The sequence below is a fragment of the Vigna angularis genome, chromosome 8, assembly GCF_016808095.1.
Source record: "Vigna angularis cultivar LongXiaoDou No.4 chromosome 8, ASM1680809v1, whole genome shotgun sequence".
In the NCBI taxonomy this organism is placed as follows: Eukaryota; Viridiplantae; Streptophyta; class Magnoliopsida; order Fabales; family Fabaceae; genus Vigna; species Vigna angularis.
In genome coordinates this window covers 3,279,049-3,350,542 of record NC_068977.1, presented here as the reverse complement: position 1 = coordinate 3,350,542, position 71,494 = coordinate 3,279,049, and the positions used below count along the sequence as shown (strand labels likewise).

General features: G+C 35.7%; 7 protein-coding genes across 12 annotated transcripts; all 7 read left to right on the top strand.

Annotated features, from left to right (window-relative positions):
- Positions 1–3,305: 3,305 nt before the first annotated feature.
- LOC128193550 (syntaxin-related protein KNOLLE-like) lies at positions 3,306–4,625 on the top strand. Its single transcript, XM_052867253.1, has 2 exons — positions 3,306–3,925; positions 4,009–4,625. The coding sequence occupies exons 1-2, from the start codon at positions 3,399–3,401 to the stop codon at positions 4,433–4,435; spliced, it is 954 nt and encodes a 317-aa protein (XP_052723213.1). The 5' UTR covers positions 3,306–3,398; the 3' UTR covers positions 4,436–4,625.
- An 8,598-nt stretch (positions 4,626–13,223) lies between these two features.
- Positions 13,224–20,283, top strand: LOC108340537 (uncharacterized). Its single transcript, XM_052867384.1, has 14 exons — positions 13,224–13,481; positions 13,799–13,872; positions 15,138–15,218; positions 15,660–15,735; positions 15,920–15,984; positions 16,942–17,043; positions 17,903–17,992; positions 18,063–18,137; positions 18,217–18,249; positions 18,351–18,431; positions 18,573–18,635; positions 18,928–18,990; positions 19,503–19,568; positions 19,973–20,283. Exons 1-14 carry the CDS (start codon positions 13,439–13,441, stop codon positions 20,102–20,104), a joined length of 1,044 nt encoding a protein of 347 aa, XP_052723344.1. The 5' UTR covers positions 13,224–13,438; the 3' UTR covers positions 20,105–20,283.
- A 1,692-nt stretch (positions 20,284–21,975) lies between these two features.
- LOC108319434 (fanconi-associated nuclease 1 homolog) lies at positions 21,976–34,851 on the top strand. 6 transcript variants are annotated; one of them, XM_052867516.1, is made up of 15 exons: positions 21,976–22,225; positions 22,305–22,413; positions 22,497–22,939; positions 23,017–23,121; positions 23,653–23,911; positions 23,996–24,058; positions 24,346–24,420; positions 24,538–24,659; positions 25,503–25,573; positions 25,654–25,741; positions 25,832–25,972; positions 26,043–26,263; positions 28,174–28,447; positions 28,574–28,807; positions 29,518–30,013. In XM_052867516.1, the coding sequence occupies exons 1-15, from the start codon at positions 21,995–21,997 to the stop codon at positions 29,875–29,877; spliced, it is 2,796 nt and encodes a 931-aa protein (XP_052723476.1). In that variant the 5' UTR covers positions 21,976–21,994; the 3' UTR covers positions 29,878–30,013. The 6 variants fall into 6 exon arrangements, with proteins under 6 accessions (XP_052723476.1, XP_052723475.1, XP_052723474.1 ...); XM_052867515.1 differs by having other exon boundaries at positions 29,515–30,013; XM_052867514.1 differs by having other exon boundaries at positions 21,977–22,225; positions 29,443–30,013.
- On the top strand, positions 30,437–32,456 carry LOC108319429 (tRNA nucleotidyltransferase cca2-like). The gene has a single exon (XM_017550554.2). The coding sequence runs from the start codon at positions 30,505–30,507 to the stop codon at positions 32,128–32,130; it is 1,626 nt and encodes a 541-aa protein (XP_017406043.2). The 5' UTR covers positions 30,437–30,504; the 3' UTR covers positions 32,131–32,456.
- Positions 34,713–39,767, top strand: LOC108319437 (uncharacterized WD repeat-containing protein C2A9.03). The gene is made up of 9 exons (XM_017550573.2): positions 34,713–34,952; positions 35,101–35,268; positions 35,421–35,507; positions 35,941–36,075; positions 36,405–36,515; positions 37,489–37,580; positions 37,653–37,758; positions 38,646–38,732; positions 39,119–39,767. The coding sequence occupies exons 1-9, from the start codon at positions 34,839–34,841 to the stop codon at positions 39,530–39,532; spliced, it is 1,314 nt and encodes a 437-aa protein (XP_017406062.1). The 5' UTR covers positions 34,713–34,838; the 3' UTR covers positions 39,533–39,767.
- Positions 39,768–56,520: 16,753 nt separating this feature from the next.
- Positions 56,521–56,970, top strand: LOC108319431 (uncharacterized). Its single transcript, XM_017550557.1, has one exon. The coding sequence runs from the start codon at positions 56,521–56,523 to the stop codon at positions 56,968–56,970; it is 450 nt and encodes a 149-aa protein (XP_017406046.1).
- Positions 56,971–62,952: 5,982 nt separating this feature from the next.
- On the top strand, positions 62,953–65,633 carry LOC108319436 (pentatricopeptide repeat-containing protein At2g26790, mitochondrial). Its single transcript, XM_017550566.2, has 2 exons — positions 62,953–65,477; positions 65,579–65,633. The coding sequence occupies exon 1, from the start codon at positions 62,997–62,999 to the stop codon at positions 65,403–65,405; it is 2,409 nt and encodes an 802-aa protein (XP_017406055.1). The 5' UTR covers positions 62,953–62,996; the 3' UTR covers positions 65,406–65,477; positions 65,579–65,633.
- The last annotated feature ends 5,861 nt before the right edge of the window (positions 65,634–71,494 follow it).

Genomic DNA, 71,494 nt, shown 5'->3' with positions numbered 1-71,494 from the left:
AGAAGAGGATTAAACAAGTTATATGTTATAAAGGAGTTGATTTTGTTACTAAAATGATGCTTAGATAATAGTAAAAATTAGCATTATCACATACCAGATGATGCATTAGATGATTCGATAGATAAGAGATAAGAAGCTTTTGATGAAGAAAAATGGTCTAATGATTACATGTTTTCCAAATAAAGATTGAGAAGAAAGATAAGAGTTGTGGAAAGGTATGAAAATTGAGAGCTTAATGCATACTCTTTAGTGGTTGCTATTGAGGTGTTAAACAATGAACAATGTAGTGTATCTTCTACAAGTAAAGAGAGGTTTCAATGGTTAGACACCATGAATGAGGAGATGAAGTCACATTATCCAAACAATATCTATATTCTTTGTTCGTACTAAGGCAAGATGACAATAAACAACAAAATGCAATGACAACACAAAAATAAGAAGAAAAACAATGTTAGGAGAAGGAAGAGAAAAACAAGAACAAAAAGAAAAGATAATGAGAAATGAAAATGAAGAAAAAAATGAATCTCAATGAAGACTATAATGAAAAAAATCGTAAAATTACACAAGTTTTAGGTATAAGATAATAAAAATTTATAGTTGTGCAAATAATTTAAAAAATATTACCATGTTTTAAAAGACTTAGTTTATTTTTCAAATTGAAGCCTATTTATTAGCTTAAATTACATCATCTTTTTTATTAGCGTGTGACTTTAATATGCATAATGTTTTACTAATTTTATCTTTTATTAATATATTTATGTTATTATTTTATCTTTTAAGTTTTTGAAATACTTTTTAAACCCAATTAACCATTTTTAATAAAAATTATAAATTTTATTATTTTATATTTTAAGTTTTGTAAATATTCTTTTAAAAAACCTGTTGTTTGTTAGAAGTTGAATCACTCTCTCCTCTCGTGGGCCTCTCTTTTTTTCCCGCTGGCATGAGGAAAGAGTCATTCCACTAGCTTTTATTGTGAAAATAAAATTGTGGGTGCTCTTTCCCTTTTGAATGAGTATTTTTTAATATCTAATAATATTTTTTAAAATCTAATAATATTTTTTAATAATTATAATAAAATTTAATCTTTTATCTTTTTATAACGAGGAAAAAAAAGTAAATAAAGAATATTTCAGAAGAGGCTTTTTTATTAAGATAAAGAACAAAGTTGATTGTATTATGCAAATAAAAAGTATACACATGGAGACGAAATCTTTTACTTGAAGAGCAATGACGAATCTTACTTGCTAAAGACAAATATTGAATGAACTGTAAACACGTAAGTACTCTCTGCTTTTGGGTGAAAAACACTCTCTTATTAATTCAAATAACAGATGATAGGCTTTATAGCCTTACAGCAGCAAAGAAAACAAACTCTCTAACAAAAGAAAACCAACTCTGCACGTTTCTGCACGTGGACAGTTTTCTAAACAGACTCTGCACTATATCCCTAAATAATAGGTCAATATTTGACCATAATATTTAGGTTTAATCCTTTACTACATCCCTATTTATGTACGAATTTCTCAATTGGGTCCTCGTTTTTTAAAGTGTATCAAAATGGTCCTTAATTTTGAAAATTGATATCTGTTTCGGTGGAAAGTTTTGGGGACCGAGAGACTAACCTGCTGACGCGTCTGGGCCGCTCGCTCGCCTCCAAACTCCTACTGTTGGCCAATCGGTGTTGGCGCAAGCCCATCGGTCTCCTTCTTGACGAGGGTGGATGTACCTGCAAAAGATACTCCGACGCTCAAGTTAGGGGTGTGATTTTGAGGAGCCTCGGCTCTTAGTTGAATGTTTTGTGAATGATTTTCACTATTGAGTATTTGAGAGTAGCGTAGAGTGAATAATGCGTAAGTGGAACGTACCTGGCTTTTGGCCCTGGCTTTGTATTTATAATTTATCTCATGGATCCTAAGCTGATATAAGCCCAACAAAATATAAACAGAATAAGATATAAACAGATTACCTGAATATCCGGTTGGTTGTTTGTAACCACTCAGTTAATATTTTATACTATACAATATCAATTGAGTCCTTTCCGTTAAGTTGGCTGGACGGCGTTAAAAAAATTGATGAGTGGATGCTGAGATGACGAACGAACGCTCGTCCACCAGCGAACGAACGCTCGTCCACCAGCGAACGAACGCTCGTCCACCAGCGAACGAACGCTCGTCCACCAGCGAACGAACGCTCGTCGACTACCGAACGAACGGTGGTCCAGTGTGGAACGAACGGTCGTCCAGCAGTAAGAGGTCGACGACCGTTCGTTCGCTGGTGGACGAGCGTTCGTTCGCTGGTGGACGAGCGTTCGTTCGCTGGTGGACGAGCGTTCGTTCGCTGGTGGACGAGTGTTCGTTCGTCATCACAGCATCCACTCATCAATTTTTTTAACGCCACCAGCCAACTTAACGGAAAGGACTCAATTGATATCAATTTTCAAAATTAAGGACCATTTTGATACACTTTAAAAAACGAGGACCCAATTGAGAAATTCGTACATAAATAGGGATGTAGTAAAGGATTAAACCTAATATTTAAGTACAAAATTAAAAACTGAAACTGACATTTAATTACTAATAAAACAGAAATTAATCTTTATTTACTAATATGAACTAGATAAATTCTAATGAATAAAAACGGCAAATAACTCATTTCGTTTTTTAAAAATACTACACGTTCTCACTTTTGTCACTAAGAAGCGAAATATTTATTTTAGTTAGTAGATAAAAAAGTTCTTCAATTATATTTGTTTTCTAATTTTTTAAAATTATTTTATCATAAAAGTATATTTTTAATGACCAATTTTGTTATATATTTTATTTAGAAACTAAATTAGATATTTTATTTTTTCAAAGAATAAATTATTTAATTTTTTACATATTTAATTTAGAAAATAAATTAGAATTTTTTTTTTCAAAGATTAAATTATTCACTTACCAAAAAACTCCCCCGAAATAGAATTAGAATCTATCCTCTTTTTATTTTTATTTTTTATCAATCTACTATATTACTGGTCCTCCCATTATATCATTCTTTTCAGCCCAACTTTTTCTCTTAGGAGATTCAATCTTTATGTAGTTGACTGTTAAAGCTCATTTAACCCGTGCTTGTCTAACCTAAACAAAATACAATTCAATTCAAAAAGTAATTTAATATTATTAACTCGCTGAATAATCGAAAATTCGAAAAATAGCCGTTGAGGCTTGTGGTAGTGAAAACTTCCAACGGCTACTTTCCGAAAAGAAAAAAAAACTATCCGTTACCCTTTCACAACTCATAAAACTCCACGAACTTTCCTCCTACGGTTCATCAACATCCTTTCTATTATCGTCTTCACTCATTCTCTTTTACTCTAGTTTTGCTTGCACATATCAAAATCAATTTCTGATCCCAAAATGAACGATCTAATGACCAAGTCCTTCACCAGCTACGTGGATCTAAAGAAAGCTGCGATGAAAGACGTTGATTTGGAAGCGGGTATGGCTGTTCCTCCCGATGTGGAACTCACCTCTTCCATAACCCTCTTGGACACTGACATGGGAATCTTCTTGGAAGAAGCTGAGAAGGTGAAGACTGAAATGGGGTCCCTCAGAGACATCCTCGGCAGCTTGCAGCAGGCCAACGAGGAGAGCAAGTCTCTGCATAAGGCTGAGGAGCTCAAAGCACTAAGGAGCAGGATCAACGCCAACATTGTTGCAGTCCTAAAGAAGGCCAGGGCGATTCGGACCCAGCTCGAGGAGATGGACCGGGCCAACGCCGCCAACCGGAGGCTCTCCGGTCTCAAGGACGGCACGCCGGCCATCTACCGTACCCGGATCGCTGTCACCAATGGACTGAGGAAGAAGCTGAAGGAGCTGATGATGGAGTTCCAGGGGTTGAGGCAGAGGATGATGAGTGAATACAAGGATACTGTGGGGAGAAGGTAAATAATCTACACACTTTCTATATCTATATTCAATCATGTTTGTTTTTTACCCTCATGTTCTTGAATGCTTTATCTATTAGGTACTTCACAGTGACTGGGGAGTACCCAGATGAGGAGGTGATTGAGAAGATCATTGCAAATGGTAATGAGGAAGAGATTTTAGGGAAGGCGATTCAGGAGCATGGGAGAGGGAAGGTTCTGGAAACTGTGGTGGAGATTCAGGATAGACATGATGCTGCTAAGGAAGTGGAGAAGAGTTTGCTGGAGCTGCATCAGGTGTTTCTGGACATGGCTGTGATGGTTGAGGCACAGGGTGAGAAAATGGATGACATTGAGCATCATGTGTTGCACGCTTCGCACTATGTTAAGGATGGGACCAAGAATCTCCACACTGCAAAGCATTACCAGAAGAATAGCAGGAAGTGGATGTGTATTGGGATCATATTGCTACTCATTCTTATTCTGGTTATTGTTATTCCTGTTGCCACCAGTTTAAGCGGTTCTTGAGTGTTTTTGGTTATGGCATTTTATGGAGGGATTCGGGTTTGAATGATTCTTCTTGATTCATCAGTCCCATATTTATGCTCTTTTGTAAATTTTGTTTTCCTTAGTACTCTATGTATGATTCATCTTGTATTTTTGGCAGAAGTTAAGGTTACTATTTATACAATTTAATAGTAAACTGCATCTTTAATTATCCAACATTCTATCCAACATTCTTTAAAGAATGTTGGATAATTAAAGATACAGTTTACTATTAAATTGTATAAATAGTAACCTTAATTTCTGCCAAAAATACAAGATGAATCATACATAGAGTACTAAGGAAAACAAAATTTACAAAAGAGCATAAATATGGGTATATATATATATATATATATTTGTGTGTGTGTATATGGGGTCTTATTTCAGAGAATTTGTACATAACCAATACAGTGGTTTATTAACAGAATTCAAGAAACATGTATGTGAAAAATCTTCAAAAGAGTGGTCCAAATCTTAACAGTAGTGTGTCCAAACTCGTATTAAACTCTTAACAGTGTGTCCAAATCTTAACACATTTCTAAACTTTTTGAAATGAACAACAAAGATAAGAAAATGAAGTGCTTCCACAACATTAAAAGTCTTTTATTTTATTCTAATAAATAATTAGTATAATATCCTAATTGTAAAATTTGAGACTTGTTCAGAAAATAATGAAAAATATGTTTTTCATAATTCTATTTAGATCGATAATATTTATAGGATTATTGATGACATCATTAATTTGAATTATAGTGATTATGGTATTTATTTGATAAAGATTAACAAATATAATTTATTAAATAATTAGATATATAAATGACGAATTAACTAAATGGCGAAGTATCAATGGTTAAGTAACCTTAAAAATTATCAATAGAAAAAAGCCAGGTAAAAAACATGTAATAATAATTTCATTAGGCTTAATTAATTTAGAAAGAGTAAAGAATAAAAAAAAAAGATTTCTTGATTTTTTGTAAGACCTTGGAAAATTAGACCAGCCTCCCCCTGTTAAATCACAATGAATGCACTGGAAACCTTCTCTGATTCATTAAAAACCCACTACCTTAACTCTGCAACTTCTGCCAAGTGTCACAAGGGGAATGCTCTGAAATTTGTAGTGGAAGACAAGTGTCCGTGTGTGAGAGAACGTCCGTTTGACTTGGGAAGAAAACCAATTTTCCTGAAAAACCTTCTTCCCACTCTCTGCATGCATTCTTCTTCTTCCTCAAAACCCAACTTTTCATTTTCTCCACCTTCTCTCTAGAAAGCCTTCAACTTCTCTCTAATGCTACTCACCGTTCTTCTCCGTTCGACATTCAGAAACCGTAGAACCATTCTTCGTGTCGTGAGCTTCGTTTTGAACCGATCACCTCAACGTTCTGATACTGGTAAGTCTCTCTTCTTCGTCGAACGTTTTCTGTCTCATGCAAAGCCAAATCCTGGTTGCATGAAGGGTTAAGTTCTTAGTATTTCTTGGTTTTTATGGTTAGATCGGGTTGGAAGAATTAAGTGATCCTGTGTGAGTAGAGAACTGTTAGCGGACGAACCAAACACCTTGAGTTAGGACGTTCACTTCTGATCCAGGTAAGGGAAGCTTATTAAATTTAATTCGTATGTTTGTCTTGTACTGTATGAACATTACGTGTGTCGCATGAAGTATGAACTGTGTTATTTGATTGTTGGTATATGATCATAAGTATGAGGTGTATATTGGTTGAGTATGCATGGTCGAACGTTGTTGTACTGCATGAACATGGTATATGTTGGTTGAAATGTATGATATGAGTGATACGTGTGAATATGAAATATACATGCTTATAAGCAGTGAACGTAAGTGAAACTTGAATATCAAATTCCCTATGATAACGTATGTCCGACATTAAACGGTTCTCGACCGTTTGGTGTTCCAGTAAACTTCTTTGAATTGGAATACTTTCATTTGGAAGGATTCTGGTCGAGCATGATCTATGTAGGTCTTTTATTTAGAGCTCATAATGAGCAGTGTCGATCTTACACATAGTAATCGTGTTGGGTAGTGCTCGGTCTTACACTAAGCGCTCTTCTTCTTTTCTTTACTCTTTTCTGGAAAAATCCTTGATAATACAGATCATTCATCTGTGTCGACCAACAGTGTCGAGCGTCCTTGATAATACAGATCCTTCAAATGTGTCGACCGACAGCGTCGAGCGTTCTTGAAAATACAGGTCCTTCATATGTGTCGACCGACAGTGTCGAGTACCTTTGTTAATACAGATCATCCATCTGTGTCGACCGGCAGTGTCGAGTACCCTTGTTAATACAGATCATCCATATTTGTCGACCGACAGTGTCGAGTACCATTGTTAATACAGGTCGACCATATGTGTCGACCGACAGTGTCGAGTACCTTTGTTAATACAGATCATCCATCTGTGTCGACCGACAGTGTCGAGTACCCTTGTTAATACAAATCATCCATCTGTGTCGACCGACACTGTCGAATACCATTATTAACACAGATCATCCATCTGTGTCGACCAACCTTGTTGATCACCCATGATAACACAGATCATCCATCTGTGTCGACTGACCATGTCGAGCAACCATTGTTAATACGGGTCATTCATCTGTGCAGACCGGTTGTGTCGAGCACCCTTCTCAATACAGGTTGTCCATCTGTGTCGAGTAACCTTGTAATATAGGTCGTCCATCTGGGTCGACCGACCGTGTCGAGCCACCTTGTAATATAGGTCGTCCATTCATCTTGAAGCCGGTATTACTTTATTTTGGAACAGGACAAGTTCTTCGGTCTCGTTCCTCACATTCGTTCTCGTTATAAAGAGGGCGTGATTTTTATGTACTTGGACAGAAAGACAAAAATGAAAATAAAAGTGAAAGATTATAAATGATGAACATTATATGAGGTGAACTATGGTTGTGAATTTTGGACGAGCGTTCCAGGGAGGAACGACTCATGGTTGAATATGGAATTTTGTAAAGTATGACTGTGGGCATGCTAATGCTGGCTTGGTCCATCCTGATATTCCGTGATACTCATCTTCACGTAGAGGAGAGTAGTTCATGTGTGGGAATGGCAGGAGGTCCTTAGTCCATAAGTTAACATGGGCGACGTAAGAAACGAACTAACCTCGAGTGGCAGCTGTCGAGTGTAATACAGTTACTACATCACTCGGGTGCAAGGACGCCTGTAGCTACACAGATTCATACAGTCCGGACGGTCAGTCTAGTATCAGGAATTGATTTGAGTTAAGGGATTGATTTAATTATATGTTGTGAAATATTTGATATGTTTGATGTATTATGTAATGAATGATTTTCCTTGAATTAAATTGGTTTAATGTCTCCGTAGGTCCCTATTTTGGTCATGAATTTCAAATAGGTCCTCTTCATTTTCGGCGTATCAATTGAGTCCTTGTTTTTGTAAAATTGAATCAATTACAGGACTGCCGTTAATTTGGAGAAACGGCCGTTACGGTATTGGTTAGGTGGCATGGTTGAGTGCAGTAACTAATCAGACGTGGCATTTAAAACGATTATTGTATTAAATAATTGGTATGCACGTATGTTTATTCAGTTTTGGGGTAAGGGCAAAGTAGGAAATTTGAAAAAATTAAAGGGCAATTGAGATTGGGGAAAGATTATTAGAGTATTAGGGTTCGCGTGAGAGGCCAAAAATCGCGATCGTAAACATAGCTGAAGCGGCAGAGTGCATGCAGTGGGCGGTGTCTGTGGGTCCTTTTGTTGTTGGAAGCAAGAAGCTGAAGCACGTGGTCAGTGGAGGTTCATCTAAAGGAAGGTAAGTGTTTGTGCTTTATTGTATTCGTTTTTATTCAATCGAAACTACATCGAATACGTGGTCCCCCATTGATGTATGGTTTGGTCTCTGGTTTTGATTGCATTTTGGTGGTCCCCCATGTATGTTTCAAGTTATTTGACTTTGTCTGAGTGCGTATGTTTAAAGTTATTTGATCTCTGTGCCTGTTTTAATATATATTTTTTTTGTCGTCATATGTTTTCATAATAGGTCTGTAGATATATTTATGTTGTGTTGTGCGTAATGGAGGACGCTATTGTGTGTGTGTTCCACCATGGAGGAAAGTTCATTAATGATAGTACCCTAAAGTATGAAGGGGAGACAACAACTTTGTCCTTTGACCCTGACACGTGGAGTTTTTTTGTGGTTGTCAGTGTAGTCAAAAGTTTAGGATATGAGAATTTGAAAGATTTATGGTACTGTTTAGGAGGGGGTTTAGTGTTGGAAAATAGGTTGGAACAATTGATTGATGACAGAGGTGCCATGCATATGGCTAACTTAGCTAGGATTAATGGTGAAGTTCACTTATACGTTGTCCATGTAGTTTCTGATCCCGAAGTCATTCATATGCTTGAAGACATTACTAATGATGAAGGAGAAGTTGAAGTTAATGGTACAGTACAAAAAGAGGTTGAAGAAGATGGTGATTCTGTTAAAGTAAATGGTGAAGGTGATGGTGACTTACAAGAGGTGAATGTTTGTGAAGAAGATGGTGAGGGTGTTGAAGTAAATGGTGTAGTTGATGGTGACTTACAAGAGGTCAATGTTTGTGAAGAAGATGGTGACGGTGTTGAAGTAAATGGTGTAGTTGATGGTGACTTACAAGAGGTCAATGTTTGTGAAGAAGATGGTGACAGTGTTGAAGTAAATGATGTAGTTGATGGTGACTTACAAGAGGTGAACGAGGGTGAAGAAGATGGTGGTGCTGTTGAAGTAGAGGTTGAAGGTCATGGTCACGTACAAGAGTTGCATGAGGTTGAAGAAGAGCAAGAGTTGAATGTGTGTGAAGGAGTCGTGGAGGATGAAGTTTATCTTTGTAGTTGGAGTACATCTACTGAAGAAGGTGATGTACATGGAATTAATGAGTGCTTAGAGGGCCTAGTAGATGTGAGTGTTGAATGTGATATAGATGGTGATGTAGATTGTAATGTCGAAGTAGAAGTAGAAGTACAAGTAGAAAGTCTTTATGATAGTGATGATGACCGTGATAATGTCAGTGTTGAATGTGATGGTCATGACGATAGAGGATTGTCAGATTTTGAGTGGAAATCTGAGGAATTTTTTAGTGCAACAGATAGTGATGAAGAGGTTAATGGCAGTGAAGGTTATGGGAGGTTTGGTATTTTTTGTATGCCAAAAAGTATGGTAGACTTTACATGGGAAGTTGGGACTTTTTTTGCAGAAAAGCAAGATATTTTAGATGTTGTAAAAGGGTATGCCTTGGAAAATGGGAGGAATATAAAGTTTGTAAAAAATGACAAGAGAAGATTGAGGATGAAGTGCTTTGGTGCAAAAGGAGAATGCCCATGGACCATATACTTTGGTTATATGGAGGCTGTAAAATCATGGCAGCTGAGAACTAAAAAAGACATTCATACATGCAGCAGGGAGTTCAACCTGAAGTTAGTTGACGCCAAGTGGTTGAGCAAAAAGTTGGTGAAAACAGTTCAGGAAAATCCTAAGATGAAGGGTGTTGATATTCGTGAAAAAGTTCAAAGATACAATCATTTTCAGGACCAATTTGTCCAAAGATCCAGGCCAGATTTACAAAGGAATCCCAAGCAACCAAGAATTGGATACCTAGGTAACTTTATTCATAACTTCATAAATGTTTATTCATTCCTTCGTAAACTTTATTTCAGACACTTAAATGTGTTGTTTAAATTTTTTATTTCTTTATAGCTGGTCAGCACACAAACTGTTTGAAGTAAGACACGTCTCCCAAAGTGGAGAAAAATTTGTTGTAAACATAGACGAGTTCTCCTGCTCGTGCAGGAGATGGAGCATCACAGGGATTCCATGTTGTCACTCCCTTGCCGCAATGAAGTTTCTTAATATTGATGGCCAGCAGTTCATTCCGGCTTGCTTTCTAAAGTCCACCTATGAAGAAACCTATGCATCAATCGTATATCCCATCAACGGCAACAACATGTGGGACCTAACACCATATCCGGATGTCATGCCTCCTAGGAAAAAGGTTATGCCTGGAAGACCTAAAAGGAAAAGAAGACTGGAGCAGTGGGAGATCAGAAAGGATGATTCACGAGTGAGCAAGGGTGGTTTGCGGAAGAGATGCGGGATATGTAGGGAGGTTGGGCACAACAGGAGTCGTTGCCCGAAAGCAACCGAAGAACCAATCATGCCATCATCGCAATTATCTGAAGTGTGTATGAATGATGAGGAAGCTGAACTATAGATGTCTGTAATAGTCTAAGGAACTTTGGTTATGTAATAGTCTAAGGAACAAGGTTAATTGTTTTACTGCTATGTAATTTAATGATGCCAACTATGTATGGTTTTGGATGTATTACAATGAGCAGGAACTATTTTGTCAATGACCAGGAACTGTTTTGGATGTATTACAATGAGCAGGAACTATTTTGTCAATGACCAGGAACTGTTTTGGATGTATTACAATGTTTTGGTTATATTACGTAGTTGGACGAGCGCTAGACAAGGGAGGACGACCAGACCGAACGGTCTGCAGCACGGAGGTTGTTGGAAGAGCGATGCACGAGGGTGGACGACCAGACCGAACCGTCTTGAACACGGACGTAGTTGGACGAGCGCTAGAAAAGGGAGGATGACCGTTGGACGAGCGCTAGACAAGGGAGGACGACCAGACCGAACGGTCTGCAGCACGGAGGTTGTTGGAAGAGCGATGCACGAGGGTGGACGACCAGACCGAACCGTCTTTAACACGGACGTAGTTGGACGAGCGCTAGACAAGGGAGGATGACCGTTGGACGAGCGCTAGACAAGGGAGGACGACCAGACCGAACGGTCTGCAGCACGGAGGTTGTTGGAAGAGCGATGCACGAGGGTGGACGACCAGACCGAACCGTCTTTAACACGGACGTAGTTGGACGAGCGCTAGACAAGGGAGGACCACCAGACCGAACGCTCTTCAGCAAGGACGTAGTTGGACGAGCGCTAGACAAGGGAGGACCACCAGACCGAACGCTCTTCAGCACGGACGTAGTTGGACGAGCGCTAGACAAGGGAGGACGACCACACCGAACGGTCTTGAGCACGCACGTAGTTGGACGAGCGCTAGACAAGGGAGGACGACCACACCGAAAGGTCTTGAGCACGGACGTAGGTGGACGAGCGGTACACGAGGGACGACGACTAAACCGAACGCTAGGGAACAGGGACCTAGTTTGACGAGCGATACACACGGTAGGACGACCGGACCGAGCGTTAATTATTATGTAACATTGCTGTGAATAAAATAAACATTAAACAATTTTCAAAAGGCTAAAAACCTGCTAAATTAAACCAAAACCTCAATTTATTATGTTTATCACTTCAGTAACACAACTTCATTCCTTCACATCTAGTCATATACATAAACACTACTACATCTAGTCATATACATAAACAGTTCCATCCTAACAAACCGAAAAACCCACCTAATTTCTTCCTAAGAATACGATCAACACTACTACATTATGGATTTATGATCCATATTGAAATTACAATAATATTAAGTACAAAAATCAAAATAACTAATCCTGTCAACACCTTCATCCATTTCTCCACAACGTTGACAGATTTAATCAAATCACTCATCATCTTCGATCCACCTCCCATTTCTCTTGTCTTTGACAAAGACTCATGCTTTTCTTCCCACTTCACATTCGTATAGCTTTTGTCATCACCGTCTTCACAACACCATTTGAAGAAATTGCAACCACCTTCATGTCCAGTCTGTGAAAAAAATAAAAATTAAAACCACTTTCCACTCAAACAAAACCCTACTTCTACACGTTCTTACCTTGTACTTAGGGCAGCTCCAGAATTGCTTCCCTCTGTTCTTAGCAGTTCTAGCTGTTCTTACCACTGTTTTCTCTCCACAGAGGCAAAGGGGTGATACACCATCAATGGTAGATACTCCACCACCACGAAAAACGACATCACAGTTTTGATTCCGCCACCCATTGCATGTCGAAGATGAACAAGAATGCGACTTTTGCACTTCATTATCCATCACTTCGAAACGAACAAAGAACGCGCACCCTCCCACTTCGAATCGAACAAAGAACGCGCACCCTCCCACTTCGAATCGAACAAAGAACGCGCACCCTCCCACTTCGAATCGAACAAAGAACGCGCACCCTCCCACTTCGAATCCAACAAAGAACGCGCACCCTCCCACTTCGAATCGAACAAAGAACGCGCACCCTCCCACTTCGAATCGAACAAAGATACACCTGATTTTTGGATCGAACTTAGGATCCCATTTTTGGCCTCTCACGCGAACCCTAATATTAAAAACCCTCAATTTCTTTCCCCAATCTCATGTGCATTCGTCAATTAAAACCTCTTGGCCTTTAATTTTTTCAAATTTCCTAGTATGCCCTTACCCAAAACTGAATAATCAAACGTGCATACCAATTATTTAATACAAAAATTGTTTTAAATGCCACGTCTGATTAGTTACTGCACTCAACCATGCCACCTAACCAATACCGTAACGGCCGTTTCTCCAAATTAACGGCAGGCCTGTAATTGATTCAATTTTACAAAAACAAGGACTCAATTGATACGCCGAAAATGAAGAGGACCTATTTGAAATTCATGACCAAAATAGGGACCTACGGAGACATTAAACCTACAAATAACTTACAAAATAATTATAATTAAATAATAAAATGTATAAAATTATATTATAACTATTATATGTATGTTTGTTACTCAAGTAAAGGGAATATACTATTAATATACCATTATTTTATTTCTCTCTGTGTGCCTTCCATAGCCAAGGGTTTCTTCGATTTCCTTGTCTCCTCTCGCTAACTGATCAATTCACACCAGTGGGAAACACAAACAGCAAAGAACCCTAAACTCAAAATCGCACATCACATCGTCAACCCTAAGCGCAGCGTTTCGCTCTAAATGCTTCGCGACAGAGTGCGCTAGCTACTTGCTGGACTCACTGCCTCGCCATGGCTCTCCCACTCGGCAAGCTCACCATTCTCATCGGTGCAGGTTCACTCTCTCATCACTTCCTCCAATTAATCTTTCTCTTTTTCTTTAATTTCAATTGCTTTTATTCCATAATTTGTTCCATCACAATTTAGGTTCCTTTGTTTTTCGATGTAACAAAATTTGTCTATTGGTAGGGTTATTGAGTTGCATTTGTATATTGAGTGTTGGAATGTCAGGAATTTAGTGAGCCGTTCCCGTAGGTGTGTGCATGGTGTTTTGTAGGCTACGATTAGAATAAACACCTCGCTTAATTCGTTTGTGTTTTAGGTGTTATTGGTTCAGTAATTGCTAAGGAAGGCAGTCTGTTTGTGTTTTAGGTATTGTTGGTTCAGTAATTGCTAAGGAAGGCAGTCTGCCTGATGTTTCTGGTCTCGTCTCCGGTGCTTTCAAGGTTAGTTTACGAGAGCTCAACTTGTTTCTCTGGGTGGTGTTGTTTTTGTTATTTCTTTTGTAAGTTTTTTAAGCTTCTAGTGAATTGTGTGCTTAATGTACTATGCCTATGGGTATAAATTAATAGATGCATTTTTTTCTTTTCGGGAAATGATGTTCATGATTTTCTTAATTTTATAGTGTTTTATTCTCTCTAAAGTGGTATATTTGGGATACTGTGCAAATTAACAGAAGTTTGAGGAGGCCTAGTATGTACGAGAAGTGTGGATATGGGTAGGTAGAATATTATTGGTTATGGTGTGGGAAGATGTGAGGTTAAAGTGTTATGATGGCAAAAATTGTGGATTAAACAGTGCCCCCAAGTCATACGATTTAGGTTTCTGGAATTGGATCCATTATTCTACAATGTACACTTCAAAGTCATATAGGTATTGATGAGAATGTAACACATATGGGGTTCCTGTTTGGGGGACTACATGTATAAGTTTTGATCTGTGATTGTAAGGTGTCTATCAAACTCAAAAGGAAAGTTTTACTGGATGAATGGTTGTGAATTTTTGCTGCTAATTTGTATGGTCATCAGGGAGAAAAAAAGAGTATCTGGGTTTATAGCCCTGAGGTGGATGAGTAAGGTAATATTGCAAATTAAAGTTTGTGTCTGTTAAGAAAAGAACGATGGTAACTTCCCAAGTTGTTTTGTCTAGTGAGAAGACCAACAGAGGCTCATGCCTATTATTGAGAATAAATAGATCATTGGAAACTTATCAAGAAAAAAAGAAAAAGTAACTGAATTTAGAGTACTGAGGTGGATGTGTAAGCAATGATGAAGATCTAGTTTGTTGGAGACAGTTGGAGTTGCATCTATTGAGGAGAAGGTGATGGGAACTTTCCCAAGGTTGTTTAGTCATTTGAGAAGACCAACAGAGGCAGATGAAGAACAAGAAAATATTAGGAGAGACTATTAAATAGTAAAAAACATTCTAATTAGGTTTACCAAAACTTTGGTTTTTCATTAGAAACCTGCTTCGTCAATTTGGCTTATTCCTCCTGCTGGGCTAAGTTGGTTGTCATATATACTTGAGAAGTTCAGTCATGTTATTTCAGCCTTTTTATATTCTAAAATCCTAAGTTCGTAATATTCTGGATGCTATTATTTTATATTAGTAATTGGTTTCAATTTCCATCAATATAATCGGTATATTTCAACTAGCATTTATTGTCAGTGAAATGTGCGGGCTTTTTGCTGATTGTAGTCTTTTTGATCAGGTTGTTTTGAAGCAATTTAAAAGCAGTGATCCTGCTCCAGCTGTTAAAAAGCTGCCTCATAATGATGCTTTGATGGCTCAGGTTTGCACGTTGTTGCTGCTGACTTTTAGTTATTCATTATATTTAAATTTGATTAGGAATAGTTCTTTGTTTAGTTAAATTGCATGCATCATGCAGAACATCTTTTAGTGAATCTTATAATACATGACTTTGAGTCTGATCAATATGCAATAATCTTTTACTTTTAATTGTCTCATTTATAACAATTAAGTTGTATTATGAAAATATGTTGTGTAAGTAAATGTATAATGTACGTGCTAACCTTAGCATTGTTCCTGTCTTTGAATTGAATAATGAGAGCATGGCCACATTTCTCAGTTTATATTATAAGAGGTATAACTTTTAGTAGTTGAAGTGGGCTTTTTATTTCCCTGTCGAGTTGGCTACAAAAACAAATGCTGTATTTGTAAACATACAGAAATATGGGGTAATTGAAATTGCTAATAAACTGTTCATCTACAGGTAAACAGTCTTCGTCAGGAACTACAGCTTCTTGCTAGAGATAGATCAATCACTATTGTAAATTCAAGTGGGACAGGTGCTGGTTAACTACTTTCTTTTACATTTTGTGAGGTTTCTTTTTTTTCTTCAGCAATTTAATAAAAGCTGACGTGTTAATTTGCAAATCCTATGGGTGTCTCCATACTTTGCACAAGCTAACCTGTGTTTCCTTGTTTTTTTAACTCCAGTGTTATTTTCTGACTTGTTTGAGAAATGTACAGGTGGAAAAAAATATGTAACAGTGATTGTTATTGTTGTGGCGGGATATGGATACATCTGGTGGAAGGTAATGTCTTTTATTTTCTCAATAGTTGATTTAAGTAACTGGACGCTGTAGTAATACATTCAGGTAGGGAACTTTTAGGGATAAAAATTGAACTTTTTGTTGGTGCTTTCAATAATTGCTAGCTGCTATGTGAACATGGATCCAGCCATGATCTCAACTTTTGAAATTGAACATAGTAACTGGATAACGTGATGGATGGTTGATATTTGGGATGGAGAGAAGCCTAGTTGGAGAGGCTTGGGGGAATCTGAATTCTTGTTTATACCCTCATGCCATAGGAAAGTTGTGAAGGGACCCCCACTATGACTGTTTCATATGCTGCAATATTGGGATTATAAAATGAAGTTTTGGCTTCTGCCATTGATGGATGTCAAGCATATGATTGAAAGTTTTCCAATCTTGTAAAATATATAAACCCTTTTAGAGATGGTATTTTCTAAAAATTTTATTATGACCTGTTCGCATAGCAATCATTCATGTTTGTTTGAGTTGTTTCAAATAATCTTTTTAACTTAGCCAAATTGCATTTATCATTCTTTTCTTAGAAATGTCTTTCCTGGTTTAGTTTTAGCTCAATTCTGTCATTGCTTTGCTGTTAGATGATTGTTAGTTGTCAGGTTTGCATGGGAGTGAAAAATCCAGGAACAAAGTTTGTATACCAAAAGTGAAAACTCTAAAAACTATGAGAGAAAATCATTGACATTGTTGGGTAGTAATAGTATAACAATCTACATGTATATTGCTCCAACTTAAAGGTTTTGTCCGCCCTTATGCAAAGGTCTGTCATTGTGCATGAAATTGTCTAAACTGAAGTTTATGCCAGCAGTTGGATGCTTGTTCACTTTTTGTCTATCTTTTTTAACAATTAATCTTACTGTAATCTTATTACCTTACTTTCTCCAAATATTCAAGTTCCCACTCTTATGATTTAGTTTTATGACTCTTGTTTGCTTACAGGGATGGAAGCTTCCTGATTTGATGTTTGCAACTAAACGTAGTTTGTCTGATGCTTGCACATCTATTGGTAATCAGATGGGGAAGCTGTATGGAACCATTGATGTAATTTTTCTTTTCTATTGGATAGTTTCTTCTTCTTAGATTGTGTCAAAACCAGTCATTTCTTTTAGAGATGACAATGAATGACAACTGTCTGTTGGGTATAATAGCTATACAGTATAAAGTAAAATATCAAGTAGCAAATGAGTAAATATTTTTAATAATACAACTAAGTAGTATTTATTCGAATGTTTGTGGACTAGAAAATATACAAAACATATGAACTTGATGAGGATCTTAGTTTGTTCTTTTTTTTATATTAAGCCTATGTGCGAATCCTCTAGAATACTGGAAGTGCACATCATGATATGTTTCCTTTATGGAACTTTTATCAATGACAATATAATGTTTTAATAAATAGATTTGGTAGTAAAGCTACTTAACTCTAATTTTATTCTCTCTTTTATGACTGTTTTCAAATAATTTGAGCTTGATTTGATCATTTATGGGACTTTTATCAATGACAATATAATGTTTTTATGAGTAGATTTGGTAGTAAACCTGCTGAACTCTAATTTTATTCTCTCTTTATGACTTCTTTCAAATAATTTTTGAGCTTCATTTCTCTTTCCAGCCTTTTTGAGTTGAATATTATTCATGTAAATATTTTCTGACAGCTTTAAGTGCAATATTTTTCATCATTAAAATTGTATATTTCCATTGTCAAAATATATTATTTCCTATATTTCAAACATTAGTTTAGTGGAACTTAGTGTGGTCTATAAAAGATAATGCTTCTAAATCTTGTTTTCTGGTCTGATTAGTTTTCTGACTTTCTCCGGCCATTCAGAATAATACTAATAGTTCTTTTACCCTGGAATAGTGAAAATGAATAATATTTAGTTATCTACAATGATTTCAGGATGTAAAGAAGAAATTATCTTCAAGAATGAACCGTTTAGATGAAAGTTTAGACGAATGTGCTGCCCTTACTGAAAGCACCAGGGAGGAGGTAAGTAAAGATTTTATGATTTCTAGTTTTTCCTCTTCATTGTTTAACATATGAATATCTTCTGTTACAGATATCTGTAACTCAACAGAAGGCAGATACGATAAGTGGAAATTTCAAGTCTGTTCATGTTGCAGTCCGTGTTCTGGTATATCAATTGCTAGAATATTTTTACTTTTAATTTTGTTGTTGCTTGTTTAACTTAGCTTGATTACTTTTCTTCCCAGGAATCTAGAATTAAAGAAATAGAAGAGAAACAGGTATAGTCAATTTGATTTCAGTCACTGCATAATTTAATTTTTTATGCTATGAATATTGGTTACATCCGTGATTTACTATTTACTAACTTCAATCCGTGTAGGTGGCCACAACCGAAGGAGTAACCATGTTGTGTCAATTTACAAAGACTTTGGAAAATAGCAGAACCACAGAGTATATCCAGGCATGAACCAAGCGTTTGTTGCAATGTTTTCTTTTTACTTGTTTGGCTTGGTTTTGTGGTCTGAACTTCAGATTTGGGTTCTATTATGTTACTGTTTTTTTTACCATATAATTTGCTAACACTTCTGTTTTTAATATATAGCCATCATCATCCAGTTCTTCCAGGCCAGCCATTGAGCTACCACCCGTTTCACCCTCTTCGAGGGTAAGCATTTTTCCCCACTTTCATTTTATGAGTGCAATATGACTTCGGGTGAACTGTTCTTGTCAATTAGACACGCTGGTATATTATGTTGTAAATTTATAGGATGTCTTGCTGTTAGTTTAACATTATATTTTATTCATTGGCCTAGAAAATAAAGCTGTAAGCTAAAGAATGAATGCAGTCATTAAGTTTGGTTTTGTATTGTAGCCCCCTCACCCCCTCCCGAAGACTTTCGCTTGTCCACTTCCTTTGAAAATTGTTCCTATGCTTACTCCTAGTCTGTATTATACAGGGTTCACAGTCGGGTTCGTCTAGGCTGTCACTTGAGCCACCTTCTGTTACGCCATCAGCAAAGGTAACTTCTATATAGAAATTATACTTCCTGGGTATGCTTAGTCTTAGTATCTGCATGGTTCGAAAGGTGGACAGTAGGGGAGTTGAGATGAAGGTTACACTTGCCTACATGAGAAGCTGGAAAACAAAATGTACTTATTTCAGTTTGAGTCATGACTTAAATATTTTTTTCTTCATTCCAACTTACTGTCTCTTGCTCAACCAAGCAAACCCTGAATCTAGTAATGCAGTTGGTATTTGGAAAGAATCACATAAACACATCCAAATTACGGGTGTGGCTGTTGGTGTATTTGTTTATTCATGCTCCTTGTATAGACTTTCCCATCCCTTCCTCTCATATAAGGTTCTTCTACATAAGGGTTTTGTCACTTTTGTCGTCTCTCAACTCATCCAAATCCTTCATATAAGTTTGTGCAGTCTTTGTAACTGTGTTTTACTTTTAATTGAAAGCTTTTACTGCTTCACTACTTGTGCTAATTGTTAGTTTTTCCTACCATTTTGTTTTCTTAACAGGATGGATCGCCATCAACAATATTGACTGATCAACCATCTCCATCGAATTCTGGTGGATCTGTCCAGGTTTGCAATATTCTGTTTTGCTTACTCAGATTAATTTACTAGAGAGGTGTGAAGTGGGAACAGTTATTTGTTTCACATGACATCGTTTGGCTATGTTTTTTGCTACTGTGATTTTTAATTTTACATATTTGTGGGATGTGTGGCTAAAAGTTGACAAGTTTGTGTTCATTTTGGTGAAATGATGCATTTTCCTTGGAAAACCCAGTTTTATTTTTATGGATGTGATTTTCACAATTAAAAAAATATTTTCCATTCGATTACAGTTGTCTGTAGTTGTAACTTAAATTCGTATTTGCATGATTTTATTGTCTGTATTACCCACATTTTTCTTAACCTGTTACCCACATTTTTCTTAAATATATGTTTTGGAGTTTTGACCTTGTTAGTTTGGGACGTCTTTTCAGGAGAGTAGAACCAATGGATTTAGTTCTGGCTTGTTTGGGCTGGGTAGGTTATCTGGCGTCTATGCTCCATTTCTGAGCAGAACTCGGAGTGCCACAGATTCAGTAGTCCAACAAACTCGTTCGACTAGTTAACAGTAATAACATGTCCTTTCTTTCTCTTCTTATTCTGCAGTAAACAACTATAGATTATTGGACCTATGGTGGGGGTGAAAATCCTCACCAGTTGGTGTCTGTTCAAAAGACGTATGCACCATCAATTATAGTATGCCCAGGCCAGATTATAAACTGTCTGGGCAATTGAATTTTGCAGAGATGTTTCTCTCGAGTTTCATTAGGATTAAAATTAAATAAAAATCTCCAATATTGAACTGGGAAAGCTGGTCAAGGAAAGAGTGACTATTGAGTCGTCGTGAACTCTTTTTGTTCAGCCTATTACTTTGTGAATTTTATACAAATCTTGTTAACAAAATTTCGCATAGCTCTAATAATACAATGACGGCCTTAGAAACCGTTGTAAGTGCATTTTCTTGTTTGGATCGTTCTATTGTAAGCAGGTCACCTCCATTTTGATAATGGTTCTTTTGGATAGATTTTCCATATGAAATTGGATGGAAATATTATTGGTGCTTTAGCAAATCTACATATTTAAATATAAAAATCAATAGTTAATAAATATTTTCTACACATAATTCTTGATGATAAATTACAACTTGATGAATAATTTTACAGTTTAGGGTTTAATGTATGAATTGTTTACATACTTGTCAGGACATGAGCCACGTAAAATTAAAATACTACTATTAGTAATTTTTATAGTATACTAGTCATTGAATTGGTTGAGATTCAATCAATGTTTGACTACATAACTGATTAAAAACTTCTATAAGGAAGTATTGAATTATATTTTTACTATTATGAAATATTTTAAAATAATTGAAATAAGGAGAAATCAGATCTTTTTAATTGTACATTTATACAATGATCAAACTGTAAGTTTTATTAATTAAAATCAATAATAGTTGAGAAGGTTATTCATATTTATGTGAGTTTTAAAATGTTTATTTGTTTCTTAATTTGAAAATGTTTTAGATTAAATAAAAGATAAAGAAAGTAGATTAATTCTTTTATTCAAAACAGTATTTTGCATTATATTTCAGTAATTTTAGATTGGTTTAACGAGAGTTATTTACCGATTATGAAATGATCTTACTTTAATGTTAGCTAACACTTAACTAGACATTCTTAATAAAATTGATGGATCGGTTCAGTTTTCATGCCAACGAGAAAAAACAAAACCTTAATTACATTAAAATGAGCTCTCTCAATTATTCTCAAATTTATAGTCTCGTCCTTTACCAATCACCAATTAATTATATAATGAGCTTTGCTAATATACCAATTAATTATATATATTATATTGAACAAAAAAAATATTTATTATATGAAGTAGTTTAAGTATTATTTACCAAATATATAATAATACATTTATATATTTAAAATATGAAAATTTAAAAATGAATATTGAGTATGATATATTTACTAATGATATATAAATAGTATACATGATGATATATTCACTACATTTTTAATTTTTAATAATTCATTTATGATTTAATGATTATATACATAATAACTTAATAATCTATACTTTACATATCATATGACGATAGAATTATCTTTTATGGACGTTTCTTTGTTGCGTACGCAATTTTTCTTTTTACAATTATATATTATCATGACAGTTGGTTAGGTATATTATGATCATTTTATCAACGGTTTCCTAGAAGTAAATATAATTTTAATTATGGAATCTATTTTGTTTTTGTTGTGTAATAAAATATTAAACATACAAGCATAATCGTGTTTTCCCTCATATATATATATATATATGTATATATTTATTGTCGTATAAATAAAATATGTAAAATAACATAAATGTATCATATTATCATATTATTATAAAAAAAATTAAAACAAAAGAGAGTGGGGAGACTTCAATCAATTTCATTTAATTTACTTTTCATGAATGACAATAAAGATGGTGAAAATGGCGGGAGATTTAAGGGTATGGTTATTTTTCCCTCTCCTTCCTTTGTGCAGCGTGCAGTAGTGACATTAGAAATGGTGCTCACAGGCAGAGAAAGCTTGATTCGATTAATTGGCAGACGGAGGCGCTTCCTCCCAAATCGCCGCTCTATCCTCTCCGATCCCATCCCTGATCCTAACCCTAACCCGAACCTCAGCCCGAATCCGGTATTGCATCGGATCTTTTTCAATCTCTTTCTTTGTGCTGATGTTTTGAGTGACACATTCTCATCGTTTTCATTTTCAGGTTGTTGAACAACCGCCGCAGCAACCAGATCAAAGCGGCGACGTACAGTGCCCTGTTTGCGGCCGCAACCTTCCCAGTGATGATCACAACCGCATAAACTCTCATCTCGGTATGTGTGCACGCTATTCACGTTGATATTCTTGCTTACATCAGTGTTTCTTTAAACTCTCTCATCTCGATTTTCACTCTCAGATGTGTGTCTCTCTCAATCACAACCAAAACCGGCAACAAAACGAAAGCTTTCCCAACGCACCCTCCTTGAGTTAAACTTTTCCCCATCCAATTCCAAACCTAAACTCCAGAGTCTCTCTCACGAATCTAACAGTGCCTCCTTCCTTCCTCTTCCAAATAACGGCTGTGAAGAAGAGGAAAATTGCGATAAACAAGAACCGCCTGAAAAACACGAGACTGGAGTTAATTCTACACTTGTTGCCACTTCCTCATCTTCCTCGCCTTCCTTGCCCCTGAACAGTGGGGTGCCTGATGATTCTAAACCAGTTGATGTGCTTGGTGCCACGCTTGAAACTTTCATCGTTGGCCGGAGGCACGCTGATAATCCAGACGAAATATGTGCTGGAACCGCCATATCTCTTTTGAGGGACCCTCAAAATGTTAAGGACCCCAATGCCGTTAAGGTTTGTTTCTTTTCCCTCTATAATAGTGGTATCTTCTGTTTGTAGTTTGAAGGAGCTCATTGTTGCTCTTGGTTCAGGTTGTTTCTGGGGATTCTGCATGCTGTAAGTCGTTAGGTTTTCTTCCCCGCCATCTAGCCCAGTACCTATCTCCTCTTATTGATAACTATGGCCTTGGATTTCAGGTATTCAAAATTTTAGACTGTTCATGAGTTGTTATGTATTAATGTGCCTTTGTCACTTCACTTTTTTCTTTTAGTTGTGTCAATTGGATTATTGAAATAGAAGGTACTTGAAGAGTTGATTCTTGCATTATGTGATATATAGAATATATCAATAATTGATAATCGGTGGCTGAAGTTTCATTGGATGTATATGAGATTAAAGGGATTTTGCAGGTGGTTTCAAGGTTAAATTTGTGATTCTTGTTGTTCTGTGGACAGAGTAAGTTTAGCGTTTTGGGTTTGACAGCATATAAAAGAAACTAAAGACATTGTAATATAACCCAATAAACCACCTATTAGTAATGACTGACATTCTTCTAGAATTTTTGGATAAGTGCTCTAATTACGTTCTTTTGAAATTACTGGCCCTCTTGTTTAATTTACTCATTTATTCTAAAGATCACTTGACAATTCTTCTAATTACTCAAAAGATTGTGGATTAAGCAACTTAATACTCAGCCTCATTATTTTTCTCTTTGGAACTTGTCCCAGGGGCATGTTACTTCTGTTCCAAAACATTCTCTCGAAATCGTGCCAATTCAGGTTACGTGTCACAAAACGGCAAATGGTGAAAGCAAGTACGCCGATGAGACATTTATATGCTTATGGAAAAATGTTCAACACGTTGTTAAATTTGAAAGAAGGAATCCTCCTTCAACTGTAAAGTATCAGCTGAATTTTTTTCTTATGCTACAAGAAGCGTTAAGAAATAATATTCACCTTTTAACTGAAGATGAGAAAACCTATATGGGTATTAATACTCTTGACTTTTATTTTGTTTTAAATTCTTAGTCAGATATTTTAAACAATGTCTCATCTATGGATGATTGGACAGATTCATTCACTTTACTCTCAAATGAAAGTCAGAGGCTTTTTATCCGGCTATACACTAGAAAAGGTTATTTAAATTTCATACTTATTTTAAATTCCGGTTGTCTTCCATCGGGCACTAAAACTTATGTCACATCACAAATGTTGATGCTCTTATTATTCATGTCGTGACAGTCCCACTCGTCTCTGAAATAAATGCTTCTGTTTGTATCCAAGTAGAGATCTTTTTGTGCCACTTGTTATGCGAGAATATGCCTATTGTTTAAAGTGATTTTCTGAGCTGCCTATTAATCATTTTTGAAGTTTTTTGTTGATTTCGAATTGATAAATTTTTTATATTGGGTTCTCATGAAGGACCTTGGTTTCGCATGTCTAGCATTTCATATTCTGAAATAGTGGATACTCAAAAGGCAGTGAAGGAACTTGCTGGTAATTCAATATAATTCGTAAGGTTCATTTCTTCTTTCCATGCAAATATGATTTGATCTTTTGCTATTAAATCTGATTCCTCCTTTGTAACCTGTATCTTTGGTATACATGTTGCAGATAAAGAATACATACATTTTATTGAAGATGCGAATCAACTATGTATGAGTGATGTGAAAGATATCTTGAATGTCCTCAATGTTTCTGAATTGCGTGAAATTTGGAGCATTTCACTAAAAAAGGTAAGAATTAATTGCTTGTTTTAGGACTACACACACATAATGTTTTTCTTAGATTTTTCTTATTAATTTTTATAGTAGGCAGTTGGTCGTTGTGTGCAAGTTACCTGTGTATCAATCTCTTTCTGCTATTAAATAATAGTTGTATCCTCTGATACACATTAAGTGATATGAAATTGCCTGTTCTGAAATCTGTCATGGTCGAATTTATTGTTTTCTGAAGGTTCTGAGTTTACCGTTTGTTACTTTGCTTCCAAAGAAGTTAAGGGCAATGACATTAGTTGATGTTCAGTGCCTACCTATTAGGTTATTGCTTCTTCTTTTTTGTTTCTAAATTAAATGACTGCATAAGATCGTTGCCTTTAAGTTTTAGGAAAATTGATTCGGGAGGATTTGTGTTGATTTAATTTGGTCAGTTACAAAGCTTATCTTATTGAAAAATGTTGTCAAATGGATGGTTTGTACTTATTGGGTCGATTGTGCAATCTCTTTTTTTTGTTTTGGTTTACCTTTTTTTTCTTAGTTTGTTATCCTTATAGGAGTGCATCCTGAGCATAATGTGTATTTTGTGACAAGTGAATGGAGCTTTTTGGATGGATCCTTCTAAATTTGGTTGTATCCATTGTAGAAGTTCCTAGATTGAATATTGGCTTCTGATGACTACATAGTAAGAGGGCTGTGTGGACAGATACGGGCCAAACAATTGAATATTTTTTGTTTCTCTATACAAACCTAGATGTTAAAAAATTAATTAGGTAATGCATCTGATGTGTGTTATTTGCTGTCTCCTTGTCAGCTTTCTTATGAACTAACTATTAAATGTAGTATATTCTATTAATGTTCTAGGGTGGTGGTCATGGGTTGAAGAAGCAGCATCTGATTTCATCCATTATTTCTAGTGACGCTGGTGTACCTTGGTATTAAACTTCTAGTTGTGATTTTATAATTTGTGGAGTCAAATATGTTTTATTTAATATTTGCTTCCCGTTGAATGCAGGTCACAATTATCAACTATGATTTTGGAAAGATCTAGTTCTTGTATTAGGATTTCATCAAAATCTGAGTCTCTTATGTGGCGTACTGAGGTGCCTCTTTGATCTCTGCTAATTTTGATTAAAGGATTTATTCAAATTGGATAATATTTAGGTCTGATGTAAACGATATTCCTTTTGCAGAGACTTTTCTTTTTAAATGGAGAACATGATCTGTCGTCCTTTCTACTTGTGGATATGGGAAAAATTAAGTATCCAGCTTACAACTGCATAATATCAGAACCAATTTTCTCAAATCGCAGGAATCTGCTCTCTTATGAAGAGGTACATATCCAAGTTCAGAGGTGTTAGTGGTCTTCCGTTCCTTCTTCCATATATGACATTAGGTTTTCAGGCTATTGAAGTGGCACAAATTATGGATGAAGCTCTTGATACAAACAAAATTGAAGTGGTATTAAGGTGCATAAAGCTAGCTGAATCCCGTGTATCTACTGATTTTTCTGACCGGTACTCAACTTCTGAATCAGTATCTTCAATTCAGCACTTATTTACAGCATCATGGGTATACTCCAAAGTGGTCACCGTGGGGATTTCTTTCCTTGAGCAGGAGCGCAGGTAGTTTTGAGGTTTATTAGCAAACCCTTAAATCTTGTTCAAATGGATACATAACGGCATCAAAACCTATACGATATGTAGTAAACATGTATGAGAGCGAAGTCTTTAAAATTCATGGTAAAAACGTTTTGGAGCTTGTGTAGTATGGTATTATTACTATCAGTTTTAGGAACGCCAATCATAAATCAGTGGGGCAGTAGAGTTATAATAAATCGATGCAAATTATCCTCAATTATTTATCTACTGTTCCATCCACTCGACAAGGACTCACTTTTAAGTCTAGTCTACTTACTACCTACGACAAAATTGGATGATGGTATTTTAGCTCTTAACGGTTTCTGGTTTTAGAATTTATTAGATCCTTCCATGGATGACTGTATCTAGCACTATAATGCTCTTTAGTTGTGAACTATCATAGTTTAACTAACTATCATAGTTTGTTTAACTATGAAACCCAGATAGTTAAATCCTAATAGATACGAGGATATGGGAAATCCTAAAAAACCAACACATGATATGGCTTACATACATTTAAATGTATTTATTCTAGAATTTACACAACAATAGCGACTTCTTCCCCAATCTACTTCAACCACTTTTCTTTCTATTTACTCGACAAACAGTTTCTGTAAAATAAAAAATAGTAAGATCAATTCCTTGCACCATAGTTGTTATAAAGTGGATAATGTAAACATAAAATCTAGTTGAGTTTCTCTTATTACTACAGTTGCAGTGAAATACAAAATCAGAGGAAGAAGATTTTCTTCAATTACACAGAACAGAACTGATACAAACCCAATTGTACAAGCCCTAATGAATCTTGTTGCGTGAGCTAGTGGCCAAAACAGAATTCATTTGCTGCAACCTGTGAGCACTTAGTAGTGATGTGGTACTTTTCAATACCAGAAGTACTGCAAACCCCAATCTATAGAAGAAGAAACCCATTTTGCTACCAGTTGCCCATGCCATGAATAGTACAATCTTTGACATTAAGTCCCACAAGTATTCGAAGCACTATTTTGTGGCCAATCTCCTTTCTGTGGATCTAAGACTTCTATGTGAGAAGTGTCGAAATAGCTGTGAATATGTGAAATAGAGTCAGCAGTCCAGCTCACATTGTTACAGTGAAAACAATTTGAATGTGTCCTATGTGATGGGTTTTTGCTGTATCTATTTCCTTGAAGCTGTATGAGTGATGTTAGATCCCTGTTTCTTGTTACTAATGATGTGGAGAAGTAGAAGCTAGAATAAGTGGTGGAACCGCGATTGAATGTTTCTTACAGCCCTAGTGGCACCAATATCTTATGCTTCTTTAAGTAATGATTCCGGCAAAGCCTTTGATTCTGGTGATTACTGCCTTTAAGAACCAATTGGAAATGTGATGATTGCTAGTTCGATGATGCTCTCTTATGTTATATTTATGTTGAAACTGGTCATACGAAGTATTCAAACAAACCTGTTCTAAGCTGCCTGGTCTATTTTCTCTAACCACTAGCACCATAAAATCTGGTCAAGTGTGATGATCATACGATTGCTATATCAACTTATGAGTACTATGAATGCAAAGTTTCAGGTCTCTTCAGGGTACACCTCATTGCTTTATTTGCCTCCTGTTTACTTATTGTCATTGATTTATCGACTCTAGTTCTGCACAACTCATGTTCCTGCACCATTTCCTCCTCAGCCTCAACAATAGATTTTATCCATATTTACTGAGTGAAATAGCGTCACATATAAAAGATGAACACTAGATCGAGCTCCTAATGGAATGAACTCCAATAATGTTACGCCTCCATACAGCCTTAACTCTAAGGATGTTAAGTAAGCATGATTTTCATTTATGTAGAAATAGATGGAGCATATGTATTTACTTACATGGGTTCATGGAAGAACTGACATTTGTTTCTCAGGTACACTGACGCAATTAATTTGCTCAGATGGCTGCTAAATGTTTTCCCTTCTGATTTAAGAAGAGGATATTGGACACTGAGGTTATCAATTGATTTGGAGCACCTGGGCTTCATTGATGAGAGTCTCCAAGTATCTGAAAACGGGTTGCTGGATCCATGGGTACGTGCTGGTTCAAGAATGGCACTGCAAAGGCGGGTTCTTTGTCTAGGTAAACCACCAAGGCGCTGGAAAGTTCCTAGTTATTCTAGGTCTGCACTGCAGAAGATCCCTCAGGTAAATTGCTTATTGTTTTATGATTCATTGATTCTTACCTATAATTTGCTTGTGTCCTACTCTCTTCAAATTAACATTTCTGATTTTCTTTAACAAGGCCTTCTCATTGTGGTTGTAATGATTCAGGTTTTTGTTCAAGGGAGACCATTGAATTCTGATTTGGGAGGAAAGAGTAGGTACTACAATGAAGAGGGGAAACAATGTGGAGTGGAAGAGCTTGCTTTGAATTACTATGCTAGGGATGGAGGTGGATGGCAAGGTGTTCACGCAGAGAGTGGGATATGGTTAACCATTTTTGGGCTACTTATGTGGGATGTCATATATGCTGATGTACCAAATGTCTTTTATACTAGATTTCAGGTACATTTTATTCAGTTAATTAACCCTCCCGTCTTTCTCAGCTTTCAACTTTGTGCTGCATTACTATATTTCGTGTACGATGTCTTGGAGATGTGGAATAAAATTTCCACAGCAGTTTCAACTATAAATAGATTGTTGACAAAGGTCATTATCAAGTTTTGCTTTTCCCTTTTTTACCTGTCTCTAGTTCCCTTTCCATTGTTACTCTACGTTACCAGTTTGCTGAGCCTTTTTCACCTGTGCTCGAGTTCACAATCTTAAGTTGTCTTACAAGTCACTTCTCAGAAGCTGCTTCAGGGAAGCCTCGTTGGCTCCTCCTACCTTTAAAATTAAAGCTTGACAAATTAAGGGATAGAGGATTTTTTTTCTTTCCATGGACTTCTAATTAAGGGCATAACTGTTACCATCATCCATTATGAATCTGATTATTTTCATGGTTATTTTGTTATAGTTTAACTGAAGACATTAGTTTAACTGTGTAATGCTAGAATTACCACTTTATGTTGATTATTTGTACTTTTGCCTTTTACTCAATTAGGGTTAAAAAAATATTGTTAGAAGACTCGTATTTAGTGTTTGTTATGAACAGACATATTCATTCATTGTAATTTTACTCATTGGTCTTGAATTTATAGAATGCTCCTTTAGATTTTGGTACTGATGGTTTTTATACTTCAAGAAAGAGTGTCATAGAATCCCATCTGCAGCAGATTCGTGATGGCATGGCCGAGGAGTTTCTTATTAAGTCATGGGAAACACATTTTGGAACAGCATGTAGAGGAGTTAATTGGGACTCCCATTCTTTGGATGAGCTTCGCGCTGCTGTTACTTGTGTTGGGGGCACTTGTTTGGCATCTCTCTGCCAACTTCTGGCTCAAGATTATCGGAGCTGGTCTAGTGGGATGCCTGATTTGCTGCTATGGCGTTTCCATGGAGAATACAGTGGTGAAGCCAAGCTTGTTGAAGTTAAAGGCCACAATGACCGACTCTCCGAGCAGCAGAGAGCATGGCTATTGCTGCTTATGGAATGTGGATTTTCGGTTGAGGTTTGTAAAGTGAAATTGTTGTAAGTTGCTTATTATTACTACTCACGTTGAAGTTTACTCTGGTACATTTGACGAAGTTCATTATTCATTTACAAGTGTTGGAAGTCCCACATCAACTAGAGATAAGGCCAAATTATAATATATAAATGAGGTGCAAACCTCACCCTACAAGTCGGTTTTGTGGGGATGAGTTAGGCATAAACTCACTTTCTAATATGGTATCAGAGCCATGGTTAGAGCCTATCCTAGCGAGTTCTAAGTGGGCATTCTATTCTTCTCTTCCACCCGCAATCGGGCCGTTATCGGACCACCCAATTTCTACTATCACGCACGAGATGTTATGAATACCTTAGGGCTTAAAGGAGGAGGGCCTCTTGTAAAGGAGTCGCTGGATAAAGCAATGGCTTGGCAACTTGCCCTTCCATCTGGAACCGCGGAGGATTGCGTTGAATGGTTGAGAGAAACCAATTCTAAGCGTGTTAAGTTGCAATGAGATTGATTGCCTTGAGTGATTGTTTATTCTCTCATTGTTTCGGATTGAGAGAAGCTGCTTTGCTTGGAAGGAATGCGGCTATTCTCAGTGTATTCTTCACTACGTAGGTTAACAAAATCAATCCACATATCAAACAAACGCATCCTGGCTGTTTCCAAATGTTTGGACTGGTCAGGATTGCTCTCGATGACACAAACTCCCTGTGCATCTTCGCCGATGGACAACAAGTACTCCCTAACCTTGTCGACAAACTCAGTTCCCATCATATTTGTGGCAGTTTTCAAAGCCACTCTCACCGTCCCGCCAAAACCCTCGTTCGAATCGCCACGCCGTCGTTTCGGAGTTGCGGTTGCGCACCAATGTCTACGGTTCAGGTCCGTGACAGAATCGACATATCTGATACCGAGAGAAGCATCTTTGATAGGCTTCTTGCCACTCTTCGCCACTTTCACCTCCAAACTCAGCTCCGTGTCGCGGGTGGCTGGGTTCGCGACAAGCTTCTAGGAAAAGAGTGCTATGACATCGATATCGCTCTGGACAATATGATGGGAACTGAGTTTGTCGACAAGGTTAGGGAGTACTTGTTGTCCATCGGCGAAGATGCACAGGGAGTTTGTGTCATCGAGAGCAATCCTGACCAGTCCAAACATTTGGAAACAGCCAGGATGCGTTTGTTTGATATGTGGATTGATTTTGTTAACCTACGTAGTGAAGAATACACTGAGAATAGCCGCATTCCTTCCAAGCAAAGAATTGGAACAGCAGAAGAGGATGCATATAGGAGAGATTTGACAATTAACAGCTTATTCTACAATATCAACACTGACTCAGTTGAAGATTTCACTAAGAGAGGGATCCTGGATCTTAAGTCCGGAAAGATTGTGACACCTTTACCCCCAAAAGCCACATTTCTTGATGACCCATTACGAGTTCTTCGAGCCATTAGATTTGGTGCTAGATTTGAATTCACCCTAGACGAAGATCTGAAAGTAGCTGCTTCATGTGATGATGTGAAAGATGCTCTGGCCACTAAAATTAGCAGAGAGCGCATTGGAACTGAGATTGATCTTATGATATCCGGAAATCAGCCGGTCAAAGCAATGACTTACATTTATGATCTGACACTCTTTCAGATTGTATTCAGTCTTCCTCCTGAATTTGAACCTGCTATTTCAGATGGATGTGAAAGGCTTTGCATTTCTTGCTTGGATACTGCTTGGAACCTTGTCCAGTTACTTGGAGAGTCAACTTTCACTGCTGAACAAAAAAGGTTAGCACTTTATGCTGCTTTGTTTCTTCCTCTTAGAAATACCACTTACAGAGAAAAAAAAGCAAAAACGGTTCCTGTTGTCAATCATATTATCCGGGAGTCACTTAAACGAAAAGCTAAGGATGCGGAAGTGGTGCTTAATTTACACCAAGCATCACATAAATTCTTGTCGTTGTTCCCTTGTCTTACATCTGGTAAGGATGACCAAGTTGTCGATCATGATTGGATGGGAGACTTGGTTGATGTCCCTGTCTATTCTAGAGTCAGGGTACTGACAGGGTTTCTCTTAAGAGAGCTTAAAGATTTTTGGCGAGTTGCACTGTTGATATCTACTATACTACATCCTATTGACATTGAGGATGAGCCCTCCCAGCTGGACATAAGAAGAGATCTGTTTAATACTGTGGAGAATGCTATAACCAAACTCGGCCTTGAGAGGATATGGGACGTAAAACAATTGATCAATGGCAAAGATGTCTATACCTTACAAGCCGGTTTTGTGGGGATGAGTTAGGCATAAAACTCACTTTCTAATACGGTATCAGAGCCATGGTTAGAGCCTATCCTAGCGAGTTCTAAGTGGGCATTCTATTCTTCTCTTCCACCCGCAATCGGGCCGTTATCGGACCACCCAATTTCTACTATCACGCACGAGATGTCTATACCTTGGCGTGAAGGGGGTGTGTTGGAAGTCCCACATCGACTAGAGATAAGGCCAAATTATAATATATAAATGAGGTGCAAACCTCACCCTACAAGCCGGTTTTGTGGGGATGAGTTAGGCATAAACTCACTTTCTAATAACAAGCAATACTCCTGGAAAGAAGAGGAACGGTTCTATACGACATATGAACTACTCTACTCTTGACCGAAAGTAGTAATAGGTGCCCAGCCAGAAGAGCAGGGTATTTCTTCTTCCATCCTCATGGTTACTTCTTATATTTATTTTTAGATTGTCCAATCTGAAATATATTTTTTAATTTTAGATTGTCCAATCTAAGGAAGATTTTCTGATTGAAAAATCTGATAGATTTTTGAATTTTATAACCTGGAATCCAATCCATAAACAATTTGGACATTTTCCCACAACTATAAAGGTGCAGGAAGGAAGTATAAAGGTGCTATACGAAATTGTAGAGAAGCAAATGCCAACAGAGCCAATGAACCATTGACGCAGAGAGATTGAAATACGTTCATGCAGTAATTCTTGTTGCTGATTCTTCATCTAATTATGCAATTATTTTTGCTCTAGCTGATTCGTCATTTAATTATTGGGTTCCGTGCCTTATCAAGTATTAACTTTATGTATGTTAGGGAGATTACTCTGGTAAATTAAAGTATCATTGTCCATAAATGAAAATAAATAGTAATGTCAAGATCAATCTCACGAGCTGTAACTGGAACAACCCCACCAACACATAAGAAGTGACCCTTTTCAACTCTTTTGTCTTTGTCAAAACTCTGTAGCACATCATAGCATAGTAAACATCCTTTACGTATGCCATTCCGTCTCTGTTAAGGTTTGTTCATTTGATAGGACATATCCCTGATGAGTGAAGTGAATGTATATTTGTCGTGTCCATTAAAGCTTGCAAGCTACATTCCTCTTTTCTACAATTAATAATATGGTTAATTTAAATTCTATTTTTAAATATTCGATCAAATAATATAAGTACTAAGTTTTCAAATAGTCTGACAACACTTTCTGACGAATGAATCTTTATTTTGTTACATAAATGCATCTATTTGCACTATTAAAGTAAAAACATTTCATTAATACATTCCACAATAAGAAAAAGATACAAAAAAGAATAAGCAGTTTATGTACTTTCAAAGTTGATTCATATTTCTTATAATTAGAATAAAATAATAAACTCATTTGTTTCTTTATAAGGCACTGGGGGAAGTGTTAAGTAGGGTGTAGCTAAAAGGACTAAAGTGAACAGAAAGCTTGTTCTTTCTGTTTGATTTTGTCGATGAGGTGTAGTAAGTAGGTTTGATGAATAAAATAGGAAGCTTTTGATTGCGGTTTGTGGCATGTCTTCACTTTTTGAATGGGCGTGTCTTTTTTCGTCCAAATTTTTTATATATTGACTATGCAAAAGAAAAAAATCAATCATACATCTTAATAATACAAAAATACTGAAATAATTATTTATAAAAGTAGTGAAGGTAGAGTAGTAGATTATTATTTAAAAATAATAGTGATGTAAGAAGTGGTAGGGATAAGGAATTGGGTAGTGCGGTGGAAGATAGTGAATAAATAAATAGAAGAAAAAGAAAAAAGATGAATAGAAGAAGAGGGGAGTGTCCCAGGAGCACGAGGTTGTCATCATCTCTTTCTCTTTTGTCCATACACACACAACACAACAAAACACATTACACAATCAATGAATGTCTCTTTACTCAATCCTATATCCACATTCCCATCGCAATTCGCAATGCAATCGATACTACCCATTGCCTTTTCCTCCCTTACTAATTATCACCACTAATATTCTTATCATCTTCACACCTTTTTACTTCTATATCATCAACTTAATTAATCACATCTATCAAATTCCTATTCTTTCAACTTTTCAATTATTTTAGTTTCATATTTTTAAAAATAAAAAATATAATCAATTTAATTCAATAACATTATATTTTTCTTACAATTAACCTGAGTTGATAATACCTTTATGTATTAAAAAAATTAATATAATTAAATTAAAATTTATTTTTAAAATTTAAAGAAAAAAATATATGAAAGTGTGAGAAATTTGTATCAAATTTCAATTTTATATCTAAAATTAAGAGTACAAACGTATTTGACTCATAAATTTAATAATTATGTCTTAACATTGTTAATCTTTTTAAACGGTAAAATAAATTTATTGACCCTACGTTATCAATATATATATTTAATTCTTAAAATATATTAATTTTTTATTGTATTTTTCTCAGGATTTATAGCGTTTCTTTTGGACCTACGAGATATTAAATATTTATATAAATATTTTAATTGTTTTTGTTTGGAAGCACAGGGTAAAGAAACCCTTTAATCTCATTTATTGCTTTATTCTTTCGCTCAGAATTTTATATTGATATATTAAGATGCAGGAGAAGAGGTAACCGTGTTTCTTTCGTGTCTTCGTTCTTCTTTCTGTTCCTACAACGAATGCACGGACACACTGCAATAATCTATTGAAAAGGGTTGAACTTGGACGCACGAAAGACACCATGTCCAACCATGATGACATGAACCCTTTTGATCAAATGGACGAAGACGATTTCTTTGATGAAATTGATTACCAAAACCATGGTGGGGATGCTGCTCTTGATGAATATGAAATGGTTTGTTTTTTTCATTTCCTATTCTCTTTTCGGGTTTGCATTTTTATTTTTAATTTTTAGTTTTTTGAGTTGTTTTATGTATCTATTGATTGAACTGAGAGGGAGTTTGTTTCTTTTTTTTTGTGTATGTGTTTGGTGATTGGAACAGCTTACTAAGGTGACTGATACGTCAGCTGCACAGGCAAGAAAGGGAAAGGACATTCAGGGAATTCCATGGGAGAGGTTGAACATATCAAGGGAAAGGTACAGGTTGACAAGGCTTGAGCAATACAGGAATTTTGAGAACATTCTTACATCTGGGGATGCTGTGGACAAGGTCTTTTCCTTTCTGTTTCTTCTTTGCCCTTTTTTATTGTCCTTTGTTTAGGGTTGTTGGGAGGATGGAAATAGCAGTGAATTCGTTTGACTAAATGTTTTGATGTTCAAAGTTTATTTATTTATTTATTTTTCTCCTATTTCGGGTCCCAGGAGTCCAAGCAAATGGAGAAGGGTGGCAATTACTATGAGTTCTTCTATAACACAAGAATGGTTAAGCCTACCATCCTTCATTTTCAGGTTTGTTGACTTTTTCATTTGGTGATGCACCTAGTTATTTTCCTGCGATTTGAATGGCTGATAAACTTTGCTTTAACATGACTTGAAAGTTGAAACTTGAGTGTTTGGGTGGTTTCCTGTGTTATATAATTAACCAAAATGTTATTGATTGTGTGTGGCTGTACTTCTTGTACATTGATTTTCTTCGTGGACATTGAGAAACAACAGTCCTGTAGAAGATGGATTGGGTTTGTTTTATATTATATATCAAATAAAAATAAAACAAGCATGTGTCCATTTTCATTGGACACAGCGGTTCTGTTTCTCTGTATGGTTTGTGGTCTTACAAAAGTAGGTTTGGATTCCTTATCTAAATGATATTCAAGCTTAATGTAATGGATTTTACTGATGAAGGAAAAAGTCTACCCTAGTGACAATTGTTTGTGACATGCAGCTGAGAAACTTGGTATGGGCAACCTCAAAGCATGATGTCTACCTTGTCTCCAACTACTCAGTTAATCACTGGTCATCTATAAGTGGTACCTTGTCTGAGATAATCAATTTTGCTGGGCACGTGGCCCCTACGGAGGTAATGCAGTCCCTTACACAATCTTGTTCATCTATAAAGATAGAGGAATTGAAATGTTACTTGTGTCTTTTCCGTGCTTTATGAATGCAAGTCTTATGCGGAACCTATAATTTCTTTAAACATGAGAAACCTAGTTGATAAGTATACATGTGTGGTTAATGAATCAGAGAAGTTATCATGGTTCATTTGAGAAAACGATTTAGTTAAGAGTGCAAATTATGACGAATTTTATACTAGAACACAATCTAAATGGCTTCAGCATTGCTTTATTTAAGTATACATATCTTATTTCTTTGCTTTACTTAACTGTGCATTCTTTGGTCTTGTAGAGACATGTAGGAAATTTGTTGGAAGGATTTTCTCAGACCCAGATTAGCACATTGGCTGTCAAGGATAAACTTCTTGTTGCTGGTGGCTTCCAAGGAGAGCTTACTTGTAAGGTGAGTCCGCATGATTTATGCTTCCGATACTCTATTAAAGATGAATGACTTTGTATTATTAATGATATATTTATATATTGCTTGAACATCTATCCATTGGGAGACATTAATTTTTCTTGAATGTGCGGGTTGCTGTGAATAAATTCTCCCATGTAAAATATAAGGCAGGTGGTCATAAAGGGCTACGTGTTCTTTAAAAGAATAGCAGGTTATCTATATGGAATCAGTGCTATGTAGGGTTTTGTTGATAGGTGGTCCTTTGCATTAAGTTACTAAAAGTTTGTGTTAACTCACTCTTATTGTTCAAAAATTTCATCTTTTGATATGATTCTTATATGTTCTAAAGAGGGAAACATTTTTGTTAGATTTCATTTTCTGTTAGATTCCCTGTTAAATTTTGTTGAACTTTGACTTTGAGGACTAGTATATAGATTTACTAGTGAAGCTCGTGAACAAAAGATCTGTTTGGATCAGTTAGGCTCAAAAAGGTGTTTCTTGATATTCATTTTTATGTTACTGATAATTGCAGGAATACCGTCCTATTTTCACTTTAAAATTACTACCTTTACTTGTGAGGAGCTTGGTCTCCCTTATTTCTAATACTCTTGTTTCTATCATAATTCACAATAACTTCTCAATCAAGCTCAACTTAATCACTAGGATTAACTTGTAGTTAATCACCCTTGGTTTTTGGGGGTCAAACCTTCCTTTGTTTGCACATCTTGCGTTATTAGATATTTCGGATTCTATGATTGTGGTGTTTTACTTTTTCTCCTTTGTTCTCTTCTTGGGGCTTCCTTCTATTTGGGTTGGCAATATATACTTAGTATATAGATTAATTGTTCCATTTTATTGGGTATGTGATAGGAATTATTGCTACTACGCAAGCCTACTATCTCTCCCCAATTCTCAATTTTATCATACTAAGATTAGGATTGTGTGCTGCAACTTATATTGTCTATTCTGAATGCAGCGTTTGGATCAGAAGGGAGTAAGCTTTTGTACACGGACCACACATGATGATAATGCCATAACAAATGCAATTGAAATATATGACAGCTTGAGGTATTTTTCATACCAAGTTATATTTGTCTCTGTTTGGAACATGAACACGGCTTGACATGAAAACTTTTGCAGTGGTGCAACTCATATTATTGCTTCCAATAATGATTGTGGTGTGAGAGAATATGACACAGAAAGGTTTCAGCTTTTGAATAACTTCCAGTTCTCTTGGCCAGTGAATGTAAGCACCTCTAAGAGAAATCTGACTTATGCAGTATATTTTTTTATTTTATTTTCTTTTTCAATTGCTGCTTGTTAGCTAGTTATTCTCTCACTCAGGTTCATTCCGATTTCCATTTCTTGTAGTTCCTTCTTTCTTTTTTCAGTTGGTTAGAAGAAAATATATTAGAAAGTGAAAAGAAAACAGTACCATAAGTTTCAGGATAAGAACTCTTAGAACTTAAAAAGAAAACCAAAACAAAGACACCAAAATACTGAAGTCCTATAACTGTAAAACCTAGTTAGTGTAGGAGTGTTGTCCAATCTCTTTGCATATCTTATTTGTTGATTCCATTAAAGGATATGATGTACCCTTGTAATCATAAATACAAGCATTCCTTTCAACTCACATGCACTTTACAAACTATCCAGCCATATTGTTTTGATTTTCATTTTTTTTGTATTTCCAAACCCTTAAAAGGGGACATGAAGAAACTGATTCATGCCACTTGGACAAACTCATTTCTTGCTCGAAAAGTTGACCTTTGAAGAAGCTTTTGATTTCCAAATGGACTTATATGGAGATAGTCTTTCCCTTGTAGGAGGATAAGTGAGAAATTGAAATAAGATTTGTTTGAAATTTTGAAAAATACCACAGGAATTCAGGTTCCAAATTGCATGTCTTGATTAAAAGGAAATAGAGCATAATCAATTAAAGCCAAAGATGGATTGAAGTTAACTAGTTTCCATGTTAAATTTTTTCTTCTACTGTTTGATTGTCTTAAACTGATTTTCTTGATTTGAGCATGGCAGTTGCATTCACAATTTGTATGAACTTCAACTATTTTTTCTACATCATTTCTACTTCCAAGAAAATGCAGTTTTGATCTGCCTTGATTCCTTATGCAGCACACATCAATCAGTCCAGACCGTAAGCTTATGACTGTTGTTGGAGATAACCTGGATGGGCTGCTGGTGGATCCTCAGAATGGGAAGGTACTTGGTTTCACTTGATCATACAGTTGTTGGAAACTTTTGTTCAAGTATATTTTTTTGTCTTTTTCCCGATGAATGCAGTCTTTGATTTAGTTCATGCATTTGCTAATGGAGCTGTATGGGTAGTGAATGTGAAACGAGTAAAACTTTCATTGAACATATATGCTATATGATGTGGTCATACGGGTAGTCATTGTTAAACATCTCCAAGGGATAGTGAATGCATGCTAGATATGAAAAGTGTTGGGAAAGGGAGATGAAGATACGAATGTAATGAAATTAATTAAGCATTATGTAGTTACCTTGTAGTTTTATACTTTCCAAAAACAGCATACCATGCTGAAGAAACTTCCACTAACATCTTTGTGACTTGTTTGATTTCTTAGACTGTTGCTACTTTGGTTGGTCATCGAGATTACTCTTTTGCTTCTGCATGGCATCCCAATGGGTGTACCTTTGCAACGGGGAATCAGGATAAGACTTGCAGAGTATGGGATGTTAGACACTTATCTTCTCCTGTTGCCATTGTCAGGGGTAACCTAGGGGCAACCCGTTCTATTCGGTTTTCTTCAGATGGTCAATATATGGTGGTTGCTGAGCCTGCAGATTTTGTGCACGTTTATAGCACAAAGGCAGACTACAAAATACGGCAAGAGATTGATTTCTTTGGAGAAATTTCTGGGGTTTGTCTGAGTCCTGATGATGAGTGTATGTATATTGGAATCTGGGACAGGACATATGCAAGCTTGCTACAGTATAATAGGAAGCACCAATATCAATATCTTGATGCCTACTACTGATCTTTATTCCTGCCAGTTGATTTAGGAAAAATCATTGATGTTGATTTATAGAGCAGTTTGATATTCTAGGTCCTTCTCCTTTCTCAGTACTTGATGTAGGTCAGTCTGATTAATCAAGACCACAGCATCATAAGATAGTTGTACAATGAAATCATGCCTCACCTTCCCTTTATTTCTGAGTTTTTGATGTGAATGCCACCGGCAGAAATCACAAAATTGCATGGTTTTAATGTTATATACATAGTCTTCATCTGCATCCAACAGTGGTTATAGTTTGGTTTATATTATTTGGAAAGCAAATGGTGTTCGGCTAAGCAACTTATAAGATGTGGCCGTGCCTTGGCATGTTGAATGTCCTTTTTCTGGATAAATGCTTGGAACAAATTCTTCACTAGTATGTAAGTTTTATGTAGACTTAACTAAGTAAAAAACAAGTGCATGTTAATTAGTGTAGTTTATATGAAAATGGTATGTTGAAAACATTTCTCTCCTTTTCTAAATAGTTTATATGTTGTTCATTAAGGAAACGTCATTGATTGCTTCGGGCATCAAGTATTTTCTTAATATGAATTCAAATCTATAAGAAGGGAGAGGGCACAAGGTAAAGAGAATAATAGTAAGAAGAAAGTGAAAAAATGTCCTTCTATATGTGGAAAGGAAACAAAAATGGATAGAAAAATGGTGATGGGTAGTGTGGAAAACGGTGAGAAACAAATTTAGGCAAAGATTTCTTTTATAATTTTCTCTTTTCCTAGATCACCTTTTGTCTTCTTCATCAACATTTTCCCCTTTCCTTGGTAGTTTTTCTTTTTATGGCAATACTTTTAGAAAATTTATAAACATCTTGTTTAATTTATTGATCATATTTAAGGATAGAAGTTATTCTCTCTATTTATTTAAAGTTCTTGAATATTAGTAAGTAAAAATACAAATTGTCTAACTAGTATTAATCATGGTAGAGGCAAGTTGATTTATCCATTATACTATTCCTACTAGTGCATTTATTAAGAAGTTAACAATAACTTCAATAGAATTTTGATGTTCATGCTAGTTCCTCTATTCCAAGACGTATCTTTAATATTTTAAAACCATATTTGTATCATTCGATTTTTTAAATATGAGAACTTGATTTTTTGTTAGTGAAATTTTAAAAAAAATGAATTTTTCATCTTCAAGTCTTCTTCATGATTTGACTGAATTTTATACCGTGTTTCTTCCAAATTTAATGTTCAATTTTCGTTTAGCAAATCCAATTTTCTCTGCCTACTAGAAATTCATTTTTGAACAAATTTTATTAGATAAATTTAATCTGACCAATTAATTTCTTAAAACTTAGGTTTTTTTTTTTTATCAAAATTTATTATTGTAAAATTTATTGAGTCTTTTGTGCTGTTTCTTATGAGACTATTATCATATTACTAATAAATATCTAATTTCATTTAGTTTTTTATACACGATAAGTTTATATATATAAGTGTGAAAAGAGTGTGTCATATATTTAATATCAATTAAAAAATCAATTATAATATACAAGTAGGATAATGCTTATTGAAGAAATTAATTTTATAAAAAATGAATTGAAACCTAAATTACTTTATACTGAGGTTTTCAAAAGAATTATGTGTGGAGGAAAGGTTTGAAATTGAATGGTATAACACTCAACTTGTGTACATCTAAGGGAACATAATCACCATCTTGAACTGATAAGAAACATTTATTTATTTATTTTTGTATAAAATAAGATTATGTGTGAAACTTAAGAACACTTAATAAACTGAAAAATTGTGTGAAGTCATTTTAGTGGTATATTTTTGTTCCTCTAAACACATGGTAGAGTATGATATAAGGGAAAGAATATGTGAACAACAGACAAAAATGGAAAGTGGGAAGATTCCTCGTTTTAATGTGTTGCCGTGCAGATAACAAGGAGATAAGGTATATGAAATGTCAAAAAATAGTTGGAATAAACGCGTTTTTATACTGATAAAGATATTGTTTGTTTTAATTAAATTTTTATAAATTAATTTTTAATATTATTTTTAAACAATTTTTTATCAAAAGAAATATATTTTACATGTATGTAAATTCATATTCAATCTTTTATTTTATCGAATTTAAAACTTTGTTCCTGTCTTTACATCAAATTCAGATAAAGCTTAGAAAACAAATCATGCATAGATTAATAAAAACACATTGAAATATGGATGATTTGGTAGGAGCTAATGTTGATAACTAGGAAGCTTGATCAATAGCATACATTTTCTTTGAGAACAACTTAGTGACATATCACATCACATTAAAATGCACAAAAATTTAGAATGAATGGTTCTCGTTATTTCCATCAAATTGCTCCTGTTTTTTTTTTTCTCTGTTTAAAATAAGTATTGTATTAATAACTTTTTTGATAATAGACTACGATCTTACTATTTTATTAGTCTAATCACAAACTATTACGTAAATAATTATAAAAAAATTGTTAAAAAACTATTATAAAAATATTTTCCTTAGTAAAATAAAATATACACCATTTCTGAACAATAAAGGTGGACAAAAGAAGAACAGAGTAATAAAATTAATTTCGTCATCCTTCATCGCCCAGCAGAGTTAAATATTGAACAACGATATCATTTAATACATATTATAAATAAAGATAAATAATCCCAAAAACTGAATTATTATACTTTTTAAAAAAAATTACAAAAACAATATCAAATAAAAAATATATTTTTAATTATATTTTTAAAAAATGTAAGTGTCTTGTCACAAAAGAAAAATTTTATCACATTTCTGAGATCAGTTGTTCTTCTAACACACAACATTTTAAGTTATTCTACTTTAAATATTTTAACTGATATAGTTAGATTTTTCAATGTAGCATGTGATTGAGATTTTAATTTTTATTGAAATAATAAAAACCCTACTAAAAGAGTTTGAGATTTTGTTTATTTAATATTGAAGTATTGAATCAGCACATTTTCAAAGGAAAATTTTTAGGCAAAAGGGAAAAAAATGTCTGTTCTGTTTGACTTGTTTTAACTGTTATGACGAAGAGATTTTATGATAAAGATTGAATCTTTGGGAATGGAGATGATTTAGAAGAAGGAAATTAAATTAGGATTTTGAAGGGATGGTTGGTTAAAATTGGAATTTGATAGAGGCAATTGGAAAAATGGGGACAAAGAGACAGAGAAAGAGAAAGTGTGACAGAAGAATCCCGTGAATGAATTTTGGATCTTATGTTCTGATTTCTGACCACATTCACACGCAATCCATGTTCGTTGGACCCACACCACACCAACAAAACAAATATATGTTTTTTTTCTTGTATTTATTAAAAAATAAAAAAATAACTGTGTTGGATGTATTTCACATAAAAGAAATAGTTATAATTAAAAATAATTTTGAAAAAAAACAATATACCCTAAGTAATGAAATCTTGTTATATTTTGTTACATATATATGTTTATCCTAAATAGTTATAAATGTAATTATCAATAGTAGTTTAGTAAGAAAAGTAGTAAATTAGAACGGAAATATTTTTTTTAATTTGATTGAGATTATTTTTTAATGACGAAGATTAGATAAGTAAAATCATAATTAAATTATAATTTTTTAATCTAATGATAAGTTATTCAACCATTACATACACTGACTAAACAAGAGAATATATGAGTTACCATCCAACTTGGCTCAAATGTTGTATAATTATATTATTTAGCATTTGATGATTATGCTAATGCCAAACTTAATGACATTTAAATAGGTTGACCTACGAATTCTAGGGTTTTACAAAAGTGTCTTGAGACTCCAACCTTTGGATTTTATTACAAATTTAATGAATTGGTACAACTTACAAATATTTAAAAATGTATTGTAAAATGTGTGGAAAAAACTTCTTTTTTAAGTAATATTTCATTAAATTAAATTCAACCATTACTATTACTCTTATGGGTGATTATAGTTTTAGAAAGTATTCAAAGAATATAGAAATTAATTATATAGATATTGTCATCAAAACAAATCGATCATTATTCGTTTAAAGAATGAAATTTTCCTTTATCTTTTAATAAGTTAAAACAAACAAGAGTACACCTTTTGTTTTTAAATTATTAATCATTTAAAAAAAATTAAGTTTTCAATTAGTGGGACAAACTCAAAAATCTTATTAGAAAAAAAGAAACATATTAGATACTATGTTGCTAAAACCCTAGTGACGGAATGAAAATAAAGTTGTATAGACAATATATCTACTAATATTGTGAAAAATTTTTATTCCGTCATTTAACTATAAACTTGTATTTATTATTAAATAAGTATTTGTAACATCCCAAAATACAGTAATCACCATAAATTAGAATTTAATTACATTAAACAGTTTAAACGAAGCAGTCTTACATTAACACTGGGTTCAAAAAGCCGAACGGCTTAAATACAGAAACCAAAATACAAAACAGCAGAGATAAGAAGAGTCAGGGACGAACGGTTTTACAAAATCAAATAACTGAACGTCCACTCATAATACTAAACAATTCAAAACTAAACTAACGAGCGCGCTAGGGCTCGACCTTTACTTCCACATCTACGAGGCTCGCATCTTCCAAATTTTCTTCTTCCAACGCCTCTTCAAGTGGCTCACTCCCATCTGCTCCCATCCACACGGATGATCATCGCGAAGACAAGACGGACGTACAAGGACGAGTGACAACACAAGGAAAAACGAAGGGTAAGCTTATATAATTTAATTCATACCTTAACATAAAAATTTAACATTTCAAACACACCAGTATTTCAACAAGCATATTCATTCATAAACTAATTACTAGACCGACCGTCCGGACTGTATGAATCTGTGTAGCTACGGGCGTCCCTAGCACACGGGTGATGTAGTAACTGGAAAAATACATCAGCTGCCACCCGAGGTTAGCCCTATCCAAAGTACCCCTAAGGACTCGGACCTCCTGCCGTTCCCACACATGACCTACCATCCTCTAAGTGAGGATGAGTACTCACGGAACATCAGGATGGACAGCCAGCATTAGCATGCCCACAGTCATACTTTACAAATTCCATATTCATATTCATCCATACAGGAGTCGTTCCTCCCTGGAATGCTCGTTCAAAATCCATAATCATTATTTCATCTCATATACTGTTCGTTCATTACCATTCTTCACTTTAACTTCATTTTTATCTTCCATTACAATTTCATAAAATAACGAGCGTTCAACCTTCTTCATAACGAGGACGAACGTGAAAGACTAGACCGAGAGATTCTTGTTTCAGAACCGAATAAAACTGACACTTCAGATTTACCGAACGTCATTTTCTATTTGAATCAGTTGAATGAACTGACTCTAGGAAAATCAAATCATTTCTCAAAGAATAGTTTAAGTAGGAAGGCTCTAGGCCGAATCCAAATAAATGAAGACACCTCAAGACGAGTAGAAAACCATACCGAGAACAATTTAATTATCGAAGCCGACTGCCAGTCAATGACCGAACGCGGTATACTGTTTTATGGAAAATTGGACGAACGCTATTTCTATCCATTTGGTATTTTAATACTAGGACGAGCGTTTCAGTATAAGACCAAACACCACTCATAACGAACGCTTTGGGTCGAGACCCATCGCATACTTGTACTCATAATAGAAATAGAATTCAAGATAATACGAGATGGTGAAGATAGAATTTAGAAATGAATAAGTGTCCAAAGTTAAAATTATAAGCTTCTCAACTCCTTACATAACACTCGGTTGTCTACGTTCGGCCGAACGCTCAAACGTAGTACTATTACAAGAGGGTGTTCGTCCTCAACTAGGATTCTTTCCGAATGAAAGAATCCCTTACCAAATCATTTTTACTGGAATACCGAACAGTCAAAGACCGTCCAGTGACGTACGTACATATTCATAAGGGGTATTTCTTATCATAAACCATGTTATCAAAATTCCAGATTTAACATATCAGCTCATACTTTATAACTTCATATCAACATATCAAATTACAAACTTTATATGATTCACATTAATCATTCATACCTAGCAACCATCAGCATACGTATCAACCAATGCATACCATATTCATTCATTATAACAGCGATCGTTCATACATCATCAATCAGCATTTATCTCATACATTCAGTCCATATCAGACGTTCATACAACATACAACATCAATTAAATCACAATAAGCTTCCCTTACCTGGATTTGTGAGCAACTTGTCCTAAACGCAAGATTTGTGGCTCGTCCAACTAACGTTTTTCTACCCTCAGTGGTCACTTAACTCTTCCAACTCAAATCTAACCATAATAAAAATCCAAGTACTTAGACTATATCCATGCATGCAACCATAACTTGGTTTTGCATGAACTCTAAGAACAAAAGACTAAGGGAGGAAACTTACCAGCTTCAAACGTGAACTTGTTCGGTTTAATGGAAAGCTTAGGACGTCGGGATCTCTTCTACGGTCTCTGAAATTTGATCGGAGAAAAGGAAAATGAGTTATGGTAGAGAGAAGATAGGGTTTCTAGAGAGAAGGAGGAGAAATGGAAGGTCTGAGTTTTGGGGAAGAAGAAGAAGTGCGCAGGAGAGTGGCAATGTTTTTCAGAAATCATTTTTGTTCTCCACACGTCCACACGAACGTGCGTCTCTCCTGTCGACACTTGCACCCCCATTACTGACTTCCATTCTTTCCTGGTGACACTTGGCGTGAGTTGCAGAGTTTAAGGAAGTGCGTTTTTAATGCACTGCAGAAGGGTTTTGAGTAATTAAAGAGGATGTGACAAGTAATTAATGGTGTTCGTTTTTACGGGGTCTTACAATATTGATTTGACAAAAACATAAAATATAATTTCAGTCAAATATGAAAAATAAGAATAAATAATACATATTGGTAGTGTAAAAAGCATGTATATATTTTTATTTTATACTTAACCTATTAATCTATAAATTAACAGGATGAAAACATTTAGGATTGTATATATAAATGTCTTAAAATATGGTAAAATATGAAATAATGATAAAATAACATACTTTTATATTTATTTAACATATAATATAATAATGATAAAATAGTTATAAAAGAAAAGAAAATATATTTTTGAGAAAAATAAATGAAAAGTATGTAAAAAATTTGTGTGTAGAAAATATCATTTCTTTAAAATATGTGATGTGATTGGAGCAGAAGATTCTTAGGATAGCTTAAACTGAACTAACGTGATGAAAAAGTTACAGTGAGAAAGTACAATTAATAAAGGTTTAATGTCTCCGTAGGTCCCTATTTTGGTCATGAATTTCAAATAGGTCCTCTTCATTTTCGGCGTATCAATTGAGTCCTTGTTTTTGTAAAATTGAATCAATTACAGGCCTGCCGTTAATTTGGAGAAACGGCCGTTACGGTATTGGTTAGGTGGCATGGTTGAGTGCAGTAACTAATCAGACGTGGCATTTAAAACGATTTTTGTATTAAATAATTGGTATGCACGTTTGATTATTCAGTTTTGGGTAAGGGCATACTAGGAAATTTGAAAAAATTAAAGGCCAAAAGGTTTTAATTGACGAATGCACATGAGATTGGGGAAAGAAATTGAGGGTTTTTAATATTAGGGTTCGCGTGAGAGGCCAAAAATGGGATCCTAAGTTCGATCCAAAAATCAGGTGTATCTTTGTTCGATTCGAAGTGGGAGGGTGCGCGTTCTTTGTTCGATTCGAAGTGGGAGGGTGCGCGTTCTTGGTTCGATTCGAAGTGGGAGGGTGGGCGTTCTTGGTTCAATTCGAAGTGGGAGGGTGGGCGTTCTTGGTTCGATTCGAAGTGGGAGGGTGCGCGTTCATTGTTCGATTCGAAGTGGGAGGGTGGGCGTTCTTGGTTCGATTCGAAGTGGGAGGGTGCGCGTTCATTGTTCGATTCGAAGTGGGAGGGTGCGCGTTCTTGGTTCGATTCGAAGTGGGAGGGTGCGCGTTCTTTGTTCGTTTCGAAGTGATGGATAATGAAGTGCAAAAGTCGCATTCTTGTTCATCTTCGACATGCAATGGGTGGCGGAATCAAAACTGTGATGTCGTTTTTCGTGGTGGTGGAGTATCTACCATTGATGGTGTATCACCCCTTTGCCTCTGTGGACAGAAAACAGTGGTAAGAACAGCTAGAACTACTAAGAACAGAGGGAAGCAATTCTGGAGCTGCCCTAAGTACAAGGTAAGAACGTGTAGAAGTAGGGTTTTGTTACTCCTGGAAAGTGGTTTTAATTTTTATTTTTTTCACAGACTGGACATGAAGGTGGTTGCAATTTCTTCAAATGGTGTTGTGAAGACGGTGATGACAAAAGCTATACGAATGTGAAGTGGGAAGAAAAGCATGAGTCTTTGTCAAAGACAAGAGAAATGGGAGGTGGATCGAAGATGATGAGTGATTTGATTAAATCTGTCAACGTTGTGGAGAAATGGATGAAGGTGTTGACAGGATTAGTTATTTTGATTTTTTTACTTAATATTATTGTAATTTCAATATGGATCATAAATCCATAATGTAGTAGTGTTGATCGTATTCTTAGGAAGGAATGACTAGATGTAGTAGTGTTTATGTATATGACTAGATGTGAAGGAATGAAGTTGTGTTACTGAAGTGATAAACATAATAAATTGAGGTTTTGGTTTAATTTAGCAGGTTTTAAGCCTTTTGAAAATTGTATAATGTTTATTTTATTCACAGCAATGTTAGCCATATGCATGACACCTCTGTCATCAATCAATTGTTCCAACCTATTTTCCAACACTAAACCCCCTCCTAAACAGTACCATAAATCTTTCAAATTCTCATATCCTAAACTTTTGACTACACTGACAACCACAAAAAAACTCCACCTGTCAGGGTCAAAGGACAAAGTTGTTGTCTCCCCTTCATACTTTAGGGTACTATCATTAATGAACTTTCCTCCATGGTGGAACACACACACAATAGCGTCCTCCATTACGCACAACACAACATAAATATATCTACAGACCTATTATGAAAACATATGACGACAAAAAAAATATATATTAAAACAGGCACAGAGATCAAATAACTTTAAACATACGCACTCAGACAAAGTCAAATAACTTTAAACATACATGGGGGACCACCAAAATGCAATCAAAACCAGAGACCAAACCATACATCAATGGGGGACCCCGTATTCGGTGTAGTTTCGATTGAATAAAAACGAATACAATAAAGCACAAACACTTACCTTCCTTTAGATGAACCTCCACTGACCACGTGCTTCAGCTTCTTGCGTCCAACAACAAAAGGACCCACACACACCGCCCACTGCATGCACTCTGCCGCTTCAGGTCGAACTTACGATCGCGATTTTTGGCCTCTCACGCGAACCCTAATACTCTAATAATCTTTCCCCAATCTCAATTGCCCTTTAATTTTTTCAAATTTCCTACTTTGCCCTTACCCCAAAACTGAATAAACATACGTGCATACCAATTACTTAATACAATAATCGTTTTAAATGTCACGTCTGCACTCAACCATGCCACCTAACCAATACCGTAACGGCCGTTTCTCCAAATTAACGGCAGGCCTGTAATTGATTCAATTTTACAAAAACAAGGACTCAATTGATACGCCGAAAATGAAGAGGACCTATTTGAAATTCATGACCAAAATAGGGACCTACGGAGACATTAAACCATTAATAAACGACTTTGCTTCATCCTCACACTGTCTTCTCATGGTACACTGTACATTCATGGATTCTGCTACACATTCATTTACAATGAAAAACAAAATAGAAAATCTTACAACGATTTACAATATTTTCATATAATATATTATTTATTTGTTATTATATTAACATATTCGAAATTTAATAAAAAATAATAAGTGTTATATATTAAAATATTATTAAAAGATTTCTGTTAATATATTATTATTTGCTAAAATTCATTTATTTTACGGATTTTTGAATAAGAACTGTGTAGCACAATGCATTTTTTTGTCTATAAGATAATAAGTTTTACTGTAGGAATAAACAAATTGAATAATATATAATAAAAAAAAATTGAATTATTGTGAAGATTTTGAGTATATATTGTTGTGAGTAGTCAAATTAAACAGTATATATTATTGTGAAGATTTAAAGTTATTAATAACGACAACTTCACTACTTCAAGATAAGTGAAAAATCTTGTATTAGATAAAAATAAGTAATACGAATAATTTATAAGAATAGTTTGTTTATATTTAATTGATGATAAATTTTTTGTGTCTTTTCTAGTAAAAAATATCAGTGATATCAGAATTTAGTTGATCTTAATAACAACTTGAATAAATGTGATATAAAATAAGTAAAAATTCTATAAAGTTTAAGAATTTTTTACATTACAAAAATGTTCATTTAAAAAATATATATATCTCATTCATTAGTATTTTTATGATGTCTCTCCTTGAAAGATATTACAATAATTTCCTTATGTTTTAATTGTGTAGGTGTGGATCATAACATTTAAAATTTTTTATATGTAAATTTTCACATTAATTATATATTTCTAACTATGTTCCAAGTTTAAAAAATCAGAAATATACTAAATCAAAGAAACATACTACTAACCAGCAAGTAACATTAATAATATAAAAAAATGAAAATAAGTATAATTACTTTGACATTATTTGAATCAATTACATTCCAATTCATTATTTGTTGTCAGAATAGAGACTTTGGAAACATTGCAGGAAAGGTAAGTTGAACATGTTATTAAAAATTTAAAGAGATTATATAGTAACATTATATTGTTAAGAACATTTATTCCTCTTGCTTTTCAAACTTTATATATTATAATAAGAGAATATTAATAATATTAACTAAAATTTATCACAAATCACAAAGTTTTACATATCAGATTTTTATATATATTTCCTGAATTACATATCTGGCAGATGAAAATTGTACCTGAAGTAAAGATATTCACATAAAAATCTCCATATTCTGCTATCATGGATGTAAAAGTGGTAGCTTTCAACATATCTCTGTTACGTTGTTGCTATGTTAGCATATGATTGTTGTTGAATACATTCCTAGTATTGTGGATATTTGTATATGTCCATTGTTACCGAACATCATCCATCCCCTACTCCAACTCCCACTCGTCATTTCCTCGGGCACGCACATCACAGAACCTCATTCTCCCACCCTACTTCAAATTCATCTTTCAAAAACCCCAGAACCATTTACTCATTTTCGGATCTCTACAGTTTCTTCCATTCCCTCACCCAATTCAATGCTAGATTAAGAAACAAATTTACCACTGCTCTCTTCAGCCACCATTGACAGTAAAGTTCTACTTTCAGGTTCTGTTTAGGTTGATTTAGTTAGATTGTAACATCCTATGTTTTGAAAGGTGTAAGATCAATTATGCAATTCAATATATTACGTATTGACTATTTTAATGAGTTAATTTCAGTGATTAATGTTGAAATCAGTCCCCCTGATGTTTTAACAATGTTGAAATCAGTCCCCTGATGTTTTAAAAATGTTGAAATGAGTCTCCCATTTGCTTTAAAACTGTTCACAAAGGTCACCCCAATAATGCATATGATGCTGAATAATGGCACATAAAACAAATACATAAAACAAAAACATAAAACCAGTTTCATTCATTAAGACACATAAAAGAAATACATAAAATCAGTTCAGTAAGTAAGTTAAGTATCTATTACACCACCATGTAACAAACAATACATATTACACCACCATGTAATTTAACTATCTAATAACCCAATTTCATCTAAGTATCTTTTCTTCTGACTTTGCATTTTGTTGGCCGGGATGATTGGGGACTTGATGGCTGTGATGGTTCAGGGGTTGGGGAACTTGGAGGTGGCTGTGATGATTGTGTTGTTTCTGCTGGCTGGGGCTTTAAAGGGCAGTTATTCTTGTTGTGCCCCATCTGACGACAAATACTGCATTTTTTCTTATGGCCACCAACACGCATTTGAGTGTGATCTTTAGTTAGCTCCCATGCTTCCAACCTCCTTTTTTTCTTTGGCCTCCCAGGCATCTTCCTGATCAGTGGTGGTAGTACATCATTGAAATTTGTGGTTTCCCATAGTAGGTGGCCATTGAGTGGAAAAATTATGGACGCATACACCTCTTCATAGGTGGATCTTGTGAACACATTGGGGACAAAAGTCTGTGGATCAACGTTGGAGAAGTTCATTGCTGCAATTGCATGACAGCATGGAATGGCACTAATCATCCACTTTCTGCAGCTACACTCCTCCTTTGTGTCCAGGTCCAGTGTGAACTTGTTCCCAACTGATGAAGTATGCCTAACCTTAAAAATCTTTCGTGCAGACCAGTTGAAAGAAATGAAGCACATCAACAATGTAGATAAATAACTTGTATATAAAATAAATTGAGTTATATTACCTTGGCACCCAAAATCTTGACAGATTACATTCCTTCTCAAGTCTCTTCTTTATCTTTGGGCATATTGTGAAGTCCATAGATGCCACCTTGGTTCTATTGGTGGCCAACCTTTTCATGAGATAAACTCTGATATCCTCCATCATGGTTATAATAGGTTTTCCTCTTGAATGAATAAGAACACTGTTGAAAGCTTCACTGATGTTGTTATCTAGTGTATCAATCATTGCTTGACCTGTGAAGCGAGATCTTGACCAAAACCTGTTGCACACTCAAATGGGTTACAATGCATCAGGGACAGTAAATTGTATGTAATGGCTAATGGGTTACCTCGGGGGAATGCCTATGAGGTATTTATATGCTTCAATATTGACTTCTTTAATTTTCAGCATCTCTCTCTCCCAAGCCTGTGGATATGTGCTTGTGGCAGCTGTCCACATCAGATTTTTTAAAATTTGACCACCAAACCTTTTCCTAAAGTTTGCATACAGGTGCCTCATACAGAATCTTTGTTCTGCCCCAAGAAGAAGCTCTTGGATAGTTGGGACCAACCCCTGCACAAATAATTTTAGTCATAAAACAAGATCCTTTAACAAAGTATTAACTTAAATTGAATATAAGGTGTATATTTACCTTCTGCTGGTCTGACATCCACGTGCATCCCCCACATACTTGACTACCCCCGAGGTCTTGAATTAATAATTGCAAAAACCATGTCCAGCTCTCTTTGTTCTCCACTTCTACTACTGCATAGGCAAGGGGTAGCATTTGATCGTTTGGGTCCTACCAACAGCAGTGAGAAGCTCTCCCTTGTAATAACCTTTCAAAAAACATCCGTCTAAACATATAATGGGCCTACAACTTTTGAAGCTGTCTTTACAAGCTTTCAGACAAACATACATTCTTTGGAAGATTGGGTCACCATTATGAGAGTCAACTTTAATCTGCACTGTTGAACCTGGGTTACACCTCAACAACTCATGTCCATAGTCGTATATCCTTTTATACTGTTCTTTGAAATCTCCTTCAAGCTGTCTTGTGGCAATTAACTTTGCCCTTCGTGCCTTGGATATTGACACATTTGTATTCCATTTTCTTAATGCTTTAGTATGAATATCATTCACCTTTAAATTAGGATTGTCAACTAAAGACCTATCTATTTCTTCACTCAACCACTGAGCATTCATTAGTTTGATGTTAAGTTGCCTACTACAACCGTGAGTATCAATTATCTTCCTTAATTGCCAAATTTTGCGTGATGGCAAGTACCCACAGTAAGCTACCCATGGGCACTTCCCTTGGCCACCCATGCAGCGCACCCTCACCCTACGCTTATCATTCTTCACAAATTTTAGATCCCTCCCAGCATGAACATCATACCTTCTAATAGCATCCTTAAACTCTTCCTTCCCATTGAAAATGGTGCCCACTTCCCACTTATAATCTGCCATGGACTTCTGTTTTGCATATTTTGAGAAACCACCCATACATACTCTATCCTCATTGTTATCTTCCTCACTTGAACTGTTTTCAGGAGTTACAAGCATATCAGACTCCCAATCATCATCTGACAAACCCCTGCATTGTTGTTGGGTTTCTTGATCATTGTCTGCATCCACATATTCATCACCACTCAGATCATCCATTCCTAGTTCATCATCACTGTCCACGTCCACTTCCAATTCTTCTTCAATATGAAGCTCCCCTCCATCCTCAATGTCCGCTTCCAATTCTTGTTCAGTGTGAACCTCCCCTCCATCCTCAATGTCCGCTTCCAATTCTTGTTCAGTATGAACCTCCCCTCCATCCTCAATGTCCACTTCCACTTCTTGTTCAGTAGGAACCTCCCCTCCCTCCTCAATGTCCACTTCCAATTCTTCTTCACTTTCAACCTCCCTTCCATCCTCAATGTGCACTTCCACTAATCCATCATTTTCAAGCTCAACTCTGTCCTCATTCTCAACCTCCACTACAACCTCAACATCTTTTGCATCCTCCTTGTCATCCTCCCAGACATTTTCATTCTCAGCATCCTCCTTGTCACCCTCAACATATGCTTCTCCTCCAACGTCACTACCCTCACCACTGTCTGCTGGACCTTCACATAGGTACAAAATCTCATTGTCATCATTTTCTACAATAGCTGGTTCGTCCATCCCATGCACAACATACAGGTTCACTTTCCCCAAATAATTAGCCACCTTCATCATGTTCATAGCTCCTTTATCATCATCAAGCTTATGTAAAACATGTTGGATATTGTAATATAATTCTTTTACTTCCATGTAACCCAGATCTTTAAGTGAACCTAATACTCCAAAATAACACCATTTATCAGGATCTACGTCCCAATAAACTATCTCCCCGCCCATATACTTAAAGGGGACTTCTTTGATCAAGGTCCCACCGTGATGGACCACAACCTGAAACATGTCATCACCCATCCCTACCCCAACCCTGCAAATGCAAACGGGGACCACTAATATCTATGGGACCACTATCAACCATCAAAACAAGACAACTTTTCACCCCTACTTAAACCCCCTATAAAGCGACAACAGTGATAACATATACAACAAATACATATCATAAAATTATCAAACATAAACCCTAACCTGATTTGCGGTTTCCAATTTGAGCTTCAGATTTGCGGTATCCAATTCGTGCTTCAGATTTCAACACACTTCCTCCACGATGATAAATCCCAAATTACCAATTTCTCTGCAATTCCTCAAACCCTAACTTCTGATTTCTTAACCTCAGTAATATTATCACATTTACCCTCTCACAGCTACGTATCACCCTTTCACAGCCACGTATTACCCACACACAGCCACGTAGCTAACTTCAGTCCACCTTGTCAGCTGCTCCGTTAAAAACTCAACGCCGTTTCCAAAAAGGACTTGATTGCACACTTTTTACAAAAGTTGGGACCACATTGAACTTCTAAAAAAAGGTAGGACCGAATTGAACTTTTGCCCCCTTTCGAGGGACCAAAAGAGGTATTAAACCTTTAAAGTATAATTTTGATGTACAGATTCTAATGTGATGATTATTAGAATATAATGTATTAAAGTTATAGGGATTATTTTAGAGTTATTAAAATTAATCCCTCTCTTCTCACTTTAATAAAGAGTATTTTGGTATTTTATTAAAGTTAATTAAAATATCATAAAAGAGGGAAAAAGATGAGACTACGGTTGACAGGTTAAGTTTTTGAAAAGAGAGAAAGAAAGGTTACGTTCTCTGGAAAAAGAAAAGATACGGTGACATTTCTCAGAATTTCTATATCATCAAGAAAGCATTAAAGAGGAGTAAGAGAAGGAAGAACATTGACAGGAAGAAACTCTACAATGGATCCAGATAAGTTATTTTCTACTGTGTATGAGAGAATAGTGAATATCATGAAAATTCAAGATCCTGTGTGTGTTTTTCATTCAATTGAAAATTAAAGAATTGCTTACAAGTGGTATCAGAACCAGGTTCTGAATTTTGTGATTATCCATGAATAGTAATTTTCTCAATTTTGTGAAACCCTAATTTTTGAATTATAAAATTTGGGATTTTAAATTTTCATATGTTTAATTAATTTTATTGGCATGAAATCCAAGCTGTAGGGTTTTAAGATATCATTTTTTTTTATTGATGCAAGAAAGTTCAATTCACTTTAACGTGAATTTTACCCTGGAAGTCGAAAGTTTAAAAGCAAATTTACTGTTGATTATTTCAATTCACTGTATCGTGAATTTTGAAGCCGCAATTTTTTTTTTCATGCACAAGAATCCAAGCCGCAATTTACTGTTGCATGGTGTGCAAGCAACTTTATTTTGCACATCTTCAGCCCCGAAATTCCATTTTGGAAGCAACTTTATTGTTGTAGTGGAATTTCATTTTTTATTTTGGAAGCAACTTTATTGTTGCATCACTGTAACGTGTTTTATCCAGCCGCGGGTTTTCTATTTGGCATAACGTTACAACACATATTTTTCACAGTAAAGCAATTTATTGTTGCAACTTATATTATTATTATATTGTAAACATGGTTATTGTTACTGTATTGAATGGAAATTCAAATATGGAAATTAAATGTGAATTAAAAGTGGGAAGGTTTCAGATACTTTTAATTTGAAAAGTGCTACTGACATATATGATATAATTTTGTTTTATGAATTATATGTATTTGGAAGAAGGAAATTCAATTACGTTGAATTTTGGAGAGTAACTAGTCATTGATATTAAAGTGTATATGGATTACCAAAGGTGAACCATTGTTTATAATTGATGACATTAAAGTAAGACAATTCATGTACTTAATAAATATGTTTGTATATCAAAAGATAACATACATATAGACTTAAAATATGATTGATTGTTTATCAAAGTGTATATGGAATTTGTCAGTTTAAGAATCACCCAAAGGTGAACTTAAATGAATGACTTAAATGATTACCTATCAGTTTAAGTGTCACCCAAAGGTGAACTTGAATGTATGACTAGTGTAGTAATTTGTTTGAATCCATTAATTTTTATCAAAACATTAATGTATGAGCTTCTGTATTATTTCCAGCTTACATGAATTTATCAGGTTTAAGCAACAATGTGGTCAAGTTTAATGGGCTCAATTATGCTGATTGGTCAGAACAAATCCAGTTCCAACTGGGTGTCTTAGACTTGGACATGGCAATTATGATGGATGAAATGCCCGCAGCCATTACAGTGACTAGTACAGATGATGAGAAGTCTCTTCATGAGGCTTGGCATAGGTCTAACAGGCTGTCACTAAACTTGATGCGCATGTCTATGGCAGAGAATGTAAAGCCTTCTATGCCTAAAACGGAAAATGCAAAGGAATTCATGAAACTGATCAAAGAGTACTCACAATCAGACATAACTAACAAGTCTATTGTAGGAACTCTTATGAGTGAGCTGACTACCAAAAAGTTTGACTGGTCGCAGCCCATACATGACCATGTAAATGGAATGGCAAATATAGCAGCAAGATTGAAGTCAATGGGAATGTAGGTGAATGAGTCTTTTCTAGTACAGTTCATCATGAACTCTCTTCCTACTAAATTTGGCCAGTTCCAAGTGAACTATAACACTCTTAAAGACAAATGGAACTTTCAAGAAATTAAAGCCATGTTGATACAAGAGGAAGGGAGATTGAAGAAAATGAAAGATCATTCTATCCATCTCACAACTCATGAAGGTGCTAGCTTCAGTAAAGCCAAATCAGGAAAGAAGAACAAGAAGGACAAAGCCCCAATGAAAGTGAATAAGGGCAATATCCAGAAGGACCAGAAATGTTTCTTTTGCAAGAAAGTAGGTCACTTCAAGAAAGATTGTCCGAAAAGAAAATCTTGGTTCGAAAAGAAAGGGATTCCTTTCAATCCAGCCCATAAAAGGAACTGAAAAGTATTTATATATGGGGAACAAAATGAAGGCACGAATAGAAGGAATTGGGACTTACAGATTGATTCTAGACACTGGCTATTGTCTGAATCTTGAAAAGTGTCTCTATGTTCCTGGTTGTGCTAGGAATTTAATTTCTGTTGCAAAGTTGGATTATTTAGGTTTTAACTTTAAGATTGAAAATGGTATTTTTCATTTGTATAAACTTTCGTACTATTATGGTTCTGGTACATTATTGGATGGTTTATATCATTTAAATCTTGATGTTAATTTTTCTGAATCCCTGTTTAATGTTGAACATGTTGTTGATAGAAACTGTGGTGCAGGAAAATAATGTTCTGCTTTCTTATGGCATAAAAGATTAGGTCACATATCCAAAGAAAGGATGTTGAGGTTAGTTAAAAATGAAATTTTGCCTCAATTGGATTTTGATGACTGGGATGTATGTATTGATTGTATTAAGGGTAAACAAACAAAACACATATCAAAATATCCTGCCACAAGAAGTAGTCAACTTCTTGAGTTAATACACACTGATATTTGTGGTCCTTTTGACATTAAATCCTGGAGTGGTGAAAAATATTTTATCTCCTTTATTGATGATTTCTCACGTTATTGTTATATATATCTATTACATGAAAAATCTCAATCAGTGAATGCCCTTGAGGTGTTCATAAATGAGGTGGAAAGACAATTAGATAGAAAAGTAAAAGTGGTGAGATCTGGTAGAGGTGGTGAATATTATGGTAAAACTGATGAGAGTGGACAATGTCCAGGTCCATTTGCAAAGTTTCTTGAAAGTCGGGGTATATGTGCACAGTATACAATGCCCGGTACACCACAACAAAATGGTGTAGCAGAAAGGCGGAATCGTACTCTTATGGATATGGTTAGGAGTATGTTAAGTCATAGTAATATTCCTTTATCTTTGTGGATGTATTCATTAAAGACTACTGTATATCTGGTTAACAGGGTTCCTAGCAAAGCAGTTTCTAAAACTCCTTATGAACTATGGACTGGAAGGAAACCCAGTTTGAGACATCTTCATGTTTGGGGTTGTCCGGCAGAGGTAAGGTTATATAATCCACATGAAAAGAAGCTTGATGCAAGAACCATTAGTGGTTACTTCATCGGTTATCCTGAAAAATCAAAGGGATATAGATTTTATTGCCCTAACCATAGTACAAGAATAGTTGAGTCTGGAAATGCTCGGTTCATTGAAAATGGTCAATTTAGTGGGAGTGAGGAATCACGAATAGTGGATATTCAAGAGCATACTAATAATGTTTCTACATCTAATGTCTCTTCTGAAGTTGTTATCCCTCTTGTTGTATCACAGTCACACAACAAGCAGAGACAACAAATTAATGTTCCAATCCCACAAAATGAACATATAAATGTTGAGCCAATTGACAATGAGCAAGTCACAAATGAGCAAGTCATAAATGAGCAATTGATAGAGGAACCACAAGAAGCAGCATTAAGAAGGTCTGTAAGGGAGAAAAGACCTGCTATTTCGAATGATTATGTGGTTTACTCTGTTGAACATGAATGTGACTTAAGCATTGATGAGGATCCAGTCTTTTTCAAACAAGCCATGGAAAGTAATAATTCAGAGAATTGGTTGAATGCTATGAAAGAAGAATTGAAATCAATGGATGACAATAAAGTATGGGATTTAGTTGAATTGCCTAAGGGTTCAAAAAGAGTCGGTTGTAAATGGGTCTTTAAGACTAAACATGACTCAAAAGGCAATATTGAAAGGTATAAAGCTAGATTAGTCGCCAAAGGTTTCACTCAAAAGGAAGGCATTGACTACAAAGAGACCTTCTCTCCTGTTTCTAAGAAGGACTCTTTGAGAATTGTTTTGGCTTTTCTGAATGGTGACTTAGAAGAGGAAGTTTATATGGACCAACCAGAAGGTTTCACAATAACAGGAAAAGAAAATTTGGTGTGTAAATTGAAGAAATCAATATATGGACTGAAACAAGCTTCCCGACAATGGTATCTAAAATTCAATGATATCATAACTTCATATGGTTTTGTAGAGAACACCGTTGACCGATGTATATATATGAAGATCAGTGGGAGTAAGTTTGTTATATTGGTTCTATATGTTGACGACATTCTTCTTGCTACTAATGATGTTGGTATGTTACATGATGTAAAGAAGTTTCTCTCTAGCAACTTTGAAATGAAAGATATGAATGAGGCATCTTATGTGATAGGAATAGAAATATTCCGTGATAGATCACAAGGATTGTTAAGTTTGTCTCAAAAAGGCTATATTAACAAAGTGTTAGAGAGATTCAGAATGGAAAAATGTTCTCCTGGAATAGTTTCAATTAAAAAAGGAGACAAGTTTAGTCAAATGCAATGTCCCAAGAATAATTTGGAACGAAAGGCCATGGAGTCTATTCCTTATGCGTCAGTGGTAGGGAGTTTGATGTATGCTCAAACTTGTACTCGGCTAGATATCAGTTTTGCTGTTGGAATGTTAGGCCGATATCAAAGTAATCCCGGAATGGATCATTGGAAAGCTGCAAAGAAAGTTCTTAGGTATTTACAAGGTACCAAAGAATACATGCTCACCTATAGAAAGTCAGATCATCTTGAAGTGATTGACTACTCGGATTCAGACTATGCTGGATGTGTGGATTCAAGAAAATCCACATTGGGTTATGTTTATCTATTAGCTGGAGGAGCAATTTCTTGGAAAAGTGCAAAACAATCAGTCATTGCTACTTCCACCATGGAAGCTGAATTCGTGGCATGCTTTGAGGCCACGGTTCATGCTTTGTGGTTGCGGAACTTTGTATCGAGGCTTGGCATTATTGACAGTATTGCTAGGCCGATAAGGATTTATTGTGATAATTTCGCAGCCGTCTTCTTCTCTAAAAATGACAAGTACTCAAAGGGTGCTAAACACATGGATTTGAAATACTTGTCGGTCAAAGAAGAAGTGCAGAAACGTAGAGTGTTAATTGAGCATATTGGTACGGATTTGATGATAGCAGATCCGTTAACTAAAGGACTACCGCCCAAAACTTTTATTGGCCATGTTGAAAGTATGGGCATTATGGATAAGTCAATATTAACATGATGATGTTATCTATCTTTATGGATATGTATAGTTATATGCTTGTATTGTTATGACACTTGTGAATTCAATTAAAGTTATGTTTCTCTTTATTCTATTGTTATCCACATTAAGTTATATACATGTATTATTGATTGTGGTAACATGTTATATCTCTTTTAGAGACATGAAAGTTAAAAGATTGATTAAAGTTATGTTGAGTTGGTTTGATTATGTGATACATGGAAGGAATCTTGTCATTCATGACTTTTGCCCGCCATGATCCGATCATTTCAATTCATATAAGGATGATGACTTGATAATTCTAATGAATGGTGCGCACTTAAAGTTTAGTTTAGATCTTCAAGTCATCACATGAACCAAGTGGGAGAATGTTAAATTATATTAATATTTAAGATTGGTTCATGTAATTTAAAGTATAACTTTGATGTATTTAGAGTTATTAAAATTAATCCCTCTCTTCTCACTTCAATAAAGGGCATTTTGGTATTTTATTAAAGTTAATTAAAATATCATAAAAGAGGGAAAAAGATGAGACTACGGTTGACAAGTTAAGTTTCTGAAAAGAGAGAAAGAAAGGTTACGTTCTCTGGAAAAAGAAAAGATACTGTGACATTCCTTAGAATTTCTATATCATCAAGAAAGTATTAAAGAGGAGTAAGAGAAGGGAGAACATTGACAGGAAGAAACTCTACAATGGATCCAGGTAAGTTCTTTTCTACTGTGTATGAGAAAATAGTAAGTATCATAAAAATTCAAGATCCTGTGTGTATTTTTCATTCAATTGAAAATTAAAGAATTGCTTACAGGAGACCCTAGGTCTCATTTCAGTGAAGGGGCGTGATGCAGAGAGAATGGGAGAACCCCTAAGGTTTTCCTGAGCAAAGGAACGAAAAGGCCTGGGCCTCTCTTTCTGATCCAGCTTTCATTTAAAATCATATATATGCTTATAATAAAAGAAATAATTTTCTACTTCACGCACCCCCCGTTTCTCACCCACACACCCCTTATCCATTCCCTAAGCCTGGGCCCAGACCCATCTCATTCCCAAAAAAATAAAAACAAAGGAAACAAAATTTCATTTCCTGCCTGTACCCCCTATTCTCCATTCGCACCCCTACTCAGTTTGGGCTTAAGCCCATCCGTTTCTGCAAACAAAAATTGAAAAAAGAAGAAGGGAATTGGGCCTGACAATCAAATACTCAATGACACCTCCAAATTTCATCCTTACACCCTTCACAGACACAAAGTTAAAAGAAAAGGGGGTTTTGGCCCAAAACTAAAGAGTCTCAATTTCACTCCACACCTTTGGTTTTTATCTCTGCACTCCTATTCTTGTTGGGCTGTTTCTTTTGCTCCTCTATTTTCATTATTTGTTTGGTTATTAGTTTTTTTTACTGTATGTAACCCCTTGTATGATAACCCCACCCCTTTTTTTATTTATATATATTAGATTTGTTTGTTTTGTTTTGCATAAAAATTACAAAAAATAAAAAAAATATATAAAACTTTAAAAAACATGTAATGATATAAATATCGGTATGAGTACTCGTGTGATCGTACACATCAACCTAGTATTCATTACTCAAAATATAAAATAAACAAAAAAAGTTGTATGCGTACTCGTGCGATCGTACGCATCAACCTAGTATTCATTACCCAAAATATAAAATAAACAAAAAAAGCCGTATGAGTACTCGTGTGATCGTACGCATCAGCCTAGCCTAGTGCTTATTACGCAAAAAAACAATAAAAAAATAAGGAAAAAGCCATGTGAGTGCTCGTGCGATCATACGCATTAGCCTAGTGCTCATTACGCAAAAATCTAAATATTACATCAAAATACCAAAAAGAATATAAAATCTTCAAAAAATAAAAACCTCATCACTTTCAAACAAACAAACAATATTGCTAGCCAGAACTACGTGATCCTTGATTCCCCATCAAAAGTGGAGATACATAGGACCAAGGCTAGTCCTTTTTCGGGTTCACTTCCCAAAAATCCAAATTTATCCTTAATCAATTTCTCAAACAAATTTCTCAAATAATTTCCTAAACAAAATTTCCAAGCAGTTTCCGAAAGAATTACGTAACCCTGTATTCTCATTTTACGTATAAGTAAGATCAATCCTTGTCGGACCCAAAAAACTAAAAAAATATATTTTGTTTCTTTAGAATTTTATTTTAGGGGATAGTTAAACATTTTGAAAACCACATCATATTCGCGTATTTAGTTAAAAGTACTGCCTTAGGGCGTAGGATGCTAATACCTTTCACGTAACCGATTCTCAAACTTAAAATCTCAGTTTCGCATACCATGCCTTATCATTTTATGGTTTTTTCGTAATTTTCTAAAATAAACTATGATGACGATTCCAAATCTTTTTTGAACGTTCCTTTTTTTTTTTATTGGATCGTCGTTCCGTCGCGATTCGGTTGCGACACTAGTTTATAATTAACTATAAACTTTTATAGTGCAGTGCACTATAAGGCAGTTTGCCTACCCGTACCACCACCATATGTTGTTCTTCTTTCCATGTCTATGTGGCTTCGTGTTTTCAACCTTGTCTTCAAAACCATTGACAAACCCAACCTAAGACCCTTTTCACAGCGATTTGCATCCACTGCACTCGCTCACTCCACCCCACCCTCTTTCTCCGACACCACCCCTTCCACGCCCCTTTCACACCCAACCACCCTCCAAGTCCTTCAAACCCTCCAATGTCTCCACCACCACCCCTCCCTCGCCCTCTCCTTCCTCAACCACCTCCACCGCACCGGTTTCCCGCACACCCTCTCAACCTATGCCACCATCACCAAAATGTTCGCTTTCTGGAACCTGCCCAGAAAACTAGACTCCCTCTTTCTCCACCTCATTACCCTCTCAAAACATCATCATCTTTCCTTTCACCTCCTTCAACTCTTCGAAATACTCTTCCAGGACTTCGATTACCATAACCATTACTTGCTCAGAGTTTTTGGTGGCTTTGTCAAGACCTGTGTTAGTCTCAACATGTTTGATGAGGCCATTGATTTCCTGTTCCAAACTCGGCGTCGCGGAATTGTCCCTGATGTTCTCACTTGCAACTTCCTCTTCAACAGGTTGGTGGAACAGGGCGAGGTCGATAAAGCACTGGCTATTTTTGAGCAACTCAAGAGGTTTGGTTTCAGACCCAATTGTTATTCCTATGCAATTGTCATCAAGGCGTTGTGTAAAAAGGGTGACTTGAGGCAAGCTTTCTGTGTTTTTGAGGAAATGGAGAGAGTCGGGATCACCCCTCATTCGTATTGCTATGCTGCTTACATTGAAGGGTTTTGTAATAAACATAGGTCTGATTTGGGGTATGAGGTGCTGCAGGCATTTAGAAAGAGTAATGCCCCTTTGGAGGTTTATGCATACACTGCGATTGTTCGCGGGTTTTGTAATGAGATGAAGTTGGATGAGGCTCAGGGTGTGTTTGATGACATGGAGAGGCAAGGGTTGGTTCCTGATGTGTTTGTTTATTCTGCGTTGATTCTAGGGTATTGTAAGGGTCATAATCTGCTCAAGGCTTTGGCTTTGCATGATGAGATGATTTCGAGGGGTGTGAAGACGAATTGTGTTATTGTTAGTTACATTCTGCATGGTTTGGGAAAGATGGGCATGACTTTGGAGGTGGTGGATCAGTTTAAGGAACTAAAGGAGTCCGGGATGTTTCTTGATGGGGTTGCCTACAACATTGTTTTTGATGCTTTGTTTAAGTTAGGGAAGGTGGAGGATGCGATAGAGATGTCGGAAGACATGAAGAGAAGGGGTGTGGCTTTAGATCTTAAGCACTACACAACATTTATCAAGGGATACTGTCTTCAGGGTGATCTCGTTAGTGGGTATAGGGTGTTTAAGGAAATGAGTGATGAGGGTTTCAAACCTGATATTATAACATATAATGTACTGGCAACTGGGTTGTTTAGAAATGGTCATGCTTGTGAGGCATTAAAGCTTTTGGATTGTTTGGAGAGTCAAGGCGTGAAGCCAAACTCTACTACACATAAGTTAATCATTGAAATTTTGTGTTCAGTGGGAAATGTTTTGGAAGCCGAGGCGTATTTTAACAGTCTAGAAGATAAGAGTATTGAAATCTATTCTGCCATGGTTAATGGCTATTGTGAAGTGGACATTGTAAAAAAAGCCTATGAAATTTTCCTTAAGCTGACAAACCAAGGAGATATGGCTAACAATGCCTCATGTTCTAAGCTAATTACTAAACTCTGTATGACAGGTGACATTGAGAAAGCTAAGATGTTACTGGAGAGAATGTTGTTGTCAAATGCTGAACCTAGCATTATAATGTATTCAAAAGTTATAGCTTCACTGTGCCAGACTGGGGATATGAAGAATGCCCGCTCTCTTTTTGATTTTTTAGTAAATAGAGGACTCACCCCTGATGTTATAATTTACACAATTATGATAAATAGCTATTGTAGGATGAACTTCTTGCAAGAGGCCCATGATCTCTTGCAGGATATGAAGAGGAGAGGAATCAAACCTGATGTCATTACCTACACAGTTTTACTTGATGGAAACTTTAAAGCAAATTTAAGGTGTGTCTCTCGTCATGGAGAAGGAAATAAGACATCATTGAAAGTTTCTTCCATCTTGAGAGATATGGAGCAAATGGAAATAAATCCGGATGTTGTTTGTTACACTGTGTTGATTGATGGACACATGAAGACAGAGAACTTTCAAGAAGCAGTAAGCCTATTTGATAAAATGATTGACAGTGGACTAGAACCAGATACTGTAACATACACTGCTCTGGTCTCTGGCTTATGTACGAGAGGGCACATGGAAAAAGCCATTATACTGCTTAATGAAATGTATTCCAAGGGAATGACACCAGATGCGTGTGTCATCTCAGCTTTAAAACGTGGTATTGTAAAAGCTAGAAGGGTGCATTTTCATTAGAAGTTTGTCAATTAGACGGTTTGCACTTGGATTTATTCTGATTTCTAAAGTTTATCCAGTCAAAACCTAAAGGTAAAGCAAAATCACATATTCTATTGGCTTATTTGCTAAGACGTATGACTGAAACATGGTCTTTTAATTACTGAGCTGAAGGATTGTGTTTCTTTCTACAGGTTGAAAAGAGAAGGACTGTGCTGAAATTGCATATTGGTTACCAGGTCATTGCAGGTAGGTATGTATATGCTTTATACAAAATTAAAATGATACTAATTATGAAAATATAAGGAGTGTAGTTAAGCAATGTTTAAGAAAGTTTTTCTTGTTTCTACTTGTTTAGCTTAATATAAGATGCATATTGTGTTTTAACTGGATTAAATTTGAGTTTGTTGCAATTTATATTTGAATTGAGGTCTTTCTTCTATATCTAATGAGGTATTTGCTCTGCATTTTAGAAACAGAAAAGTATATTCTACAGAGTAGTAAGGCTCGGCATTCCTTACCTACCAGTGGCATCTTCCTGGCTTTTCTTGTCTTGGGGTGACCCAGTCTTTTACCATGTGATCTAAACATTGATACCTTCTCTCAGAGTATGTCAAATGTTTGTAACCAAACCCATATCAACCATCCTGTGAATATCAAGTAACTGTGCTCTGTTATGAAAACCATCCCTACACTTAATGAAATAAAGATTTGTTGAATCTGATTTTCTTGCTCATGATCACAGTGGACTATCTGTTCTATAAAAAAAATGTCAGAATGCATAGTATATAAGCTGGATAGAAGATCTTCTTTTCAGGAATCTGTTAGGGTCCTGAAGAACCTCTGGCCTTTGGGAGAACAGTCCTGGAGACTCAACCATGTGACAGTTCTAGCAAGTGGAGAGCTCAACATAAAAAGTATTTTTTCCCATCTATGATTTTGACTCTTCCATTTATTAATTGTCACGGTCGATTATTTTATTTATCTAAAACAATATGCAATAAATTAATCCCTCAATCCAGGTTTGGTAAAATAGTCGGTGTGACAAGATTACTTTTGGGTGATCTTTAAGACTTTACAAAATTGGATCCTGGTGGTAACGTATTTTCTCTTTTAGTCCAGGTTCTGTGATTTATGAAATATGCGGACGATATCATAAACGTAGCTATCCCTTTTAGTCCTCTGGTATATCCTTTTTCTCTTTCATTAGTCTAGACACTTCACTTAATCTTTTTGGAAATGTTTCTGTTAGGTTCTTTTTTCTGAAGAAAGTCAAGAATCACCCTAGAACCAAGGTTTACGTGTATGCCCCCAAAGGAGCTTTCTCCTTTTCAAACTGGAGTAAGACCAGTACACTGAAAATTAAAAAAAAAAAGAGATCCCCCTTTACACATAAGAGAACCTATTTAGAGGAATTATGGTAAACCGGATAATAGTTATGTCATGCTTTATAGAATATGGAAAGATGCTTTGCTGTTTTTACTAGTTAAGTTTATTGGCCTTAAATGTTGGGGAATGCTTAGTTTAATTATTCTCATGAGAAGTTATTCTGATTTCAAGTGATTTTCAAATACCTTTTAACTGGAAACATGGTATGTGGCCACAGTAAATACTAAATTGCCTCTTTATATACTTTTTTTCCCGATCAATGTTCTAGTTGAGTATTGATATGAAAACATATAATCCTTCTCGTCTTTTTGTTAGGTTGCGATTCAATATTGATCTTCAGTTTCATTCTCTCTGCAGCTTCTTTTCGGCATTATTATTTTTGCAATGCCTCTATCCATGTATTTTCCCTCAACAAATATGCTTGAAGATCTTCTGTTAACAGTGAAATCAGATAAAGAATAACTCTGTACAGTATCCGTTGATGGAAGAACACAATCACGATGTTATAATGCTATCCGAATACAATTATTTGGTAAGTCGGCTTGCCACATCTAACTAACTGCATGAAGATGATCTTGTGTCCTGTGATTGAATTTTCTAATAAAAATACGTGCAGGTTCATATGGATTTTCCAGTGTTCCATGTCTAGCTAAATCCCGTGACTACAATTTTGGCTTGTGATGAAAGAGGAAAGTGGAGATGAAACGAAACAACACGCTCAAATATTAACTTGGTCGTAGTTTTCCCTTGTTTTATTGACCCACTATAAACCTATCCTGTTTGCCTAGCTTTGGCTGTGTGACATGGAAGTGGAATTTAATAATGTCATAATGATTGTTTGCCAAGTACTAGATTAGGATATGGTTTACCAAATCATTGTTTCTATTGGCCTGATTATACCTCACTTCTACAACAATAGTTGTATTGGAAACTAGTACCGGGTGTACTTATAAGTTGCACCTACTTCTTTATCTAGGTTTCTACTTTAGACATTTTATCTTTTCTCTTCTCATTGTGTAAAAAATTTATCATTACAAATGAGATCATAAGAGAGGTGTATCCAAGTGAAATATATTTTCTCTTCTCATTGTAGTATTAACTTGCACTTACAAAGAAAACTATCTATATTTCTTATGTTGATAAGGTTTGGCATGTATGGTACAAGTTATCTTGTAGTTTTATAAGATGTGACTGATGCTGGTTTTTATAGATGTTTTTCATTCATTAATTAGTCCTTTTGTTAGTCACTTTATGACAACTAGAGTTAAAATTACTTAGGAACGACGTATCTATGCATGCACCTTCTCACGGCATTCCTATATTCTCAGCAACGATGATATAAAATAGTGTTTTACTATCATTTTTCTGGCTGTTTCTTTTGTAGATGCTCCATATATTTTCATTTTGTTAGGATATTTATCCTAATTTCTCAGGATTATATTATGTCAAGAGTTATCCTATTTATCATGATTATATTGTGGATTACCTTATTTGTAACATCCCAATAAATAGTAATTACCATTAATTAGAACTAATCACATTTTCAGAGTTAAACAGTGCAGTCTTAACTAAAAATCAGCTAATAAAAGCCGAACGCTAAACAGATACCAGGTTCAGTAAAAATTTTCCAAAATATACAAGATTCAGGACGAACGGTTTTACAAAATAAATAACCGAACGTCCCCAAAAAACTATACAGATAAACCAAAGACTAAAACCTAACGAGCGCACTAAGGCTCGGCTTTAACCTCCACTTCCACCAGATTGGCGTCCTCCAAATTTTCTTCTTCCAGCATATCTTCAAGTGGCGCCTCTCCATCTGCTCACATCCACAACGGATGATCATTGCATTGACAAGACGGACGTACATAACCAGTAGACAACACAAGGAATTACAAGGGTAAGCTTAGGTAATTTAATTCGTACAGCTCACATACAATTTAACATAAGAAATCAACACACAAGACATACTTCAATGAATCAGAATAAAATGAATTATCCAACTCTCATAATTGACGACCGTCCGGACTGTATGAATCCATGTAACTACAGGCGTTCGTTCACTCGGTTGGTGTAGTAACTGGAACACTCATCAGCTGCCAACCGAGGTTAACCCTATCAGCCTCAAAGTACTCAATAGGGCTAGGGCCTCCTGCCATTCCCACACATGACCTACTCCCCTCTAAGTGAGGACGACCACTCACGGAATATCAGGATGAACAGCCATAGTAATTTTACCATGGTCATACTATACAACTCATCATATTCAAAACAGAGAGACGTTCCTCCTTGGAACGCTCGTTCAAATTCCAAAATCATAACTTCATCTCATATATGGTTCGCACATTTTATAATTCCCTCAACATCACATTTTCATTCTTAGTTACATTTCTCTAAAAAGACGAACGTTAATTAACTGTATGGACGAACGCTATTTAAGATCAGGACGAACACTATTTAAGATCAGGACGAACGCTATTTAAAATCAGGACGAACGCTATTTAAGATCAGGACGAACGCTATTTAAGATTAGGACTATCGCTATTTAAGATCAGGACGAACGCTATTTCTCGCTCGTTAAAATGTACGGAAAGAACGAGCGTTCGGTATAGGACCGAGCGCTACTTATCATTTACCTTTTTGGACGAGCGTTCGGTCTAAGACCGAGCGCCACTTAGGACGAACGCTCGATACAAGACCGAGAATCCATTTGGACGAACGCTCAGTTAATGACTGAACACTATTAAGACGAACGCTCGACATAAGACCGAGCGCTACTTAAGACGAACGCTCAATTAGCATTTCAAATAGGGACGCTCGTTCTAAGACAGAATCCTTTCCAAATGAAAGAATTTCACTCTAAATCAATTTTAGAGAAACCGAACGGTATATGACCGTACAAGGACGAGCGTATTTTATCAAGCAGAGAATATGATATTTTACAGATTTTTCATTTTACAATAACTTTACAGTTTTCATACGATTCATAACTTAAAATCTCTCTCCACCATAAATCTCATACATTACAAAATTCATATTATCATCCCAAACCATACAGAAACTTAATCATATTCCACATCATACATTTCATTCTCAGCATACAGTTCAAACAATATTCATCACATACATCCAGTGCAACCATGCTCGTTCATGTATAACTAAACATCAAATATTTCATGCATTTCAGACATCCAGTACACTTCATTGCTTTCATACACATCAAACAAGTATTAAATTAAATTACTAAAGCTTCCCTTACCTGGTCTAGCAGTGAACTTCCAAATGCAAGGGTTTCGCTCGTTCTCTCACAGCTTTCTACCCAAAGAATCACTCCACAACTTTCACTTAATCTAACACACCAAAAATCATATACAGTTCAGACCTATAACCCACGCATGCAACCAGAATTTTGGTTCGCATGAACTAAATGGACGAATGAGCAGAGACGAGAACTTACCAGTTCAGATCTCCGTTCTGTTCGGTTCAGAACGATGCTCACGGTGCAGGGAATGCTTCCACGGTATCTGAAACGGGATCGGAGAAGATGATGGTAAGTTATCTTAGAGAGAAGATGAAGGAGTTTTAGAGAGAAGTTGGAGAAAAGAGGAGCAAGGGTTTCGTGAGGAAGAAGGTGAATGCAGAATTGATGGAAAGTGTTTTTCAGAGAAATCATTTCTCTCCCACGTCAAACGGCCATGCATTCACGTACTGCCACCTGGTTTCCACTACAGCTTTTAGAAGCTTCTGACGTGACAGATGGCGTCAGCGCATGCAGAGGGTGATTTCCCTTCCCACCCAGGACGAACGTCCGTTCTCATCATGCCACTTGTCTTCCACTACCGTTATTAGAACGTTCCAGCCGTGACACTTGGCAAACGCATGCAGAGTGGGTGAGAGAGGGTTTTGACGTGTCAAGGTGCTTTTAATGGTGATCAGAGTGTGGGATTTAGTGTGTTAAATATTTAGGGTTTCACATTATTTATAATGATTATATTGTGTTTAGGGTTATCCTATTTATCATGTACTTTTATATCAATTTATTCTTATAAATAAAAGATTATGAGAGGGATGAATCAAGCCCTCTAGAATTATTTTACAGTTTAATTCTCAAGTTGGTATCAGAGCGGGTCGATCCCGCTCTAGTTTCTGTCTCGTAATACTTGTTCGGTGCCACAGTTCGTCGTCGTCCACCACCGTCTGCCGTTGCCCGCCACCGACCACCGTCTGCCGTCTCCGGCCACCGTTGTAAGGACCACACATTTTTTAAAAGAAAGTGGTGGGGGCAGGGCAGTCACTCATTGCTTACATTATAGAAGCACAATCATGCTTGGAAGCACCAGCCGCCCCAATGAAAGAAGTGGTTTTTTTCTTTATTTGGCAACATGGAGAGCAGCACTCAGAGGGTCCCTTTCTTTCATTCTGCATCGTCCAGAGAGCACAACAAGGGAAGCAAGACTTGGCTTTAAAAATACTGAGAGGAGGATTTGGGTTCTGCATTTGTGGGAGTGGAATCCTTGCTGAAAAAAAATCTGAGGTGAAGTTGAGAGCTTCTGGAGTTGCAAGTAGGTCAAGATACTGCAAATCTTTTGGAGATAGATTCAAGGAAGTCTTCGAGAGGTAAGGGAGCTAGATCTTTTTCTATAAATTGTAGGAATAATAAACTGTGTTTGAGATCTGTGATATTATGTTGTTTGATGAGAATCTGGGGAAAAAGGGGGTGA

What these genes read in the sequence shown, in the direction of transcription:
- LOC108319434 (XM_052867514.1), top strand. Translation starts at nt 21,995, where the DNA reads ATGAATGACAATAAAGATGGTGAAAATGGCGGGAGATTTAAGGGTATG. An exon ending in AGGACCCCAATGCCGTTAAG is followed by an intron (nt 22,940 to 23,016) that starts GTTTGTTTCTTT and finishes CTCTTGGTTCAG; the next exon opens with GTTGTTTCTGGGGATTCTGC. An exon ending in AGATGAGAAAACCTATATGG is followed by an intron (nt 23,912 to 23,995) that starts GTATTAATACTC and finishes ATGATTGGACAG; the next exon opens with ATTCATTCACTTTACTCTCA.
- LOC108319436 (XM_017550566.2), top strand. Translation starts at nt 62,997, where the DNA reads ATGTCTATGTGGCTTCGTGTTTTCAACCTTGTCTTCAAAACCATTGAC.
- LOC108319429 (XM_017550554.2), top strand. Translation starts at nt 30,505, where the DNA reads ATGTTTGGACTGGTCAGGATTGCTCTCGATGACACAAACTCCCTGTGC.
- LOC108340537 (XM_052867384.1), top strand. Translation starts at nt 13,439, where the DNA reads ATGGCTCTCCCACTCGGCAAGCTCACCATTCTCATCGGTGCAG. An exon ending in CTGTTACGCCATCAGCAAAG is followed by an intron (nt 18,991 to 19,502) that starts GTAACTTCTATA and finishes TTTTCTTAACAG; the next exon opens with GATGGATCGCCATCAACAAT. An exon ending in ATTCTGGTGGATCTGTCCAG is followed by an intron (nt 19,569 to 19,972) that starts GTTTGCAATATT and finishes ACGTCTTTTCAG; the next exon opens with GAGAGTAGAACCAATGGATT.
- LOC108319431 (XM_017550557.1), top strand. Translation starts at nt 56,521, where the DNA reads ATGAATTTATCAGGTTTAAGCAACAATGTGGTCAAGTTTAATGGGCTC.
- LOC128193550 (XM_052867253.1), top strand. Translation starts at nt 3,399, where the DNA reads ATGAACGATCTAATGACCAAGTCCTTCACCAGCTACGTGGATCTAAAG. An exon ending in AAGGATACTGTGGGGAGAAG is followed by an intron (nt 3,926 to 4,008) that starts GTAAATAATCTA and finishes TTTATCTATTAG; the next exon opens with GTACTTCACAGTGACTGGGG.
- LOC108319437 (XM_017550573.2), top strand. Translation starts at nt 34,839, where the DNA reads ATGTCCAACCATGATGACATGAACCCTTTTGATCAAATGGACGAAGAC. An exon ending in CTGGGGATGCTGTGGACAAG is followed by an intron (nt 35,269 to 35,420) that starts GTCTTTTCCTTT and finishes TTCGGGTCCCAG; the next exon opens with GAGTCCAAGCAAATGGAGAA. An exon ending in CTACCATCCTTCATTTTCAG is followed by an intron (nt 35,508 to 35,940) that starts GTTTGTTGACTT and finishes TGTGACATGCAG; the next exon opens with CTGAGAAACTTGGTATGGGC.